Source organism: Nelumbo lutea, chromosome 2, assembly GCF_056320005.1.
Source record: "Nelumbo lutea isolate HS-2025 chromosome 2, American lotus-T2T, whole genome shotgun sequence".
Classification (NCBI taxonomy): Eukaryota; Viridiplantae; Streptophyta; class Magnoliopsida; order Proteales; family Nelumbonaceae; genus Nelumbo; species Nelumbo lutea.
This window is the reverse complement of record NC_142685.1, coordinates 23,826,519-23,897,644: the sequence shown is the minus strand read 5'-3', so window position 1 is coordinate 23,897,644 and position 71,126 is coordinate 23,826,519. Positions and strand designations below refer to the sequence as shown.

At 35.0% G+C, this 71,126-nt stretch overlaps 1 protein-coding gene, 1 long non-coding RNA gene and 1 pseudogene across 3 annotated transcripts; all 3 read right to left on the bottom strand.

The window, feature by feature from the left end:
- Positions 1-14,291: 14,291 nt before the first annotated feature.
- Positions 14,292-24,988, bottom strand: LOC148869233 (fe-S cluster assembly factor HCF101, chloroplastic-like). Its single transcript, XM_088968079.1, has 14 exons — positions 24,801-24,988; positions 24,569-24,709; positions 21,461-21,603; positions 21,269-21,319; positions 20,793-20,948; positions 20,403-20,546; positions 20,186-20,328; positions 18,632-18,701; positions 18,043-18,139; positions 17,854-17,942; positions 17,675-17,728; positions 16,810-16,933; positions 16,529-16,653; positions 14,292-16,035 (listed from the first exon to the last, which is right to left on the bottom strand). Exons 1-14 carry the CDS (start codon positions 24,868-24,870, stop codon positions 15,934-15,936), a joined length of 1,509 nt encoding a protein of 502 aa, XP_088824205.1. The 5' UTR covers positions 24,871-24,988; the 3' UTR covers positions 14,292-15,933.
- A 7,749-nt stretch (positions 24,989-32,737) lies between these two features.
- Positions 32,738-40,467, bottom strand: LOC148869232 (VIN3-like protein 1 pseudogene; annotated as a pseudogene). Its single transcript, XR_016108057.1, has 4 exons — positions 39,865-40,467; positions 38,601-38,667; positions 34,550-35,201; positions 32,738-34,285 (listed from the first exon to the last, which is right to left on the bottom strand). The product of XR_016108057.1 is annotated as a VIN3-like protein 1 pseudogene (transcript).
- A 21,452-nt stretch (positions 40,468-61,919) lies between these two features.
- LOC148869231 (uncharacterized) lies at positions 61,920-68,055 on the bottom strand. Its single transcript, XR_016107450.1, has 2 exons — positions 67,559-68,055; positions 61,920-62,317 (listed from the first exon to the last, which is right to left on the bottom strand). It is a non-coding gene; the product is annotated as an uncharacterized LOC148869231 (long non-coding RNA).
- Between the last annotated feature and the right edge of the window lie 3,071 nt (positions 68,056-71,126).

Here is a 71,126-nt window from a genome sequence, read left to right as displayed (position 1 = left end):
CAGAGCAAGCAAGAAAACCGCATAGCTAGCAACCTACCCGAACTCAGGCCGGCTGCAATAAGCTTGGCCTTCGTTAAGTAGTGGTGGCACTTTAAACCTTGTCGTGCCCATTTCCGGAGGCCCTTCACCGTCTCTTTATCGAGAGTCACGCCTAAATCAGGAGCGGCCTCACCCCACCCAGTCTGAAAGGGCCATCGTTGTGCACTTCGCACGCCGAAGTAGTCCCGCTTCCACACCGGGACCTTATTAGGAAGATCGTGCAGAAGCTTAAAACCCTAGCGAGGAGAAAGGTAATATGCCCGTCTCCCCCCAGGAAGAGAACCCGTCTGTCTCTTGAGCATCAAGATAGAGGAGAATATCTCTAAGTCTAAGGGAAAGTTCTGCTCGCAAAAGAGGGAAACCGTCCCCACTAGGTTCCGAATAGAGTTCGGATGAAGTTGGCCAATGGTGACACCGAAGTGGTTTATGACTTCGACGAGAAGGGGATGGAAAGGAAGTCGCAACCCCGCAACGAGTTGCTCTCAAAAAATCACGATATCGTCAGGACCGTGTTCCCAAAGAAAGCTACCCGAAGGAATAAAATATGTATACCCCCCAGGAAGGTTGTAAGACAAAAGTATGGATTGAAGCCCCTCAGGCGTCATGGTCGAAGGACCAAACCTGTCTAGCATCCGACCTCGGTGGGAGGTAGATGCCAAACTGCCCGAAGCGACTCGGCCTACTGGTTCATAGTCCTCAAGCTCACTGAGGCAGTCGGGGGACACGGCTCGGTTGGTGGAACCTACGTCGGCCCTACTCGAAGAATCGTCTAAGCTATCAAAGCTAGACATTGGGGAAAAAGATGGATTCAGGAAAGTACTCACCGGAAAGTTTGAAGAACAAGCCAAAGAACCGTGAAGGCTATATAACCAGCCTTGACACGAGTTAGAAAAGAATTGGACGTGAGCTCAGTAGACAAACCGCAGAAGTGACAAACCGACTGGGGTCCCCCACTATTTATAACTACAGTAACCAAGAATTGACCGTGCAGATCGAAGACGATCCGACGGCCCACGTTCTTACTGACCGCACGACCCTTAAGGTCGAGACGTGATTGGCGCACGTCTTTCCGAAAAAAGTGAAACGTTAGCGCACGTCTTTTTGAAACTGACGTCGCTACGACACGCGTCTTTCCGAAACTGACGCGCCGCACGTCTCCTTGACAGTCGCCCGCGCACGTACAGCAGTGGCGCGCCTTTTTGAAGTGACGCACTGTCACGTCCCAGCGGCGCGAATTGGTTTGAAATTTAAAACGCGTGCTATCACAACCATCAGCATTCTTGAGTAAGCACGTTTCCGGCCTTCTCGGAAGCCGAAGGAACCCTAGCAAAAGCAACTCGCGCAGTGAAGATTCGAAGGGCGGGACAAATCCACCTGCTACCTCGCGAAACTCCCCGCACCATGGCAAGACCCCCGGCGCAAGGAGTGGGGGGCAATTGATGAAGGAAGATTTGGCCCGACCTCTCTATTACGTGACATGTGGCAGAAACAACAGCTCGGCAAAAGGGGCCAAGCCTAGGCGGGAACAAGGGGACACCAGCGGGCTGAACTCCCTACGGGGGGCCCGAACTCACCCTTTGTAACAACTCGGGATACACCTCGCCGAACTGGCAACTTTGTAACAGCTCGGGATACACCTCGCCGAACTGGCAACTTTGTAACAGCTCGGGATACACTTCGCCGAACTGACCCTTTGTAACAGCTCGGGATACACTTCGCCGAACTGACCCTTTGTAACAGCTCGGGATACACTTCGCCGAACTGACCCTTTGTAACAGCTCGGGATACACTTCGCCGAACTGACCCACTTTGTAACAGCTCGGGATATACTTCGCCGAACTGACCCGCTTTGTAACAGTTCGGGATACACCTCGCGGAACTGACCTGCCCTATAGATACCTCCGAGCTCAAGACTTCGCCTCTCTCAGCACTTCGCATCACCTTCTGGACACCAAAACCAAATAAGTCGTACCATGCCTGACACTAAGGAAGTTCGTGCCCGAGGGCGCCGCGCCTGACTGACTTGGGATCTGATGTTTGGCGGCAGCATTCTAAACAGCCACCTGCCACCACCACTGACACCGCCATCTCCAGTTAGAAAGACGGTTAGGCAGTGACGGTTCTGTCTCAACAGAAAGGACGACGGCCGAATTGACAAGCACAAGGGTAATCATGCCCTACCTGACAAGGGCCTCGGGGCGAGTGCACGGAGTAATTATAAGAGCCCCCTGCCCCTCGACAAAGGAGGTATGCAAACTTTGCGCTATCTGGTATTACCTTGCTTTAGAAGGATTCTAACTTGAGCTTCGGAGCCTCTACACCGGGTTCCCCCCGGAGCTTCCCCATCTCCTCCGTTTCAGGTTCCCTGCTACCCCGTTCAGAAGCAATGTCGCAGACAGCTAAGACCGGCCGGATCGCGCTCCATCACCATCTATTTAGTTTTGATTAATCTAGAAAAAATTATAATTAACTGGAACCAATAGACTTATGTATCTATATATATAATATTTATTGTAGATATAAAAAATCAAAAAATTAAAAAGGTTAAAAAATCAAACTCATCAACCGATTAATCAATTGATTGGGTTAAATTTTGGTTCAAAACTAAGTTCCTAACATATGCTTAATTACTCGTGTTTTCGAGCTCGATAGAATTCGATCGAGCTGATTGGACAGAAAACGTCAATTGAGGAGCAGTCGTTCCACTTCAGTGTGCCGGCTCTCAGAAAAAAATTAGTCTCACGAATGAACCAAGATAACTCCAACACCTACCTTTCCAGTAGGCGTGGCCCCCACGGCCCCACCTTCGTTCGGTCAACAATATAAGACGACGCTCACAAAACTGTAAACCAATAAAATACTCAACTGCATCTCCACGGCGTTGCTCTAGTCCCACTTAGATAAATCATGGTTTTAAAAACCGATTCGGCGATCGAACCGGTAACGGGTTTGATTACCGGGTCATTCGACCAGAATGGTGGGCTTGTTCTAACAAAAAATTTTAAAAATTTTAAAAAATTTTAAAAATTAAAAAATGGTCAAAACCGTTTGAACGGTTTGAATGGTTAACTGGCCAGTTCAGCGGTTTGTTGATCAAAATCAATAGTTTTGGGAAAAAACGGAACTGATCAAGTGACTAGTGACCAGTTCTTGGTTTTTCCCGGTCCGACCATCCGGTCCGGTCCAGTTTTGAAAACCATGCCATGGTTTTTAAAACCGACCCGACGACCGAACTAGTCAGGGGTCCCAATTACCAGGTCGAATAGTCAGCCCATTTTGACAAAAAATTAAAAAAAAATAAAAAATTTTGAAAAACGATCAAAACCATTCGAACAGTTAACTAATTGGTTCAATGGTTTACTGACCAAAATCAACGGTTTTGGGGAAAAATGGAACCGATCAGGTGACTGATCCCGATTTTTCCGATCCAATTGTCTGGCCCGGTCCGATTTTGAAAACCATAAATGATCGAACATTTGGTGGTAGATCCTGAAGCCACATGCCCACATCCACATTGATAACGTTTATCATTGTTTTCGTTAAACATACATTTAAAAAATAAAAAAATAAATATATCTTATGACTCTTTTACCCTTCACACTTTTTTTTTTTTAATTTTTAACATATACCGTGATTTTCTATTCAGGTATAGGGGTTTCAAATTTTAAAATATACTGACAAGTTTTTGCTTTGAGAAGATCACATCTCCAAATATAGACAGTGTAAAACAGCCTGTGTAACTAATCACAATTGATTTTTTTTTTTTTGTAGGCATTGAAATTGAACGAATAATGAACACCGTATGCACACACATGGATTTATTCTGCTATTAGATGTATGTAGGTTTGAGAAACTCAATAGCCCTTAGGTAAATCGTGAACGACTCTCACATATGACTTTGTTTTCCTACTCACATTTCAAAATCACTGTTTGCATCCATATAAAATTAATATAATATACATTAACAAACCCATTCTTGGATCTTATTTAGGTAAAATAGGATTTTAAAAATCAAGTAAGATTAACCCACAAGTATATTTGTCTTTTTGAAAAACTATTATAAAGACGTGCTGTACTATAGAGTTTGTGACAAAGACCTTTTTCCACTTTGTTTTGCGACAAAGACCCTCTTATACTACTGTGAGAGAGAAAGATCCGTTCGCTTAGTCTTTTATCCAAAAAGGCCATTATAATGTTTTTTAATTTCTAAATTACCCTTCTAACGAGAAAAGCACTGTTAATCTTCCCAACCTCACGATACACTAACAACAGCGGCGGATGGGCGGTAATCCCCTCTACCTCGCCCTACTGCTGGTTCAATTCAACTATCGCCGTTGACGTACCATGTAAGTTAGCTCGCTTCATATAGAAAAGGGAAAAATCCCTAGTTTCCACTTCTTCAGATCTGAAACTCTGCCAGGCTAGGTCGGGAATGGCTTCTTCGGAACTCGGGAGCCGATTCCCGTTTGAGTCTGGTAATTACTCCAGCTCTAGAGAAGATCATCAAGAACTGTTACTGGAGGAAACACTCCAAGCTAGTTCATGAATGCAAATTTTTAATCAAGAAATTTTCTTCTCCGGAAAAGTTTTCTTTTACTCCCGACGATGCTGAACCGACAGTTCAGTCCCCGGTCCGTTGCACGACGGTGGCCCACTTGAATTATCTCTCGCTGTGGCCGAAACGATTCTCAGTCCCCTGATCGCTGCTTGTGGATTGGAAGTTGTTAAGATTGCCGATCCGGCTATTGATTGCATCCAGAAGCTGATCGCCCATGGCTACTTTCGTGGTGAAGCGGATCCTTCTGGAGGGCCTGAATCCAAACTTCTCTCTCGGATGATGGACTCCGTCTGTAAGTGTCATGACTTGGGCGATGATGCGGTTGAACTGATGGTACTTAAGGCACTGCTCTCAGCTGTTACTTCGATCTCATTGCGGATCCACGGGGATTGCTTATTGCAGATCGTTAGAACTTGTTGTTAATCAAACAAGTACCAAGGCTTCTCTGATACAAATGCTAGTCATTGTGTTCCGGAGAATGGAGGCTGATTCATCCACTGTTTCTGTTCAGCCTATTGTGGTGGCAGAGCTGCTGGAGCCTGTAGGGAAGTCCGACACGGATGGAAGCATGACACAGTTTGTCCAGGGGTTAATTACCAAGATCATGCAAGACATCGATGTGATTTTGAATCCTTCCACCCCAGGGAAACCACCGCTGGGTGCCCATGATGGTGCATTTGACACTACGACCGTCGAAACCACCAACCCGACAGATTTGTTGGATTCAACGGATAAGGACATGCTGGATGCCAAGTATTGGGAAATCAGTATGTACAAGACTGCTTTGGAAGGGAGAAAGGGGACCAGAGAGAGAGATCGGTATTGAATTAAATGGGTTCAATCCCAACGCTGTTAAGGAGAAGGGGAAGAAGAGAGATGGGAGGAGAGAGAAAGGGAGAGAGATAGAAATGTGATGGAATCTGAGGTGAAGGGGATTATCGTCCATCCACCACTGCTGTTAGTGTATCGTGAGGTCAAGGAAGATAAACAGTATTTTTCTCGTCAGAAGGGTAGTATGGGGATTAAAAAATACTGTAACCTTTTTGGATGGAAGGCTAGGAAGGGGGTCTTTGTTTCACGGTCATAATACAGAGGGGTCTTTGTCACAAAACAAAGTACAGGGGGTCTTTATCACAGACCCCATAGTACAGGGGGTCTTTATAATTTACCCATCTATTTATGTAAATTCAAGGTATGTTTAAATTTTTTACCCTTTTCTTAATGTCAATGATAACAATAGCACCTAATTTACTGCTGCACCTGAATTTGTATAAGAAATAAGCTTAGTTGAACGCAATAACTGTGGAACTAATAATAATGCTCCACGCCTGTAATTTAGCTAATCCAAATTATTTTGTAAAGTATAAACAAATTGGAGCCTTCACCGACATGCATGATTTTATTTTTTAAATCAAAACAAATATCATGTCAAGTGGGTATTCACGAGACCCAGGTAAGGGTGTCAATTGGAGGTAAGGGTGTCAATTGGATTGGATTTGGTCTAATCCGATCCAGTCCAATGTGAGTCCATTTAAATGGACCAGATCCAATCCAATCCAATCCAATAAATATTTTAGACCATTTTGGACTGGTCCAATTCAATTTCTGGACTGTCCAACATGTTCAAATTCGTTTTGATTTAGATTGGGTTCAACCCAAACCTGGTCTATTGATACCTATATTCTTATCTTATATCAATGGACCAGATATTGGCTTAATCCAAATCAATCCAATATAAATTTATTACAGATGGACCGGGTCCAATCTAATCTAATAAATATTTTGAACTGGATTGGCTCAATCTAATATGTCTTGTTCATCTATCCAATCTATCTAAATTGATTTTAGATTGGATGGGGTCCAATCCAAAACCGGTCCATTGACACCCTTAGACCCAGGTGCTGAATTTTAGAACTGGCTTAAACATTTTTCCTGCTTCCTTTCAGCATAAAACACACCAAACCCTGTCAGTCTGAAATATTTCAGTTATATTTCTACCTTTTTTTTAGGTGAATAAATAAGCTTTTGATGAATTCGGCTTCAGTCAGGGCAAAGCCCATTCGAATAGCCTTTACTGTTTTGCATTGAGGATATCTTTGTACTTAAGTGTTTTATTTCATGGGAAAATATTTCCAATGCAAAATTGCCAATCTTGAGCTTGATTTGTCCTGATGGAAGCCGATCTTGCTTTTGATACCTTTTACATAAAAACAGATTCGATCAAACCATACATTTTTTTAAGCTCGAGCCTTGAGCTTGATTTTGGTTCGATCTCAATTGAGTTGAGTTGAATTGATACTCGAATATGTCGAGTATCTCATCGAGTCGAGTTCGAGTTGGAAAACAAAACTCGAATTGAGTTTTGAGCAAAAATTTTTTGAGTCGAGTTGAGCCCAAATAGTGCAATGTATCAACTGACTCAGCTTGATTATAGAGGGATGGCCACTGTTGTTTCTATTGGTGGGGAAGAAAGCTTTACCCCTGTAGAAAATCTATACAAAAAGATCTTTGTTTCATAAAAAATATGAAAAAATAAACTCTATAAGGAGGATACTCACTTTGGGTTTCATATTGGTCACAACCCTGAATTCAGATTTGCTCCCCCACACTAATTCAAGGTGTAATGGCCCATGCTCTACACTGTAAAGGCCGTACCTGCCTAGCACTAATTCCCCAAGAGTGAGGCCCGGCATGGCCTAAGGCCTAGGCTGTGGGGCCAACACAATATTTCTTTAAGAAAAACTGAAAGAAAATAATGAAAAAGTAAAATAAATTAATAAAATAGACAACAAATTGAAAAATATATAAAAGAAGTTATTTTATATGAATTTTGATGAATAATAAAATGAAATTAAAAAATATAACTGATGGCTATGCTAGGCCCAGCCTGAACCACAGCCCGTTTTACATCTTTACCTTACAGCACATTGCAGTACATACTTAACATATGCATAACATGTGTTTTTACACTTATTGTAGCTTTGTAGGGACGATTATGGGCAGACCCAAAAGTAAAAGTTTCCATACACGAGGTCACATCTGGCCCCACATGCACATTTCAGCGTGCATTGAAAACATCTTTGTAAATTGTCAACGAAAGATGTTTTCAATACAGGGTTGGGATATATTGTGATTTGTGAGATATTTATAGGGCGCAGATGTGAATTCGTACAACACACATAATTAGGAGCTATCAATCAGAGGTTTGGTCACGCATTTGTGAACAGCAGCCATCAACAAGTTTCAACTTTCAATTTCAACTTTGAAATATAGAATAAAAAAGTGGCCCATCTTCTGTACAGTATCAAGCGCAAAAGGTTTTGTACCGATCGGCAAAAACGAGTAAAGCGAAAAACTCGATTCAGCTCGAATTCATCCCTATCTACGTGAGATCTTCTTTGTTCATTGGATCCTCAGACCTTCCTAATCCAATAAATATTTCTTTTATTATTAAGGGATATTTGATATGTTGTTGTATTTTGGATTGATCAATATAAATTTGGGAGAAATATGTTTTGATACATCAATCAAAACCCACTTATAAATTTTGATAAATACCATCTGATTGATTAATATATTTACTATACTGATTGATTGGCATCATAATTAAACCCTTCAAGTAAAAATAGCAATTTATTGATCAATTCAGAACATTTCAAAAAAATATATATATATCTGACACAAATTTATATTAATCAACCCAAAACGCAATTATAATGCAACACCATTGTAGCAAACACCTGTTAGGTGAATGATGAATTTTTTTTCATAAATCTTAAACGTTCAAAATTTGAATATGCTCAGTCCATTCTGAACCCAATACATAATATATTTGATTAATGGATCAAATTTAGATTTAAGTTATCCGATTCAAATACAATAGCTTACATAATAAATAATATGAAGCAAAGCCACGAAGGGACGATGAACTTTCATCCTGCATTAAAAGTTAAAACAGTACATGGGAGATGGGACGATCCCTCTCATCTAGTCATCTACTTTCTTAAAAACAATATCTTGATCAACTTTTCCTCATTAAAAAATTTGGTACCAACCTGCTATGTGATGTAAGCAAAGTCACAAAATTAGAATTTTAGCATTTTGTGTCTCCAAATACATTTTTATTCAATCATTCTTGTGTTTGGTTCCGTTTATTTTTATTGAATAATTTTTTTATAATTATGTGGTTGTAAAATCGAGAAAAGCAAATAATGAAAACTTTTATCACACGTAGGTGCCATTAGCCACTATATCAACAAAATGCCAATAAATGTCTACCCACTTCAGGAACCTCCAAAATGAAACTTCTTGATACCTAGGATATAATTAATGAGGCCTTTACTAATGAGACGCCTATGTAGCAACATTTATTCAATAAATATAAACAGAACCAAACACATATTAAATCATCGTTGTCCATAACTAAACCAGATCATAAAAATGTAACGTTCACATTTCAGTTAATGCAACTATTCTAGCCTTCTCTGAAACCTTTCACAAAGGAATTGAGGAATAGATCAAGTATGTACTTATCATCTTACTTTGGCTTCATAGTTTTGAATGGCTTACAGTACGTAGTCTGTTTTGAAGACTATGGTGCATAGTTTGTAGAGGTGAATTGGCAACAGATGGCCTTAATTAATCATCAGAGTTCATGTACTTAGGTACGCCCTTCATCGATAACTTCATCAATTCCTTGTTTCATATTCTTTCTGGAGCCTTCAACTTCCTTTTCACCATTATTTTTGAGTTTTCACATAATCCAATCCACCATCCCATTAATATATAATGCTGCAACAATGTTTTTCTTTCCTTTTGTTTGACCAAAATAAGCCATGTCTTCTTTTGGTACAGAAAAGATAGACATTAATAGAATCGGGAGAGCAATTATGACTTAAATTTTCCAAAAAATCCGCTAAAACATGTCCACCTTTTCCATTTCTAGTCAACAAACAATTCATAGTAAGACCTGCATTAGTGGATTTGAACATCACACAAGCCAGTGAGAGAAGAAAGTATTATCTTTTAGTTTTGAGTTTTGACTTATGGGATTTGGAGATAGCATTTTAATTGGGGTGATGCATCCTTATAATAGTACTTGTGGTGAGTTATACTGTCATACAGGTTAAGACGTTAAAGCCAAAAGGCAAGGAAGGTAATACGGAGAGAGAGGGAGAGACGTAAATAGCCTTCATTAAGTTTGGCGTTCAAATTGTATTTACTTCAACCTAACTAGAGGATTGGACCCGAGTTACATCGTCTTTCTGCATCCACCAATTATATAATTCCACGTCTTCAGTTCATTAAATGTGTTAGAGTTAACGGGAGTCCAGGCTTAACGGACGTCTGGACTAAAAATATATATATATTTTTATTATAACTCGCTCTGCTCTCTGATCTGTTGTCATCTCATATTTCTTTTTTCAATTTCACCCACATCCACCGTCACCGGACGATCAGCCAAGTGCAAGTTCTCTCTCTTATTTTTATTCTCTCTCTCTCATCTTTATCTCTTCTTATCTCTCCCTCCGAATTTGCAATCCAATCTCTCCTTCCGTATCTGCAATCCAACCCTCCCACCGGCACCACTGCAACCTCTCCGAACGCCGCTGCAAGAAGATCTTATGATGATGATGGAGCTTGCTAAAATAAAGAAATGGAAGAGATGTTCTCAGTGCAAGTTTTATGTGGAAAGAAAGATATTAGTGTACATACTATGTGCAGATTCGTTTCGTCCTTTCAACTACTAATTAACTAGCAGGGACGCGTGCGATGTATGAGTAAAATCTGAAAAGATTTAATAATTTTATTTTTTATTTAATGTTGATTTATAAAAAAAAATAATTGTTAATTGAATATAAATAAATATTTTTTAATAAATTTAGTTTTATTAATAATTTGTAGTAATCTTAATAATTTTTATTCTTTTTATTATTTTTAAATAAAATTTTGATTACTTTTAAAATAAATAAAAATAATTATAAAAATTAACATTCTTATTAATTCTACTAATAATTAACAATTATATAGGAATGACAATGGGGTTAGGGATGGCAATTTTCCCCATTTCCCCGATCCTCGTGGGGATCTGCCCCGAATGGGGCAAGGATGAGGATGATTTCCCCCGCGGGGACGGGGATGGGGAAATTTTCATCCCGTTAGTGGAGACGGGGCGATGACGGGGAGAGCTGCGGGGACCCTGATCCCCGCTTAATATTTTCTAATACAATTGTAAATGTTAATTATTTTATTTTTATTTTTTAAAATAAAATAAAAAAAAAACAAAAATAAAATGCTTAGCAATATAAAGAATCACAGGGAATGAGGATCCTCGCGAGGATAGGGATCCCCGCGGGGATGGGGTTAACGTTGTCCCCATTAGCGGGGATGGGGATTTTCGTGGGGACGGGGATGCGAAGAGGCCCCCTGTCCCCACCCCACCCTATTGTCATTCCTAAATGGGGTGGATTCAAGACAGGGCACCCCATTCCCACCTTGTCCCTAGTGTCACGTAGGTTTAGGGCAAGGCAACCACTCTTCAATGTCGAGCAAGTTGAGGGGCAAGGCACCCCACTCCTCATCAATGATGGAGAATCCTTGAATTTTCCTACCCCGTCCCTAGTATTGGGCGGGTTCAAGTAGATGTGCAAATTGGGTCATATTGGGTCGGCACGACACGACTCGCATGTGGCCCGCACAAAGTGTGAGTCATGTCGTGCTGGCCCACGAGGCGTCCCGGGCCGTGCTTCCCTCCTCTAAGATAATTTGGGGGGTCGGTTCGGCACGACCCACGGCTCGAGCCCACACGGGCCCGTACCATGCTGTAGGTCGGGCTGGTCCATGGGCCGGGCCATGCCACACACCAAGCCAATCTCAAGGCAAGGCACCACTCCCCGTCCAAGGTTTTTAAAATTGGACCGGATAGGGAACCGTTCTAGGGTCGAACGGTCTATTTGTCAAATGGATGACCCGCTCTGACAAAAAATAATAAAAAAAAACAAAAAAGGCCAAAAACTATTGTCCAAGTTGATGGTTTGACTGCCCAGGTCAGCGATTCGCTAACCAAATAAATGATTTTTGGACAAAAAAAGGTTTTGAAGAGAAAATGGTGTCTGATTCCCAAATTTTCGATTTAACCATATGGTTTGGTCCAGTTTTGAAAACATTGTCCTCGTCAACCCAATATTCAATTTGATGATAGAAATTATCAAAAGAATATATTGAGTATCAACCACATGGTAAATTTCTAAAAGTACACTAAATTATCTTTAATATTCAAAAATGCAATTTTATGAAAATTTTGGAAAAATTATTGTACTTGTATAATTTTAAAAATTTATTTAAATTTTTATTAAATAATTTAGTTTCTTTTTAAATGGTTTGCTTACAAAATTATACTAATTTATCTTATAATTTCTAATATAAACTAACCAATAATTTCCTTTTTCCAATATTATACTAATTTATCTTAATAATTTGTTTAATTATTTGTTCAAATTATAGTTTTTCATTTCCTATAGTCATTTATCTTTAATAATTTACAATAATTTGCAATGAAAATTACATAATTTTTATGATTTTCCAAAATCTATCAAATGTAATAATTTTTCCAAAATATTCTAATATTTTTCAATAATTATTTAATGCATTTTAAATCAACTTTCAAATACTTTATATCTTTTAATTTCAAAAATGTTATTTTATGAAAATGTAGTTTTATGAAAATTTTTGAAAAATTTATTACATTTGTGTAACTATGGGGATTTATTGATTTTTTTTAAATTGTTATTAAATATATATTTTTATTTGGTAGTTTACTAACAAAATTACACTAATTTATCTTTTATTTTTCAATATAAATTAATTAATAGCTTCATTTTCTAACATTATAATATTTTGTTCCCCCATTTGTATTTGGTTATTAATTATAATAATAACAATAACTAAAAATTTATACTTTTTGATAATTGTTAAATATAATTCTCAATTTTATAGAAATTAGTTAAAGAGTTTTCAATTTTTATAAAATGTTAATAAGTTAGTTAATAATAATATTTATTAGTTTTTGGTAATTTATTAACTGTATTTATTAACTTTTGATAATAATACTATTTAATACTCATTGAATATGGGTAGGATTAAATATTAGCCATATTTAACTATTTATTAATTAATATGAATATTTTAAATGAGGAAGAGTGGATATAGATTGGGGGATGAATTTCAAGAATTTATTAGGGAGTTGGGTGACATGGCTTAATGAGAGTGATGGGAATGGGAGAGGAAAGAAAGTCAAAGAGAATGCAGGGGAGGAGACATCACCCACATCGTCTCTGTCTCCTCCAGCAAAATCAAATTACCAGGAGGAGACCTCTACCTGGGGAGTGACGTCGGTCGTGTAATGCTATACTTTCTTGGCTGTTACGGCGGTGTCACTGGCCTTCGCGTGACCAAGGCTGACGTCATGAGCAACAAAAAGTGGGCAGGTTTTCACGTCATGAGCAAGGCTGACGCCCAAAAATTCATCATTGGGAGCTTCTTGGGAGGATGCTCTTGGTCTTGGATTGCAGCTGCCGGAGTTTATTAGCAACAAAAGGATGAACAGGGTTCCATATGAAGAATGAAGGTTACAATAGGGTTTATTTATTTTCAATTTTGGAGAGGGGAGTAGGATTTCTTATAGTTTTTCATTTCTTTAGGAAGAAGAAGAATGGGGTTTCAAAAGCTTCAGTCGATTATCAGGAAGAGAAAGGCGGAGAGATTTCTTTGGGTTTTCGATACATTTTGCCGAAAAAGAGAAAGAGGGGCAGTTTTGTCATAAAAAATGCATCAAAGGCATTTCCCATGCGGTGGATGCACCTCATGTTTTACTGCCCTTTTGTGATATTACCTTGCAAAAGATGCCTTATCTATGATATTTTACAAAAGAGCTACTTTTTGTTGCTAGTAAAGCTCAAAAGTTACCTATTTATGCTACAACCCCTTTGGGTAAAATGACTTGTCTGAGAAGCTGGGTTTGGTTTTTTTCAGTTCTGGTTCGGGTTTTGCATAGTCCAAAATTATTCTTAGACCCAAACGAGAGGTACGATGTAGGTTAAAATTTTGGATTGGATCTTTGTAAATTCATTGGGTTCAGTTTGAGCCACCAGTCCACAAGATCAGTCAGCTTTGGTTAGCCAAAACTTTTTTTATATCATAGACCCCGTTTGATTTGCGGGAATAGAGTTCTGTTTGATTGAGTGGAATCGAAATCTCATTCCTATTCCTGCTAGAATAGCATTCCTCCATTTGAACCAAACAAGGAATGATCATTCCTTGCCCCTCTGGGAATAAAATCCCATTCCTGTTTGAACCAAACAAATTATATTTAGGCCATTCCGATTCTGATTTTGAAGGATTTCAAAATGGGGTCTATGATACCGACTCAAGCATCATTCATGTCAAATCAAGCTAGAATGCCTGGTAACCTATCCAAATGAGATGTCTTGGACTCTTGGGATCAGATTAGGAGTTTCATCCTGACACTTTTTATCTAGAATGCTCACTGACTGTAGTATTTTTATATCTATATAATTGGGATGGAGATTTTATTCAGACATTAAAATTCAGTTCAAATCAAGACAGTACAACTTTCGTAATTTAAGCCCTAAATGGTAAAGGACTTAAATTACAATGAATCAAGGGCCAACTTGCCTTTATCCCCCTCCTCTCTTATTGATTATCATTAACCACTTTATTAAATAAACAAGATGACATAGTTATATATAATACTCACAATTAGGATGAATGTAATATTAGTACACAAAAAAGAATCAATAAAAATGAAAGATTCCTATGCAGAAGCATATCTAACTTCGGCTTTAGTTTCTTCTTCCACTTGTGTACTATGGCTTAGATCACTCTCAGCATCCAAATTTTACATGAAGCTATCAGGCCTGTAACAAAGGAAAATGAGCTTTTTGACAAAATTAAAGGCAAAATAAACATAAAGTAGCTTTTGGATCAAATTTGGAATCTCAGGAGAGAGTGAATGAGCCAAGGCTGTTGTGAGATAAAGAATAGATAGCACTGTCTCAGCTTAGCATTACGCTAGAGAAATCAGTCTAAGCTACGTTTTTTACTAAGGCAATCAATGGAAACATTATAGAAGAGACTACTACATTAAAACACTACAACAGAAGACTGGAGCAGGGCAGAACCAACCAAGGCAACCCCCCCCCCCCCACCACCACCAACACACTCACAGACAGACACAAGATGATTCCTAGTGCCTCCCCTGTACAGGAGTTTCCAATCATGGTTCAAAGTATCAATACACCTGTGTATCGGCAGAGGTGTATTGGTACTTTAACCGATATGTCTTTTATTTTTTTTTAGTTTTTCTTTTTCAAATTTCAGTTTAAGTATAATTACATACATACGTACATACATAAAAAAAGAGTTCGTGAAAACACCTGTAAACAGATGTATTGGCACCCAAAGATACGATACGATATGCCCCGCATTGGGCGTATCGTGTCGACACTTTGAATCTTGTTTCCAACTACATATGCAAGAGGTCTATGGCTGGGAGAACAACACCAATGCAGATTAGCAATCTATTTGAACCTACAACCTTCAGGTGGCCTAAGAAAAGAGGTAGAGTCTTGTGGAGTTGTGCTAGGGCTGCATTGGCTTGGACTGTTAGGAAGGAAAGAAATTCCAGAATTTTTTATGAGGAGAGGAATGAGATCAATGTTTGGGAATGTTTAATTCACAGAACCATCAACTAAGTGAAGACTCCCTTTTCTTTTGATGATTTATGGAGAAATTGTGAAGCAGTTGCCAAAAGTTCTAGTGTGAGAAGTAAACCGTCAGTGGAATGGAAACCTCCTGAAGAGGGTATCATCAAGCTCAACTTTGATGGTAGCATTTTAGGCAATCTGGGACCTTCTGGTATTGGAGTAGGGGATTCAGTTAATGCAGAAACCCAAGCAATGCTACAAGGAGCAGAATTTGCCAAAGAACTGAATTGTGAACAGCTTTTAATCAAAGGTGATACCAAACTAGTGATTGAGTGGTTAAAAGAATCAGAAACTGCAGCCTGATCCTATATGGGAGCTTTACGAAGATTCAAATGGCTAACTACAAATTTACAGTCCATTTCCAATGGCAAAGAAGATCAGCAAATGGATTAGCAGATTCACTAGCTAAACAATGAGTGCATTGGAATCAGATGTTTTGGGCTAAACTATAACTCTTTGTCTTTGTCTGAGGCTGCATCTCGTGCCTCTTTTTGGGAAGCTTTCTCTGTGTATCTTTTATGCTTTTTAATCTCTAATAAAATCATTCCTTATTCATAAAGAAACAGCATAGTTTCCCATAGGCCGGATATCTTCTGGTTCAATATCTTCAGGAACATCAGCATATTGCAGTTTTTGCTCCCCAGTCCACTCATCCTGTTTCAGATAAGGAATCATAACTAAACTCGAGAAAAGCAAGGTTGCAAATAGATTCTAGGAAATTGAATGATTCGTCACTATAGTGACAATAGTTAAAGCTAACAGAAAACAGTTAAAAGATTTGTAAACACCCAATTCATTTATGGCAATACAGTATGTAACCTTTATTTGTTTCGAGTCATCAGACTCCCCAATATTATATATAATGTGCGACAAACAATGACTTTAAAACATATCAATCTGTGACTTCAGGCCTTTTCCTTTACAGCTACCATATTATAAATTTATAATCATATCATCATCATAACCATCGCCACTAATTGTTCTTCACATCACCATCCAATACATACCAAACATGTATTATTTAATGGTTGGATATTTTGTGTATGGGAACCACAGGGAGAATCGACAAGTTCTCTGAGACCTAGATAAAATATCATATAAGAAGCACAGACAAAAGATATATTCCTGCCAGAGTCAGCTCACATACAACACTTTGGGCAGACCGATCATTTCGTCTCACAGTTGCAGGATGCAAGAGGAACTCTTCATCAGAATCTGGTACTTTCACCCTGATTGCCTTGATAGATTTGTCGTACATTACAGCTGTTGATACTGAAAAAGAAAAGAGCGAAATAGAAAATGAAGACAGCACAAATGCTCAGTGAAGACAATGAAACTCTTATAATCAGAAATTAGCAGCTTGAATATAAACCACCATTCTTTTAATTCTTATCTCCCTAGTTTATCTTCATAAGACTGTTGGTGTACCTTGTTGACGAATCTTTGCACACTGTTGGACAACACAAACTCCAAGCTCTTGAAATGTCCTAGCAACTTCACCTTGAGGATCAGTAACTACTTCAGGCATTCCAATATCTCCAGAAGCAGATAACTGGCAAAGTAATGTTATGTCAAAATTTAACAGTTCAAATTGACAAAACATGAAGATTGTATGCTGCTTAATCAAATTAAGATTTTATGAGAAGGAAAACCAAGCTTCAACAGAACATACTACTACCTGGAAAAAGATAAGTAGACAAAAGTAAAGGGATATTTAGTGGAGTTGTGCAGTTGATTATTTAAGGAATATAGGCAAATGAAGGAAATGGGATAAGGGAATGGTCAATTGAACATGTTCATCCAAAATATTTTCCAAGAAGAGATTAAGAAAAGATTCACCATGGAAAAAATATTTCATCTTGAAAGCCTACCTCTCATGAACAATCAGGAAAAAGAAAACAGAGAAGGAATAAAGAACAAGAAAAAAAAGAGAAGATATTTAACAGAGATTTCTGCAAACAATGGAAGTCCAGGATTTAATTAATTTGTAGGTTGGTTCTTTGATTTGTATATGATGCATGATATACTTGGGCTGGATGTTACTGAAAAAGAAAGTTGAGGCCTACTCAGCTAAAATAATGACACAGAATGAGGTAGGTGTAATCAGAGAAACGAAGACAATCAAACAACATATGTAGCTATGCAGGAGCACAAAAATGAAACAAATAGAAAGAATTATCAAACAGCAGAAATTTGTGTTGCAAATTAAAAGTATAGTTTGAAAATAAATTGTAAATAGATATCTCCATGCAGTATGTAACTATGTATAACAAGAAAAGTTGACGATACATACAGTTGGTCTGATTGGAAGATCAAACAGATGAGGGATTCCAAATTGTTGGACAACCTGCATAGACATTAATGGAATCAATAAAGTTTTGTGTGTATTTTCCTTTTGTTTTATTCACTGAAATATTAAAGTGTGGTACAGAAACAAATCTGATGATACAGATTCTGGATCAAATTACATGCCTGAGAACCTGAGCCTCTACCGAATGGGTAATAGCGTTTCCCATCAGCATCAAAATGGCACATATTTTCAACAACAGCAATACATGGCATTTAGGTAATTGCAATTTTATTGATGTCAACACAAAAAGAAAAGATTAGACTCTTTAGATGGGGAATACAGCTAACCGATTCTTATGTACAAAATCCTCACCTTGAGCTTTGAAAACATGCGGACTCCTTTCGCAACATCAATGAATGCTAGCTTCTGAGGGGTAGTAACAATCACAGCAGCAGTTAATGGAACTACCTGAAAGGTTGACATGACCGAGGTCAACACATTGGTAGTATCAGAAAGAAAAAATAACAAGGTAGATAATATTTATTACTATCAGAATAGAGAAGTTAAGTCCCATCTATCAAAATGGGAGTATATAGGTTAAAAAAAAAACACTTAATAAAGGGGGTGGGGGTGAAGGAATGAAAGAGAAATGCACCATCCAACTCGATGCCAAATTCAGGTGAAAGGTGCACTATATAAGGGATACAACCAACAAAGAGGCTCTTGTCAAGTATATCTGAAACAGACAGTTTTCTTCCAAGATTTGGAACATTTTTATTATTTACTACAGTATTTGCTTCTGTCCAAATGAGAAGATAATGCATGTATCATTGACAAGGAACTGTAGATCCAGGCTCTATTCCATCAAATTCATGTGAAGAAAGTTCTTTAAGAATTTAATTATATTCAGGTACATCATTTTTTCAGTGTCAAACAAAATGAGGGTATGAGAAGTAAGACCTGGCATAAAGTAAGTTGGATATCTCCAGTCCCAGGAGGCATATCAATAACAAGATAGTCTAGTTCTCCCCTGCAAAATTACATCAATTAGGAGGCCAAATTGTGCATTAACATATAAATATTGTGGGAGCAAAATGAATACCAAGAGGCTGGGATGATTTTTTTTTTTTTGAAGATAAATAAAAAATACAACTTTATTAAGGAAAAAAGGGGAAAGAGGAAAAACAGCAGGGATAAGAAATCACCCAGCAAAGAACAGACCTACCCTAACATCAAACCCCATAGACAAAAGAAAAACAGTCCTACAAACAAGAAATGACATCCTGAAAAATCCCTCCCCAAATACAACAACAAAAATCCACATCAAATATGGCAAAGACCCCTTCCACCAACCACAAAATAAACAAACAATAATATGCAGTTGAGAAGGGTGTACTGGGATGAATTTGGTCCTTCTTATATTGAAATATAAAAAGGCCATTATCCAATGTTGGTCTCTTGGCCTCTTGGGATGGGTGGACTGGATACAGACCTAACCTGCATAGCTGGATACTTTGCACATAGATTTCCCTCTTGTGAAAAGTATTCTTCTGCAATTTTTAACTTGAGCATACTTAGCATCTATTGAGTTGATTGGGATGTGAAACACTTAAAATCGCTAAAATCAAGGGAAGAACAACTAATCCAAGAACCTGAAAATACAATTTCTTTTAATTTAATTTGGACTGCAGACACAAAGCCATGTTGATAAAGGAAGTTGATCTTCTATTAACCCAGAAAACTTGGTAAGCTAAGAATTGTGGAGTGGAGTAAGGTTCCTAAAAGGCACAAACCTGGCTAAGGACTTGATAAGTCAGGTGTTTCTTTTTTTAAGCCTAGCTGATGGAGCATATGGGGTGTCCCAAGGAAAGTACTCGCCTAGGAAACCAAGTTAGGCTATGAGAACAAGAACAGGAATTTTACATTTAAAATTGAAAAAAAAAAAAAGGAAAAAGGTTGTAGTGCACATAGAACCTTGCTGTGAGTATAGAATAATCAACAATGCATCAACAGGGTACTCCTCACCATACACAGGCTGCTTCAATCTAATAAAAGTATAGAGCAATCAACAATGTTTATAAACTTTTTTATATTTGTTTGTTGGTTGGGTGGGTTGGGGGGAGGACCAGAGGAGTAGCAGAAGGATTTTTTTCTTTTTTTAATAAATAGGAAGCAGAAGGACTAAACAATCAAATCCAATACAAAGATGATTTCTGACAATAACATTTCATATACATGACTCCATGTGGACTTAGCTTACAACCATAATTATTTGGGTTTTAAACATTAAATATAGTTCAGAGTTTAAATCATTTTAGAAACTTTATGACAACATAAATGTGATTTGTTAATTCATGTTTCATAAACTTTCTATGTAATTAGAGTTTGAAAAAGTCGTGAAGTCAAATTTTTAATTTGGGAGAATAAAACTTAAGTAATAAATTTTAATAGTGGAAAATACAGGTTAAGTTTCTCCTTTTTTAATTCAGGAATTGTGTTAGAAGAAAAACATACCACTCAGAAGTAGTTAATAATTGGTTGATGACCCCAGAAACCATTGGACCTCTCATTATTGCACGCCCTTGTCCAGCAAATCCAAAAGATACCAGTTTTACACCCAAGTATTCTGTGGGAATTATACTTCTTGTCTCTGGGTTCTAAAGGCAGTTCATTCAGTCATTACTAGGGAACTTTCAGAATAATGAATTTAATATCAACAAAGAATGTTTACCATTTCTAAGAGCCGATGTTCAGGGGAAACCATTGTTGGTAAGCTTGGCCCATAGACATCAGCATCAAAGATGCCAACTCTAGCACCCATCCCAGTCAAAGTATATGCAAGGTTTACAGCAACAGTTGATTTCCCCACTCCTCCCTGCACAGATTCAAGTAAACAATAAATATTGAGAACAAGACCTTATGAAGAATTTATCTAAAGATGTATAAAAGGATTCATCAGTCAAAATGGAACCATGTCATTGAAATCTTGTTCAATTCAATGACCATTGTTACTTGTTAGACAAAGAAGTGAGGTGTCAGGCACATGATATCTGGAATTGCCAATATGTTAGAATAAACAGCAAATAGAACCTAGACACATTACAGATAAGAAGCACTCTACCTTGCAACTTGAAACTGCAATGATATTGGAAATAGTCTGTAAGCCTGTTGGAAGTTGCCCTGCAAAAACAGGTCTTGCAGGTTGTGCCGACATAGTAACATTAACTTTTTTAACCCAAGGAAGCATTTCCACCACCTCATTTGCCTTCTGCTCAAACTGCCAAGCATTAAATCTTGTTGACATTTGTTTGAACAAGATCCACTACAGAAATTATCTAGGAATTCATCTATAAGCAATCAAATTGGAGAAGAATAATTTTTCTAAACAAATTAAAGCTATTTGGTGGAAGCAGGAGTTGGCAGATATATCTGATTAGAGAAAACTACATTACTCAAATTTAAATCCACTTTAAGAGTACATGATCTTCCACAATTTCTCATGATGGACAAATTTCAAGTGAAGGAAAAAAAAAAAAAAACTACCATTGAAACCTACATCAGATCTTGATCAAACTATGGTGATTGTATGTCATTTACCATGTCCTTGACTGGACATGCTGGTGTAGTAAGCTCCAACCGAAAAGAAACCTGTAATATGAAAACTTGAAATCTTTTAGTAAATACAATATCCCTTGTCTATAAGTAATGGAAAATATTTCCATTATAAGTAATGGAAAATAGTTACAATAAAATGATGGAAAATTTACATCATCCCTGTTTCTCATTTACCTCTCCCAAGGCTTCATTGATGTGCATATCTTTCACAAACCCACATGAGACAATATCTGTCCCAAAGTCTGGATCAATGATCTGTGACAAGGCTGTCAATACATCTTTCTCAGCAGTGCTATTAAGTATTGTGGAAGCACCAGCTACAAAGACAAGAAAAAAGTGAAAAGTTAGAGAGATAAAAAATGAACAATAGAAAAAATAACAAAGAAAATGGTAAAACCATTTCAGAGGAGAGGAAGCAAAAGAATACATACACACACACACACACTTACACTTTATGACAGCAATCAAATATGGTAGCAGATGATATAGAAGGAAGCTTAGCACCTCTATTATAGAATATATCTCTAGCCTAAACTACCTAGAATCTACATTATCTGGATATGACAGGAATGGAGATATCAAACTTAGAAGTGAACTAATGAAATGTGAGACTCAGCTTCCCTCTCATTTTGCACCTTGATGCATGGACTGCATGAGAGGCATTACTTAAAAGAAGATTTTTTTTAATGGATAACAAGCCAAAAAATATATTAAAAAAAGGAACACACAACTCTACTCTCCAAAATAGAGTAATGAGCAGAAACAGGAAACAGCCAAGTGGCTGACCCATCCCCCTTGCAAACTTCTGCAACTATGTAGGACATAGCTTCCAGAAACATTCTTCAGTGCCTCTCATTCAAAGGCTATGGAAGATAATGGGAAATCGAGGTTGTAAAACCCTTTGAACATGGCATATATATAAACTTAAAAACGCAGTTACACAAATATCAAACGTTCATTTTTGCAAAAGAATACACTATCTTCCATTTAGAGCATTTCTGGATCATCTAAAGCACATATCAAGGTTCCTTGGCATGCAAGTAAGTTAGAATTTTCTTTATCTGGAATTATCCTTCAGCATCAGAAATCCATGTGTTTGTTTGCAGAAATTTAGCTTCCTTAGGAAACCTGGATTTGTGCATGCCTTGGCTTACATGTTCAAATCCACATGCTAACAACCTATCCACAACCCTTGAGGTGTTACTAACCAGAAATTCATTAAGCCTGAATGGCAGATATGTTTGGACTACTGAATTTGTATAATCTTCAACACCTTCACCTTTTCTGTGAACACTATTGGCAACATTTTATCCCTCCCTTTTTTCTGAGAGAGAAGCATTACAGGAGAATTGACAAAGTTTTTAAACTAATCACTTTAAATGATAATCAGATAGATTTCCTTTTTCTGATTTTTCCTTCTTTCACTTTTAAAGGTTACCAAACTATCATCTCAGCATTATAAAAATCAACCCTAATATCTACATGAAAATAAGGATTTCTTTTAACATTAGGAAGGAAAATTGCCAAAGTTCAGTCCGATTAACTCAACTACCATGGAAAAGGCAGAAAAATGTGGTTGAACAATAAAATAAGGCCCTCTTTTTGATCCTCATGAAGCAGATTGAAGTGGAAAGAAAAGGAACTGGTATTGGGGATGTTGTAGTACTGAAAAACGTAGAGGAACCAACTGTTCTTCCTCCTGTAGAAGTCCCACATCAAGTGTTTCAGGTGCTGACTCCTTTGTCTGATATCGTTCCTCAAAAGTCAATTAACAACCTACCATCTAATTAATGATCTTCAGCATGCCATTACTCCTATTCCAGGTCACCAGTGTTTTTTCTGAAGCCAATTCCAGGTCACCAGTGTCAAATGTCCAGCCAATTTATGACTTTGATAATTTCAAACGAACTGAAGCACAAGTTGATAGAATCAAGCATGACTGAAAATCAAATAAGTAACAAGTCCAAAAAAATCATTTATCAAAAAAAAACAGGTCCAAAAAAATTGTTCTCAAGGATTAACTATGAAGGAGAAATTGGTCGAAATTATTAATTATAATTAGGACTAGGAGCACTTCATACAAGGTAGAAAGCTGAATAGCAGCATTCCTGACTTGAAAATTTTGAGTTATTCCAAGCTGGAAAAAGCTGATGGGGATCCTTAATACCCCTTAATTAATGCTCATAAGAAGGGGATGAAGGGCTCAATCACTAACTAGAAATCATCTATTTGCAGAGGTATATACCGAATTTTCTTTAAATTTTGAGCAGGAAGGTATTTTAACCATTTTCTTATTTTATGTGGGCAGCAGATAGGTTAAAGTCTTTTTAGTCCTTTTATGGTTGTCTTTTAGCTATTTGAGTTACTTGCTGAGAGGGTAAGTTGTTCTAGTCTTTTATTCGTTTCTTTAGTCATAATGGCATTTTATTCTTTTCACTCCAGTTAGGTCTGGCTGCACCAAATGAGATCTATAAATAATTTTGTGTTTCTGATTTTAGTATATGAATGAAATTTATGAATATTTACTGATACAAGACTTTGGTTGAGTGGTTCACCAGAATCTAGACATTATTTGAAAAATTGTAGGTTAACTCTATCCCCTTTCTTCTCATTTCTACAGTGCTCACCACAGTTCGTTTTTGTTGCTGTATGCTATTGATAACTGAAGGAGTACTGATCACAATATAACTGAAATAACGCGTGAAGATTAAAGCAAATCCTCTATTTATCGATTCCATTAATTTGTTTAAGCTTAGCTCTATAGAGAACATGTAATAGATATCACCCTATCTCTCTCTCTCCCCCTACAACTAGCCTCACTCATCTTCATTTTTAGCCGTTCGGACAGATTTTACTTTTAGCCTTTTCTTCTTCTATTAATCGGAAAGTTCAAGCTCTTCAACACTTATCTGAGAATGAACCTAGAATCAGGGGGGAGAAGGTTTATTTCTGCATACCGAGAATTTATTGCAGCTTGAAGCTTCACCGCGAAGCGATGTAGATGAGCATATACAAAGGAGTGCATATTTATTCACTCCTTACTGATAAGTATACATCCACATACACATTCTGATGCATTTGCTTTTGGATCTTATCAGTCAACCAACTTTGTAAGTGTGTAAAGCGTTAATTAGAACAAAGTAGTTCTCATTCGTTTTCGTTTACAGTTCTAACCTACAATCATCAGTAAAAGCAATATTTCAATAAGTCCTGCAAATCAGAAACCTGGGTTTTGTATGACGGGGTGGGGTGCTCTGTGTTGTCTTGGGAGGTAGAAATCACCTTCAGCAGGAGAAGCTCTAGTGGTAACTGGGCTTGAAGTAGAAGGATTACGCAGCAGCCGTACAACCCCTTCATGCCTTTGAGATGAAATAGAACAATTAAAAGTGGAAATTTGGAAAATTTTCTTTGCTGAAAGAAGTCCTACAAAGAAATCCGAATAGCAGTCAAGAGAAAAGACGAGTACGCTGAGGGACAGAATCTGAACTCTAAACATAGCAGAACAAGAAAATACCTCGATTTGATGACGATTCAGTGCTGAGTAACGAGAGATTGAGCGAGGGTGGAGACTGAAGAAGTTGCATTTCTATCTTTTCTATTGTTCAGAAATAGGCAAAGAGCGAGAGAGGACGTGAACAGAGAGTTCAGCTGCGACGAGAGAGCTCAGAGATTTTGAACCTCGAGTTTATCTCGTCGCGCAATCATTCAAATCCAATCTACTTATACTAGATTAAGGGAAATGGCTTAAAGCTCCTTCTTTTTTAAATAAATTACTGATACAGACAATATCTTCTTAGAATTAACAAACAAACCTCCGAATAAGTCTAAACGTAAATTGTACCCTTACTTTTCGGGTTATGGCTTATCAAAACCTTTTATTTGCGATAAACCCCTAAACTTTCGGATTCCGACATAGATCCCCTTCTTCTGAAGTTGAGTGATGGAAGAAGCTAATTTATCAAAATACCCCACTCATAAAAACTTCAATAACATAAAAATTGCAATAAAAGAACGAAAAAACTTCTATAAAAACCTAGAATTGCAACAAACAAAACATACAAATAACATCAACTAAACTAAGTAACAAATGGAATTCAAAAAATTAAAAAAAAAATGCCCTAAATTAATATATTATATGCTATAATATATATAATAGTATATATTATTAAAATTTGATTTTAATTGAAAATTGAACTGAAATTTTCATTTTCGGTTATTTTGGTTTTTCTGTAATTCAGTTTTGGTTTGATTTTTATTTTTTTATTTTTGGTTTATTTGGTTCGGTTTTTAACCGAATAAAATGAATGCTCACCCCTACTTGTACCACGTTCACAGAGAGAGAGAGAGAGAGAGAGAGAGAGAGGGAGAGAGAGAGAGAGAGAGAGGGGTGTTTGATTGTCACTTTTTATTCAACCTTAATGTAAAGAATGATATCATAAAATCTAAAGATCAATTCAACCTTTGGGTCAGTTTTAACTTTTAATAAATAAATAATTAATTAATATTTAACTACTTATTAAAAGATAAACTATTTAATTATTTTTAAATAATTGATTAATAATAATTATTATATTAATGATTATTTAATTTATTTTCTAGATATGCACTCCATCCAATTCTAGTTATTTAATTTTAATAATAATCAATTACTAATTATTGTACTAAAATTAAATAATTATTATTAATTAAATATCAATAAATTTAGTTAATAAATGTTTAAAATTAACTATTAAATTTTAATAATTTTTATTATAAATAATGTAATATAAATTAAATAATTATTAAATTATTTTATTAATAAATAATATTTAATTATTAATTATTAAAATAAAAATTTATATCTATTAATTAATTGTTAATTGTATTATTTAATAGTTAAAATACTTTCTCATACCTAAGGCTAAAACAGTCAATTGTTATTTTTTAGAGCTCAGTATTCAATTTCATAACAACATTGGTTACATTCAAATATCAAAACCATGAAAAGTTTTCTAACTCTAATACGAGTCCAGATTTGCTCTTTACAGAGCGTGCCTCACGCCGACCTCACAGCATGTCCTGGCCGCACATCAGGAGCATCTCCCATATTTGTATTTATTATTCATGGGGAGATGTTCCCGATATAGGGTGAGATGTGGTTGTAAGATCGGTGTGAGGCACAAATCCCAATTCCTCTAATACACCTTTTAAAACGGTTATTACAAATTTCAGATAGGAGTGGATTTGATCATAGCCAAGCTGAATACTTGGCTATTCAAGCTCAACTCGTTGAAATTGTATAGGCTCAAGCTCGATTCGAGCTAGAAACTTGAGCTTGAGCTCGGCCTGGTTCAAAGCTCACAAGTTTGAGCTTGGCTTAGCTCGAGCTCAACTACAAGCCAATTTAAAAAAATAAAAATATACATATAATAATATTTTTATTTTATATACAAAAAATTAAGAATTAAAAAAAATACTTATTATTATACATATAAAAATGTATTTATTTTACATACAAAAAATAAGAATTATAAAAATTATTTACTATTATACATAAAAATAAAAATATTATTATATAAAATAAAAATTATTTATTATATATAATTATGTGTATGTATGTATGTATGTATGTATTATGTACGTATGTATATAATAAAAAATACTTATTTATTATACTAGGCTCGAGCTCGGCTCGATTAGCAATGAGCCTATATATCAAGCTCGAGCTTGGTTTAAACTGAGTCGAGCTCGAATAGCTCATAAGAAGCTCACTCGTGGCCACCCCTAGTTTTGGATGTCAAAGACATGAAAGAAACAAACAAGCCCTTATTTTAGAAAATCGTTGGAAAAAAGGGTAATACAAAGCTCCCCTGAAGTTTCTAACAATCATAAAAACCTCCCCTATAATTTCATTATAATAAATATCTCCTTTAACTTTTGAGAAACTCAACAAAAACCTCCCTTCCGTCATTGATCTGGACGGAAAATGTATACATTTGCAAAATTACCCCTAAGGCGTCATTTAAAGAAATCATAAAATACCACATTTGCCCTAAAAAACTTTTCCCAATTTCCCTCATTTCCGCTAACGAATAAGCACGAGCTAGCTACAACCGTGGCCATTAAACCACTCTCATTCTAATGAAAGAGGGGATCCTCAGCTGAATTCGTTCATTTTCATTTGAATGAATTCTTTCTTCCAATTAAGCCCAAGCATCTACCGTCCAAAAGGTATATCGGAATACCTTTATCATTGATGTCACGCATCTGCAGAATTTCAGAATCTTCAATCCATTTAGCATCATCTCCATTTAATCTATTAGCTTGTGCTTGTTAGAGATCACGTGGCAAAGTTATAACAAGAGCATTATCTTCGCTTTGGACTTCAAATCTAAAACTTGTATCATTATCTTCGCTCTGGACTTCAAATCTAAAACTTGTATCAGGAATAGAGAAGCCAATACTCACTAAACAATGAATATGTAGTTGTATAAACTGTTTGGACCCTAGGAAATCACTTACCTAGGTGTTGTATAAATATTCAAAATTCTCTTTAGTGTTGAGAGGAATTGAGATAGTGACTAAGAAAGAATGATATGATTTGGACTTTGAAGCCACACAAATTGATTGATATGAACTCTCAAATCATGCTTGTGCTTTACTGCTTTAGTCTATTTAGTTTATAGAAGAGAAGAAACTATCTATGGCGGGCATGGGCATGACCACCTCAGGCAGATGCGTACAGAGGAACTTTTGGAGTCCGTGTTCCACATATTTCTCTTATTCCTCAGTGTTCACCCACCAATTCTCATGTTTACTCAACACAAGAGAATAAAACAAATGCAAAGAGAAATAGGGTAGTATGGACGTGGCAGAGGAAACAAGGATGTAGATTTGTTATCTCGACAACGGAGTTCAAGAGGAAGCTTGCGGTCATTGACGGCATTTATAACGGTGGAGAGACGACAAGCAAACTTTTTCTTTTTGAGCTTGGACAAGACGACAAGTGGTTGGTTTTCTAGCTGATCTGGCAATGAAGAAACATATCTAGGTCTGTTGGCCAATGAGAAGGAATAACACAAAGACCTGCTTTGATCTCAACAGAAGCGATGGCACCAATGTTGGATGGTCACTGATCAGTGACATTTTCCATTTGGGTTAGTAACAAAAGGGTAAAATTGGTATTTAAAAAATGCATCAGGTAACGTTTTCCGTCTAAGTCAATGACGAAAGGGGGGGGGGGGGGTTTGTTGAGTTTTTCAAAAGTTCAGGAGAATTATTTGTTACAATAAAACTATAAAAGAGACTTTTATGATTGTGATAAACTTTAGGGGAGGCTTTTATATTTTATCCAAAAAAAAAGATAGTTGAGGATTTAGCAAACACATAAGAAATTTTTTTTTTTTCAAAATTAAATGATGGAATGCTAATAGAGGGGGTCTTTGTCGAAATTTGAAAGTTCAAAGGGTATTTGTTTCCAATGCAAGTTCAGGGGTAAATGCCAATACCCTCAAAGCACAGGATAGTAATAATCTGTAATTTACCCCAACAGAAAAACAACGCTCAAGCTTCTCTTCGAGCTCGTATCCTCTGGATCGTTCTGCATCCACCAATCGTAGATCTCCACGACATCAGACCATTAAATGTAATAAATTTAACGGGAGTCTTAGAGTTAACCGCATCTTGACTCCCAAAAAATTTAAATTTTTATTATAACCCGCCCTGTTCACAAGAGCCCAGATTTCTTGTTCACTTTTCTTATCCACTCTCTACCGTGAATTGCAGTCATAAATCTATCAATTTGTAATAGAAATGTATGATTCCAATTCAAAGCGGATAAAAAGTGGGTAGGAAATACCAAGTACTATCACAGGACCATCGGGTGAGTCACTAACCCAGTGCAATTAATCAAAGTTAGTTTTCTCTCTCTCTCTCCCCCCTCCAGTTCTCAAATTTAGAACTCACCCATAGCAGCATGAGTTTCAAACCATAGTAGAACTCAAATTTATACGCGAAGGCTGAAAATCAGAAAGTGTTTTGAAGTTTAATTCATGTATCGTCATCAATCACTACAAAGATGATTACAAAAACTAATTAATTAGTACTTCAAAGGATGAAACGAATCTGCACGTAATATGTAAACAAATATCTCTCTCATCCACAAAAAACTTGCACTGGGAACATCTCTTCCATTTCTTTATTTTAGCAAGCTCCATCATCATAAGATCTTCTAGAGAAATTGCACTTGGCTGGTGGTCTTGTGATGGTGGAAGTGGGTGAGATTGAAAAAAGAAATATAACATAATAACAACAGATCACATTGATCAAAGCGAATTATAATAAAAAGAGTAAATTTCTTTCTTAAACTATTTTTATGGTTTAATTAATTGACTAAGTATTCCTTTATTGCTTGAAAATTGACTGATTCTAACAATTGATTAACTTACTTTTACCGTTAACATCCATTAGTATTCCGTCAAAACCCGTATACGCACGTGAGAGTACGTAACATTTAAAATTCTTTTACAATCCAGTATTACCCGCTCCCTTGTCCCCTTCCCCTGACCGGCAAATTGACGACCCCTTCTCCTTCCATCGAGACGATCGAGTTTGAGGACAATTTTTGTTTTGGCCCATTTCCATTCTCTTCTTTTTATTTTTTAACTTTTTAATATTCTGACCGCCTCCAACCCCTTCTCAGTTTTCTCATTTTTTTCATCTACAATCACCATTGCAACTCCAACAGCAACAGTGTTTTCAATCTCATTCTCATTGGCATCAGGAGGATAGGTCCGACTCTGATTCAAGAAAGACAAAGTCGAACTTAATTTGCTTTCTAGCACTTTTCTGACACTTAATCCATGCCTCGTCGGGAGAAAATTTCAAGGGGAGGAACATGGGCAAGATGAGTCATCTTCAATAGAGGGCAAATGAGTGGCAGTGGTTTGATCAAAGATCTTTACGATCGGAGCACATGGCTACCTCTTTTCCCACTACCCTCTCTCTCTCTCCTCTTTCACTTCCTCCATTTTGCCATCGTCACTACAACTTGCAGCAGTGGATTTGGTACTTCTACTTCCATCGCTCTTTTCAGATTCTCTCTCTCAAGTTGCAGCAGCGGATTTGGTACTTCTCCTTCCACCGCTCCCAACACCACTACTCCACTCAGACTATGAACTACCAATACGGGATGAAGAAACGACGGCCAGCAGAGGGAGTAGAAACAAGAAGCAACCAAAACGAATCCCCATTGTCGACCATAATCGCATTCTCTAGATCCTTGATCACTGACTGATAAATTACTCAAACTTGCCGAAATGTAGATTCCCATGTAAGAGTTATTGGAAATTCTTGGTGGAAGCAAAACCAGAAGAGGAACTCGGTTCGCAGTAACCCACACACCTGGTGGTGTTCGTTCTCCACTCAGTCAATGAAGCTATTAAAGTGGTGCACAAAAATGCCGACGCACTGCAAGGAGTCGTGGTGGTAACCCACGTAGCCAATGGTTCATTGTCCACTTAGGTTCAGACAAAAATATTCGGTGACTCTCATCGGGGTTTGGAAGGAGAGAGAAAGAGAGGCTAGAGAGAGAGGGGTCGTGTTTGAGTTGAGTTAAAATGAGTTTAAGGGTAAAATGATTATTTTATATTTTCCGTTCAAGTTTAATGAACCTGATAATGTTTAGACAATTATCAGATATAGTAAGAATAGAGTCAGTTAATTTTTAAACAGTAAGGTAGACTTGGTCAATTAACTAAAGGATAAGAGTAGTTTAAGAAATTTATCCTAATAAAAATTTTTTTTTTTTTTTTGGAGTCCAAATGTTCGTTAAATCTGGACTCCCGTTAACTTTCACAGATTTAATGAACTGAAAACGTGGAATTATATAATTGGATGATGCAGAAAAACTTCCGTATCCAGGACGCAGACGATGTGAACTCCTTCTCTTGGGCCATCAACGACAACGATCAATTTGCTCCTTTCAGGCAAATCACGTACGTAAATGAAAACAACCCAAGGCCACAGTTGGAAATTAACAAATTTCAAGTCACTTCAGGGGAGGGGTTCATCTGCGAAACATCGACGTCAGTATAATTTTAAGAAATACCCATATAGCCTCTGGGTAACGCCACCTTAAGCCTTGCCTTAACCTCGATGAAAAATTCCCAAAATGTACCTGCAAAACTTGAACTGCTCTCCCCTTTCCCTCTGTTTCCCCTGCAAAACTTGCCTTGAATGGAGCGGAAATATTCCCGTACGGCTGACTCCCCTGGGTAATGCCACCTCATATTGCCCCTTGTCATGGCATATTCCTCAATTGAAAGGAACGGATCGTTGTGGGTTGGCGGTAAGCCATAGATCTCCATCGGCGCACACCGGTGGTAAACATAGTCGAGCTGTGGTTTTCTCTGCCCCTACGAGTTGATGAGATTGCTGTTGATTTTGGGTTTGCAAAAATTATCAGTCCCGACTCCTGAGCAATCAATTCTCGTCTTTTGACACTCAATTCGGGTTTCTCTGCACCATGGTTTTCTCTGTTAAATAGAGCTTCTCGACTTCTCGTCTCCCTGTTTATCTACTGCGAGCCTGCAACTAATATAACCTCATAACTCATTATTTATTAATCCATTGTGACCGATCCCTTTAAAACCTAACTTCACCGGTTTTGATTGGTAGAGAGGAAAATTGACGGTTTTATCATGAATTTTCTTCCCGTGGTACAGTGCGTCGCTGCAGCTCTGCCGGAAACTACGCTTTTGGCATCTCAACTCGACCCTGAAAGAATTTGTGGAGATCAGAAGAATGACTTGATTGCAAATTGCAGTGATTAAGCTCAGGATCCCACCATTTTTTTCCTTCTATAGTTTCTGAATTCGCATTGGTTCTTTTCCTTATGAACAATTTCTGTTTCATTTGAATTTTTCAGTTTTTTACTTTCGTCATATCCATCATCTCTACTTGTTGCAAGTTGCAACACCAAGTACACAAGAAATTAAGCCGAAAGAACAATCAGAGGAACATCATAATACCAAAATCCATGGCAGCTGAAGAACCAACCGGAGAACCTTGAGTTTCAATCCCCTAATTTGGCAGAGGAATTTGGGGAGAGAGAGAGAGAGACCACGAGTCTCCCCTCAATTTAGATTTTCTTGCTCTTGTTATTAACACAAAAAAAAAAAAAAAGAAAAGAAAAAGATTCTTACTCTTGCGTTTTCTTCATGATCAGATAGACAATTTGTGTTTTCATGTGCAATTTCGTTTATTTTATTATCGGCCATGAAAGATTCAAAACCATACAAGTTTGAGGAATGATTAGGTAGGCATTCCAATATTCCATCATTTCTGCAGGTTGTAGCCTTCCAACAATTGCAAACAAATAAATAAATAAATAAAAAAGGCCACCATTTGGGATGAATAGCCACACCTTCCTGTGACATGTCTATCCCCGTGAAAAGTATATCAACTGCCAACTTATCCAGGAAGGAATATCTATAAATAACATCAACAATTGAAAACGGGATTTGAATTCTACATGATAGAAAACAATTCCACTTAATTCAAATTGTCAATATAAAGTATGTGAAACAATAGAGAGCTCCCCCTACAAACAAAATCTCTTGTTCAGGGGCTCTTGTATCAATTAAAAATCATCTCCGCAGGCAGGCAGCAAACACAAAATCTTCAGCTGAACAGACTTCGGATTTCCCCAGTAAAAATGAATAGCTCCCTAAGATGAATATAAAATGCCTGTACAGAGAGATCAACAGCAATCAGATTAATAACTGCCGCAAAGTGTATACTAAGAAAATAGCAAAGCCATCACTTTGGTTGTTCCCTTGCTTCAGTGCCAAAGCTTGCTACAAAAACCATTGCGTGGCCTCTTGCTGGAAATTATATCTAGAAAGGAGTCAACCAACTGCCCTGCCAAGCTACTTGGATCATCAATCAGAGTACGAATAAAGGTATTCACCACCCTACGCTCCTGCTCGGTTGATCTAAGGCTAAACCACGTTAAGAATTTCAACCTGAATTCATGTTCAATGTGACCCCCACATTCCAGCCATCGGATGATCTTCACACAATACTCATAGCTCCCATCCAGGCGATTAGACCCACTACAGAATCGCAATGGCGATCCATTAATTAGAGTGCTATCACAGTCATATGCCTCTTCATTTGTGCTAGGCTTCCGCTTCCTAGATAATTCTGTTCGAGACTCTACAGCTGGAACTTCTCTAACAGGCCTAACAGCCCATGTCTGGGAGTCATCACTCCCGTTTGATCCTGCTTGTCCATTCTTCTCTGCCCCATGAGAGATGACATCATCCTCAGCCTCAACAATCCGCTCAGAAGTGCAACCAATATCTTCATCTCTGGAGGACTCTAATGGTGGAGTTAGTTCTGCATTTAAATCAGGCACTGAGACAACATTCAAGTCAAGCTCGTGTGGAACTACTGATGGTTGGTCTTCTTCAATTGTTTCAGGTTTCATCGCAGTGTTCCCACCACAGCATTCTTCCACATCATCACAGCAGAACCCATCAAAGCAGCCTTGTTCTTGTGCCCAAGCAAGACGTAGAATCTTTCCAAGGTCTCGGACCTTGAAACTGGAAGATGCAACTCCCGTTGTCATATTGGGATCCCTCTTGGCATTAGATGAGCTTCCTTCTACACGCAAATTCTCATTCTTACGATCTGCAGCTGCTGCAGAATCAGAATTCTTATGGATTATCTCCACACTTTTGGTAAAACATTTTGCCTCAGAGTGACCCAAGTCACCAGCCTCTGTATATGAGATTATACGAAAGGTGTATTCTGTGCAAGGCTGCAGGTTTGAGATCAGAATTCTTCTCTGAACTCTTGGAAAGACACATATAGGGTCTTTGGAGTGGGATTCTTCTCTGCTCTTACTTAAACCTGCAAGTCCCATCAAGGAGCCGGTAACTCAAGGATATCCTATAGCAGAAAACATCCACACGCCGAGCATCTTTCGCTATTACCAGCTGTTTCTTCCAAGATCTGCAGGAAAGTCGCAGCAAAAAAAATCACTCCACAGGAGATGGATAATCTCTTGTTCGGACGTTGGAATTACAAGGCATTCACCCCTTTTTCTTATTTATTTAGCAATATTTTGTATTAATCTAAAAATAACCAGAAAGCATGTACATTCTTGCCATTTACCTATTTAGTTCACTAACAAATATAGATAGAGAGAGAGAGAGAGGTCACAAAGATTAACAAGGAAGACAACCACAAGGCCCACAACAGAGAAAAATTACTCACCCTAGTATCCCTGATACTTTGCCACAAGAAGCACAACAGTAACTTCCATCCAACTGCATCAGCTGTCCAAGATCTACAACCCCTGCCTTTTGGCGTTGAAGAGCACACTCAATATGACAGGATAATCCACAAGAGTCCCCCTCCCCAGATTCAGAAGTGCAGACAAACCAAAGACTAGGGTCCTTGTTGTCATCAAAAAGGTGACAGATGCAACAAGAGCACCTCTTGCAAAATGTATCGTCGGAGGTTAGGACAGCTCTACACGCAGAGTTCTTACAGATCCAGGTGTTTGAACAAGCAACATCTGGAGAAAGCTCTGTAGCCAATGGAAGTCGAACAGGGTTTTCTCCCTTCCTTGCTTGCTTCCTAGAAGGCTGAGCATGATTGTTGGTCAATGTTGACTGACTAGAAGTTTTTCTTGACTCCTGGTTCTTACATCCTTTGCTATTTATCTTGAGAAGTTCACTTGTTTTGCATTTTGATGAGGCCGTATGTTTCTTATCCTTGTCAAAGCATGTGCGAAGCAATTCCTTCTTTACCCCCACTTTGAGATACTCTTGGAGGAGATCTTGACTTCTTGGACCATCATCTGAGTGCCCATTTTTTTCTGGAGTGCTTTGTGCACTGGAAGAAAGGCTTTGTATGCCAAAAACTATAAAAGAGACCAGGCAAAAAATAATAATAATAATCAGCATGCCCAAAACCAACAGTAATAATCATGGAAATCATTATAAGCATAGAGAAGTTCAGAATCTCAGCAAACTCGATAAAGAAAATCACAAATATAAGAGGCAAAAATATGTATGTGAGAGTTGACAAGAGAGAGATAATCTACTTGGTTGAAATAAAGGAAATACCAAGAATTAGAAGGGCTTGAGGATTAAGGACGACAAATTATTGGAAGCAAAAGATACTGCAGTCAAGGAGCGCACATGCATACATGTAAGTATATATGTAAAGAGAGGACCAATATATATTATACAGAAAAAACCCTAGATGAGGGCTCAGACTTACAAGACCAAAAACAACAATAAAAAGTTTGAACCCAAGAGAAACCCTGAATAAAAAAGGCAAACTCATTCTTCCTTCAGCTAGAAGTCATAAATTATTTAGTTCTGCAAATATTCTCCTATTCAAATAATACAATTATTACAGAAGTTACAGAATTTCTAGAATATCTATTCATTATCCTCTTAAATTTTTCTTAAGCAGAGAAGACAATAGACTTAAATGTAGTGGTTGAAAAAGAAGTTCAGATTGGTAAAGAATTGGGATTGTTCGTTTTCTGTCGAGAAAACTTTGCAAGAAAAGTGTTCATGGAACTGGAAGAAAGAGAGAGAATATTTGAGTAATTTTACGAGGATCTAATGAAGCTCTTCCAGTCATTTATTGGGGGCAGTGTTTTAGGACTTGGACCGGAGAAAAAACTGGAATCTCCAGGTCCTGGTTTTACCGGTCTGCCAAAACCGTCATTTAACTGGGACCCAGAAAGGCCACCAGTTCCTGGTTTTCACAGACCAATCATCCGGTCCAGGTCGAGTCTTAAACATTGATTGGGGTGATGTGAGGGTGGGCATTTAAGAGGACAATCAAGAGTAGTTGTCTGATAATTCTGAGTTTGAGTTGGTGGCAGTTTATTTTATGTTTTTCACTGTTACTTCTTATCAAATTTCTTTTGGTTTGTGATTTAGCTAAGGGATTCAGGTTTTAATTATTTTAGTTGGTCATGTTAAAGGGTAGTGTTTATAGGGTTAATATTCTGTATGTCTCTTGGTGATTTCTTATCATCTTACCTTGTATTCTTTTTATTTTATGAAAACTAGTGTAAGGGCACACTAAGAATGATCAAATAGAGATGCCATGTACAGATATAGTAGAGAACCCCTCTGTGAATAATTTTAACATCATTTTCTATCCATCTATCAAGTGGGGCTAGTCTATAGAAAAGTGATTATGCATTACCAATTAATTCTCTTGCAAAGAAGTTTCCTTTTCCAATAGTCTCTCTTGTGGCAAGGCCAGAAAAAGGAAACCTGGACTTAAGATTTTGATTTGATAAATGTTACATGTGTAAACCAACTTATGTATTAAGTATTAACAGATATTAGTGAATTAACAGACACCTTTAAAAGTGTACCATAAATTTCTTCAATTCATAGACCAGCATGGGATACAAAATCATGATCTTCATAACAATTGTTGTCAAATGACATTGAACACTAAAACTACTGAAGCATGTTCATATATTAGGAAGTGTTGTTGTTGTTGATAAAAAGAAATTTTCATTAATGTATGGAAATGAAAGGGAGAGATAGGTGTTTAATTAAATAATAAAAAGAGAAGACCATCTATTGTATGAATGAGAAGTGACTTGTTAAAAGTTGAATGATAAAGAAAATCTAAGGGAAGATAAAAAATGACATTGGTTAAAATAGTGAGAAATGATTTAAGAGTTCATAATTTAACAATGGATATGACACTGAACAGAGCAGAATGGCAAAAAAGGATTCATGTAGCTAACCCCCCATACAGTTGGGACAATGCTTAGCTGAGTTGAGTTGAGCATGAAAAAGTAAGATATTAAGATGTACAAGTAGAAAACAGATCAAGAATCTTCAAAGTATGCAAAGAATGTCCTTTTTATTCTTTTTCATGATCAAATATCTTTTTATTCAATTCTTTCAAAATCACACAAAACATTTGCATAAAGAATCATCTTCCACATAAATGCAAACAGGAGGTCCAAATTAGCTCTCTCATCAGGTACTGAAGAATGTATCCAATGTTCCAAATCCATGCAAAATATATATGAAAGTAGGCATCATATGTATTTAGAAAGGAATTGTTTCTGTGCTCCTCATCTTTCATGCACATGACATCTTGTGTTTCTCTTCTTCAGCTAGCCCACTGTGAAGTTCTTGAAAATTTCATTAGCCAGAGTCACGGCCAACTCCATGCTTAGTCTAATTTGCATGAATGAAGAGATGGTGTTCTCATGCTTAGATTTGTAGACCATTAATCTCTGAACCCAACATTGCAAGAGTACAAATTTTTGGCATAGCAGTAATAAATTAGTACTTTTATGAGCAAAAACAAGTCACAATGCAATATGTGTTTGCTCATTCTGATATGATCCTCAGACATGCGCGCACACACACAAAAGGTTAAAAAGGGGAAGGGGAATATAAAAGTTATAGTCCCCCTTCCCTGAAACATCACCAAAGCATGGATATTATGGGTAAAAAACAAAATAAATAAATAAATAAATAAGTAAGTAAATAAGCAGGCTAACACAAACAAACATGTATATCTGTATGTTATATAAATAGAAAATGGTAAAAAAGGAGAAATAATGTAAGTCAAATGTATTATGGATTACACCTATTGCAGTAGCAGTATTTTCAAAGAATCCATAATTCCCAAGATAACGTCATCTAGGAATGTTCATTGTTCCATTTGCCCTTGTTTAGGAATTCCTAATTCCATGTATTCTTTAAAAAAATCCATGCTTGGGGGGCTTACGTCTCTTGCACTCTGGTTTACATGTCATGCCTCAGGAGAATTCCTTGCGTCACCCAAGAGGCAATATACTTCATGTGCTTCCATGCTTCCTGTATGCACCTCAGGGAATTTTGTGGGTGCCTCACCTGGAAGCACTCTTCTAGGCATGTACCTGCCACCTTGCATGCCTTTTAAAACACTGATTAAGAGTTTATACAGGCATACAGGCTTTATGCATGTTGAAATCAAGAATTAAAGGCCATCGTTAAATCAAAATCTCAAATTGCAACATAGAGAGTCACCATTAGCACCATGCAGGCACATTGCAGCAACTACACTTGAGGCATTAATGTTCTTCATTACCCTAAACACAGTCCAATCTATGGAAGTCTTTAGTAGAAAAACATTTAACATCTTATGTTGTCTATCAATGTCTTCACAAATAATCTCTCTTATTCTTCAATCATTAAGTAACAAGTAATATAATTCAATAAAAAAATAAGGAATAAGAAAATTTGGGGAAAAAGTATAAATATAGTGAAAGGCATACCTTTGGCAAGAACTTTATCTTCTGAATCCATTCCTCCAAATAAGGCAAAGAGCTCAAGTCATCATCACTGTGACAATCAACCAGTAATAAGACATCATGACACTAATATGTGGGTAACTGGATCTAAGATCTGAAATATGCAAACTACTAAAACATCTGTAGAAGCGATTTATTGAATGAACGTACATGGTAACATGAACAAGCATGAACAATGTCGAAAAAAAAATAATGCAGTGACATTTATGCCAATGTCAAACATAGAAATAAGACATAACCATGGAAACAGAGTAGGAAACACAGTAGGAAGAAACTTGTGTAGCCTTGTATGAATAGCTGGATAGAAACAAATTAAAAAGAAGAGACAATCTTGGACATAATATTAGCCCATAGAAATAAACTGAACAACGCTGAAACTGAATGGCTAGTGTTAAAATAAAAACCATAATAACAAACAAATTAAGTTGCATTTCCCCTAATGGGAATGCAGGGTAGCAAATCTCTTAACGGAACTTCCCAATATGATATTTCGTGGTCATAAATAAACCAAGTGTGTAAGTTTTCCTTTGAACTTCCCAAAATGCATCGAACAATAAAAAGGAGCTACAAGAAAAAAAATAAAAAAGGAACAATTGGGTTTCTGTACAATGATTGATTAAGCACAAAAACACACACAAAGAATTTCATAAGAAAGGATTTCATATCTGGTGTAGTACTCGCCACCAAAAAATAAATAAATAAATATCTTTGTAGTCCAAGTCAACTTAGCTGACGGACACCATAAACCCTTCTCTATAAAACCCTTTAAACATGAAACAAAGAGTTTCTTTTACGGAAAAAACTACATGATTATGGACCATTCCATTAATGATCAAATTCAGCATACTGCGCAAATGTTCAACGAAATAACCCATAACCCATTTCTAGCTGGAAGGCATACATATAAAAAAATCAATTAAAATGAAAACAATCAAATAATGCTTTGCATATTGCAGAAAATCCAAGCATCAAAAGAACAGAAAAATCCCAAAACAACAACATCAACGATAACAACGACGAAGCCGAGACCAACACCACCACCAAACCAAACAAAATCAAGAAACCGAATCAGACGAACCAGAAACAATGCAGAGGATTCAGAGACGGCAGATCTAAAGAAGGAAATCAGCTAAAAACAGCAAATTTTGTAACGAGAAGACAACAAAAACACGGGCAGAGAAGAAAAAAGGGAAAGAATTAAAAGGAGCAGAGATCTAAAAGGGGGCACCTTGAAGAATGCGACGAAGGAAACGCGAATCCGGGGGGTTGGATCGACCGATCGATCAAACCCTAGAGGAATGAATTCGATTATTTACTAAGAAGCAAAGAAAGGCGATTCTTTTGTGGAAGGTCATCGAGTCTTGAACCTCTTTATATATTTTCCCCCTTTCTTTCTCGTTATGGAAAAAGAAAATAAGAAAAATAATTATAATAAATAAAACATGATTATGTAGAAGTAGAAACCGGAAGACGAGCGAGCGAGCGAGCGAGCGAGAGAGAGAGAGAGAGAGGTGATGGTCACATGGGAGAGAGAGGGAGCAGCGACGTAACCGAACTGGTTTGGCTTTTGGGGTGGTTGAGGCGTACATATGCTACGTATAACGCAAGTACGCAAGAAAAAGGAGAAAGAGAGAGAGAGAGGTCTGCAGTGTGCAGACTTGGCTGGATGGAGGAAACAGGGAAAATCCGGTCAGAGCCAACTAATAGCAGGCACGTGAAAAGTGAGTAGCAGAGAGAGAGACCCAAAGTCCGAAGATTTCAACGACTACGTACATCGCCAGCTTAACCAACCGATGCAAGTAAGAAAAAACGAATTCAATTTCTTTCTCATTCGGGGAATTCTAAATTTCTAATGGAAGTTTCCCTTGTGAGTATGCAGTGAATGAAAAGATTTCCAGTTGGGGTTGATGAAAATTTACAGTTTGGGAGGGATTTTCTGCGTTTGGAGTGCGTTGTGTTAATTGAGCTGGTTGAGCATCTTTGAGCAGTGATTTGGGCGTTCAGAATGTTCATATTAGATTTTCGGAGGTCTACCAAATACAGCTACTGGTTTTTTAGTCAGCGGTGTAATCGTCCATTCTAAATGTATATCCCTTGCAATTAAAAAAAAAATTAAAATTAAATGATTTGTGAGTCAGCGGTTCAATCGCCTGGTCTGAATGGATGGTTTATTTGTAATTAAAATTTTAAAAAATTTTGAACATTTAAATAAAAATGGCCAAAAACCATTGTCTAACCTGGCATCGGTGCCATTTTCTGAGAAAACGGTGCCATATAGGTGCCACGTTAGAGAAAATGGTGTTGGAAGCAACGCCCTCTTGTTTGGTGTCGTTTTTTCAGAAAAAATGTTGCTCCAGACCATACCTTCGAAATCAGCAATGTGTGGCTTGGAGCAATGCCTAATTTGATGTTTTATGGGAAAATGGTGTGTTGCTGCCAATGATGCAAGACGTGGCCTCGTCTTGGACATTGGATAATAAGATCAATGTTGAAAACGTTGCTTTTAGCATTAGTACCAAAACGAAACTAGTATTGTTTTCTCAAAAAATGCCTATGTGGCAGCACTGGGTCCAAGTAGGAAATAGTACTTACAACTCCACATGCCCAGCACCGTTTTTCTTATAAAACGGTGTGATATTCCCAACACCAATGTCAAACACATACTAAGTGCTTGGGGTTAATGGATCATTGACCAAATTCATAGTTTTTTTATTAAAAAATTGATTGGAGTGAAATAAAACCAATTACTTGGATGGTTTTCGAGCTAAATAGTTCAACCATGAACTTAGCTTCTGGTGTTTCAGTTTTGGGGTCAAACTTGAACTGCTAGAAACCAAATCTCAAAGCCCTCCCAAATGGGCATTCATTATAACCCACATAAATCGTTGTTCGATATTTGGCTCCCTAACTCCTAGCTAAATAGCTAAATTGCTAAATTGCTAGGATGGGATTTCAAATGAAGTATGAAAAATGATGATATGTACAAAGGATCAAAGCATTGGTATTGGGTATTGTATTTGACAACTTAGATATAGATAACTTATAGACACAGACGAAAGATATGTAAAACACATGAATTCGTTAGGTAAATACATACAAATTCCGTAAAATACATCAATTACACTAACTTTAAAGTCAAAGTAACAAAAAATAAAGTATAAATACATAAGAAATGTATATTTTAATGGTATATATGAATAAATATATTACAATTAATATAACGAGATGCATAGATGTCATACAATTTTGTTGATAATCCATCAATCAAGAGTCCAAAACTCATATTATATAGATCATTACAAATTAACAAATGCACAAATCCATTATTATGTTATATTTTATTTAAGTCAAAGACACAAAATATATGCAATTATTATATTATAATTACTATATCAATTATTTTTTATTTTTCTATTTTTACTTTTCAACATTAACAAAAAATAAATTAAATATTAAAATTTGAAATATTAGATAAATAATATATTTATTTTTGTAAACAATGAATATATTATTATAAAATGTAAATTAAAATATCAATAATCATTTATAAAATATATAATCTTAACTTAAAATATTTTAGTTCAATATATTAAAATTTTTAAGATAATATCATGTGAAATTTTGTAATTTTTAATTTTTAATTACCAAAATAACTATTCCATTATTAACATTTTATTTCTATATTTTATTTGAAATAATAAATCATTTTGATATAAATATAAATTAGTGTATTTGATAGATTAAATTTAATATTATATTCTTGAATATTTTGTAAACAAAATTTGTATTTTTATAAATAGTTAATACATTATTATTTAGTGTAAATTAAAAAATCAATTAATAATTTATAAAAAATATATTAAAATTTTAAGATACATATCATGTACAAATTTATGAATTTTAAGTAGTAAAAAATAATTATTTTATTATTAATATTTTTATCTGTATAAATTTATTGAGAGTAAAAAATCAATTTTTGATATAAATATAATTTTGATAGTTTTTTATTTTATTAATATTTATAAAATAATAGTTTTTAATATTATTCTCTTTAATTTAAGTTAGAATTATTAAACATAAACATATGGTATTTCTTTAGATTGCATGTTTACAATAAAATTAATAAAATTTATTTATTTTATTTATCATCACAAATTAAAAGATGGCCTAGTGGCTTAAGATGCTAAGTGATAAGTGGCATATGAGTTGAGAGTTGAGTTTGAATTGTGCTGGTGGCATTTTTTTAAATAGAAGTTGCATGCATCTTTATGCACATCAGTATATATCAGTCGATACAGTGTGATACGCGCTAATACTCATATGTATCATTTTTGCATTTGTAATCCTTCCAAACATACCTATATAGAGATAGGCAAACCTAGAGATTGACGAGATTAGATGAAAATGAGGAATATTAACAGCAGTAATTTTTAGATATGTGATGTGTAATTTGATAGAGGGAGGGCCATTGGAAATTAGGTATTTTATAGACAAAACACACCAACTTTCTCTTTCTAAGCTATAAAAATTCAGTCCAATGGCTCTTTTGGGAGGGATTCCGCATTAGATTGAGTTGTGTTAACTGGGCCACTTCCTAGAAGTTAATGAGATAGTTTTACCACAATACATTGTTGGCCATGTTCATCCAATAGCACATCGAAAATATCAGTTATATAAAAGAATATGAGATGTTCATAATGTGTAGTTGTGATCAGCACATTTGAACTCCAATTTTGCAACACATAAAAGTCTATTTTTGACTTTTCGATTTTTTACCAAATATGATTTCATGACGTTCTGGGTTCTTCAGTTCAAATAACATCAAAAAATTTTTGGAATTGAACTGGTATCACCAGTTTTTAGAAAACAGGTAACCAAAATCAAACCTAAGCCGATTGGTTAACCGGTTGACCGATTCGATTAACCATTGGTTCAATTCATTGGTTTTTCAGTTTTTTTTTAATATTTACAATATATATTATAAAATATATAATATTCTATTTTAAATAATAAATAATATGCTATATATTATAAACATATATATTTATATATAATGCATATTTATTAATTTATAATATGTTAAAAATATAAAATATATATAATATACATAAATATACCTAAAATATATTGAATTATATGTATACTGGTCGATTTGGCTAACCATAATTTTCTTTATTGGTTGACCGAAACCAAACCAGTACCTTCGATTTTTTAAAAATACCGAACTGAAACTAAATCGATTGAATTAGTTAATCAGATTTATTGTTCGGATTCAATATATTTTCTGATTCGGTTCATTTTTTCGGTTTTTGTTGCTCACCCCTATCACGCTACATGAAAAACCTGATATCAAAAATCCAATATCCAATACAAACATTTGATACAATTATTTTAAATTCAGGTGATATGTTTACGTAATTGGATCGGATGTAAATCTGAACACCTCCAATCTCATTAAGATTTGAGTCTAATTAAATTTTATAATATATGTTTAATTATATAAACATTTTATATTTTAAGCCCTGATTAAATTGAATCCAAACTCGGAAAGTATCCGATCCAATATGAGACCCTGGATCCAATTGGATTTCGTATCAAGTTATAAATAATTAAACCGGATTCGGATGTTGCTCCTATTACCCCATAAGCCCTATTTTGCATCATGAATGATCAAAATATCTCTCATTTGTATCGTTAATAGCATCGTTGTCAGACCCACACCAGCCCAGGTGGTTGAACATGTGAGGCAGTGAATTTTCTGGTCTCCGTTCTTCTATGGTCATTTCATATGACATAAGTGGTTGAACCAACGGTTAAATCGGAAAAGCCATGGCAGAGCAAATGAGCTTTCCCACTTTCTGACCGGGTGCACATTGGTGGTCCAAAATCCAAATAATTTTGAGGCATAATTAGGTGAGAATGAGAATATGTGCAAAGACAGCCAAATGTGAAAGCAAACATGCAAAAAGCAAAAGTTCTTTACTGAGCTTTTAAAAAACGAACCAAAGGTTCAGAAATAATCCACGTCACCACTCTAGATTGCATGGTATATGGGACAACTTTCCTTTTTCTAAACTAGTGAATGACCCCTGTAATAATAGAGTCAGTAATGTTAAATTTACAATATGGATTCAATATTAATAAATTTATATTTATTAATATTATAAATAATTATTAAAATTTCAAAAAAATAGTTTTTTAATAATTATTAGAATATGGATAATTTTCTTTTGTTATGATACGTAGATGGTTAATGATTAAGTAAGATTAATAAAATGTAGGTAGAAGTAGTTGTGGATAATGCCATGTGAATGCCATGTGTTTGAATGGTGGGGAGCTGTAGCCAAGTAGTGGGTTGTGAATTTTAGTAGGAATTTCTCATAAATTGTCACGTGTCTAGCGCTTTAAAAAATGAGAAGGCCACTTGTCTGAATGATGGGGGCTGTAGCCTAAAAGCATTCCTTTAATATATATACTAGTGAATGACCCCGTAATAAGTATGGGGAAGTTATTATTATATATAAACATTAATGAGTTTTATTACCATTCTTATTATTGTTTATAAACTGCCATTTTTTAAGACACTCATACAGTCTACGGGTCCACATAAATTGACCCTTATATGTCAAACCCGTAAAATTATACGGGTCACTAAATTCAACTTGAACCATTTATTACTTTAATTTAACCATTATTATTATTATTATTTTATTTTATTTTAGTATTTAATTTAAATTATTTATATAATAATATTAACTAAATTTGTAATATTTAAATATTTACTTAAAATATTTGTTCCTACTGACTATGATTATTATATAATAGCTTTGTTAATTCATGTTTTGATTTTAAGAATAAACATTAATGATTTGGCTTAACAATTTTAATGACTGTTAATAAATATTGATTATTATTTAAGGTTTAATTATTGTATTCAGTAATTATTATGGGGCATGATTTGAATAAACATTAATGATAATTGATGATTGTTATTTTGTTTTTTATTATTTACTTAATTAAGTACTTGATAATGATTATTATTAATAATTATTATTTCTTTAAATAATTGATTGTTATTATTATTTACTTAATTAAGTAATTTTCAGCAAGTAATTATTTGATTTAATTTGAATTATTTCATTTTTTAATTATTTATAATAGAATTTAAGGTAGTCTATTTATTTCATTTAAGAGACTTACCATGTTTTATTGACTTATTTGATAAGTCTATAATAACATGATAACTATAGACTTGATAATTGATGATTGTATAAGATGATTTATTCTGATTAACAATTAACATGGTAGTCTACAATTGATGATAAAAAACTTACCATGTTTTATAAAATAATTAATATAAATATAAAATGATTTTATCCTCATTAATAATTAACATTATTAAAATACTTATTAATTATCATTAATTAATTGACATTCGAAAGTAATAATTATCATTGTTATAATTAAGGAATTAATTATCAGTAAGTAATTATAATCAGTAATTAAATTTTATCATAAATCATTATTATTAGTAATAATTAATTATAATTATTGATAATAATATAAATATATAATTATATTAATTAATATAAGTATTAATTATAATTACTGATAATAATAATATAATTAATTATTTCATATAAATGTATGAATTATAATTTCTGATAATAATTCTAACATAAATAATTAACATTAAATATTTATTTTCAAAATAATTAATATGAGTTAATATAAATATAAAATGATTATTTTCGAATTATTAGTTACCATTATGAAAATCATTATTAATTATCATTCTGAATTAATAATGAGAAATACAATCAGTAATTAAGTATTAGTAGTAATTATTATAAGAAATTATTACCAGTAATTAATTATTATTAGTAATTAATAGCTGAAATTAATTAATTAGAAGTCATTAATTATTATTAGTACTCCTCTCTTTCAAAAAGTTAACTCATCATCATCGTCATCATCAATGACAACAACTTGATAAATACATAATTTGATAAAAATAGGTAAATATCATTAATTTATTTATTTTTATCTTTTGAAAAACTGAATAAGAGAAAAATAAAATGGTTAGCATTGCAAATGAAAAATTATTTGTATTTTCGCAAAAAAAATATTGAACATAAAAAACCAATTATTCAAAAATAAGGTCGTTTATCAAAGAGAATTTAAAATTATTCAGTAAATAATAATTATAAGAAATTAAAATTATTAATTAATTATCTATCCGAATTAAAATGGGTAATTTTAGAAAATAATTTTAAGTAATTAAATTTTGCTATTAACACTTTTTAATAATAATAATTAGTATTATTAATAAATTAATAATTATGAAATCAGTAATAATAATAAGCATATTATTATTATTATTAACTAATAATATATTCTTATTATGTGTGCATTGATTTTGAAATCAGTAATATTAAAGTATTATTTTTATTACTGTTATTATTATTATTGTTTTATTTTTTTATTAAGTAATTAATTTGTTATAAATACAATTTTTAGTTAATTCATAAAATAATGTTTGCTTTTATAATTCTTTACGTATAATAATATTGAATAATAGAAAATTTTATAATTTAACTTTCACTAAATGAAGTATTTATTAGAGAATAATAATAGAATTAATTATAATAGTAGTATTAATTATAATTACTTGTAATAATAATAATAATAATATAATTGTATTAACTAATATAATATTATTAACTATAATTACTTATAATAATATAATTAATTATTTCATATAATTGTGTGAATTATAATTTCTGATAATAATTATAATATAAATAATTAGCATTATTTTTTTCAAAATAATTAATATGAGTTAATATAAATATAAAATGATTATTTCCGAATTATTAATTACCATTATGAAAATATTTATTAATTATCATTAATTAATCATCATTTCGACTTAATAATGAGCAATATTGTTAATTAATTAGTTTAGTAGTTGACATTAACTAATAACACAGTTTCCTCTTTTTTTTTTAGGAAATGATTGAAAGTGAGAATTTCTCACTTCTCACAACTCTACATGGTGGTAGGCTCCAGTGGGCTATTTTCTTGAACTACCACTAATTAGAATTTGACACATGTTTATGTCTACTAGGCTCTATTTTTTAATTACTACTAATAAAAAATTGACACATGTCCAATTTGTTTAAATCTTTCGAATGACAGGTGTTTGAATGTAAATGATCCACATGTTTCGAATGACACATGTCCTGAAATCATTACTTTAATATATATATATATATATATATATATATATATATATTAAAGGAATTCTTTGGAATACAAATGGAAGGAAGTTCATTAGGCTGCATTTGGTAAGAGTATAGATGCAAACATTTTAAGTTCCATGAAAAATGCAAATTTGTATTGGCTTTGCATTGATAAATCATGTATTCTTACCAAACATATTTGGTAAGAATGTAAATGATCCACATGTTTGACTATAGGGAGCTTTGGCCTGAAATCATTACTTTAATATATATTAAAGGAATTCTTTGGAATACAAATGGAAGGAAATTCATTACGCTGCATTTGGTAAGAGTATAGATGTAAACATTTTTAGTTCCATGAAAAATGCAAATTTGTATTGGGTTTGCATTGATAAATCATGTATTCTTACCAAACATATTTGGTTGCCATGAGTGCAAACATGAATTTTTTTTTCCACATTGACCAATTTTTATTTTATTTTATTTTGGCAATCTGTTACACAACAAGGGGTAGTCCTCCCCCAAACCCCTAGACATCCTAAGGCAGGACTCAATCCCCGGGTCTCCGCCTTGTGAAAAAAAAAAAAAAAATCCCAGGTCTCCTCTGCAGGTCTACAACCAGCCAGACATCGACATTAACAATAGGCTAGTTGGTACCTTCACTTTGACCAACTTTGAGCGCAAAATTTGTTCTATCTTTTATCTTTTGGAAGTTAACTAAATTTGCTCTCATTTTAACTGCAAATATGTCAGAAAAAAAAAAAAAAAACAAACAGACCTTCAGTCACTGTTTTGAATAAACTACTTAAATATACCCTATGGTTTGAATAAACTACCTAAATATGCTCTATACTTGTTTGATGCCCCATTTGACACAAACAGACCTTCAGTCACTCAAACATTCAAAGCCCTTTACACATGATATCATGTGTATCATGCATTTTATTGTAATATTGGTTTCACCCCCTGCCCTTGCTTGAATTATGAAATTAAACCCTTAATGGAAATCCTATATCTTATTGACGAATTTGCATGCATGCCCCCGAAAACATCTCAACTGTATATGTCATTAGGACATGTTTCCAATACACGATTGGGATGTATTGTGAGGCGCCAATACGAAACTCTTTATTGAATTCGTAGTGGAACTCCATGGTTAGCATTGGATCGAAAAATGCCTTCCGAGCAATGTATATTTAAAGTTCCCCATGGAGATCACAGATCTATGGAAGGGGTCTCCATTCATCAAAAACGTAACAAGCTTGATCCTCCCCCTTTTGAAGACCTCTACATGTTGGGTGGTTCAAGTTTAAACTCAAAAGCAAGGGAAGATAAAAGAACATCTAATCAAAAACAGAGGAAGACAAATTATTACTACCTAAATCAAATAACGGGATAAATGTATAAGGAGTCCATCAAAGTGTTTTGAGAAGGGAAAATTAGGGTTTCGTCTTCTTCTCTAAACTTTTCGATCAATCATTGATAGTGGAAAGAGGACAAAATACAGAGAGGTCAGACTATTCAGCTTCTTCTCTAAACACCCACTCCAACTTTCTGGAGAGAAATCTTAGACCTCAATCACCTACCTATTTCTTCTTAGAGAGCAACAGACCATCCTTGATGAGCTGAATTTTGAAATCCTTTCACATATGGGAACCTTTAAAATTCTATATATGATAAATTCTAGGACATTCAACTTGGTAGGTCCAAATGCAGAGGCAAGCAGACAAACACTTTGATATTGTTTCAGTTAAAAGATAAGAGAAAAGTAACAATATCCTTGCCAAGAAGTAGAATGTCACCTTGATTCTATTTATAGTTTCATTACCTTGTTTGTTTTCATTTGAATCACTATTTGTTGTAATTTTTTAATTGTAAAAGGACTTGGAAACAAAATTGTTTTGGTCATCGGTTTCTGGGTTGACAGTTCGACCGTCTTATTTGAATGGATGACTCATTCTGACAAAAAAAAATAAAAAATAAAAAATGGCCAAAACCACTGAACGGGTTGATGGGTCGACTGTTCGACCACCCGGGTCAATGGGCCATTGACTGATTTAACGGTTTTTGGCTAGGAACTAGGTTTGAGGTAAAACAGAACCGGCTGGTTGGATGGATCTTGGGCCGAATGGTCTGACCGTTTGGGTCAATGATGGTTCAAAAACCATGTATCAAATGACGGATTAAATTTAAGTAATTAATCCAAAACAAATTTATTGTCCTTTTCCTAAAAAGTATTCTTACCAAATGCCTACAAAACAGATTGGGATATGCTCCTCACAAAGCACTCCTCACACCGACTTTGCAGCCATATCTCACTGTGTATTGAAAACATCTCCCATGAATAATAACTTATAAGTACGGGAGGTAGCTGACACATGCCATAAGGTTGGTGTGAAGAGTGCTCCGTAACCAATGGATCAAGACTCCTACAAAACTGAACTGGAGTATAAATTTACTAAAATTCAACATTTACACTCTTACCAAACACAACCCAAGAACTTACCCTCCACTTCCTATTTCTTACTAATTTCTATCAAGCCAAACACAGCCAAAAAGGCTTCTATAGGCAACATTTATAAATGAGGGAAGTGAGCACTTGAGCAGAGCACGCGTGAAAGAGCATGTGAAGAAAACAACGTGCAACCCCACATGTACAGCGCAGCTCTATTGCTCCAAGTCGTACCTAAGGGAGTGGCTGTGGAACCACCAAATCTGAATGAATAACGTCTCTCCTCCTATCAAATATATGATAAATGATTATTAACCTTCCAAGGACAAACAGCCTTCTTCTCCTGTCAAATTTGTACGAGCAATCGCAATCAAAGTTACCCTTCATTGTCCCATCTTTCAGCCCGTCTAATGTCCAACCACCGTACTGCATTTGATTTGTGTTGTGTGGCTGTGGTCGTTACAAATCAACTTCCCAATTGCCACTACAATTGGATAAGGTTAGGCTGTTTTTGGATGCAGTGCAAATTTATTTGTACTAGTATAAGTGCATGAGAGTGTAAATGTAAAAAATGCCAATTTTTGTTTAATTTTGTTTTGGATCTTATTTTATCCTGTTTTATGTCTTAATTATTTTATTTATACTAAAATCAAACAAAATAAGCTAAATTTTGAAATAAAAATAAATCATAATTTACATTCAAATCATTTACACTATCATGGTTTTGCATCGCAATCAAATACAGCCTTAGGATCAATTTAAGCATGGAGAGTTAGGGATCCAAGTGGATCAGTGTGCCAAAAAGTTTTGCTCCCACCAAGTGAGATCATATGGTTTATAAGATTTAGAATCTTTGGTTCCTCTTGTGAAGGTACCAACTGCTGGTTCAGTTGCTAAGGCCTGTTAGCTGGTTGTAATGGAAATTTAAAACAATTTCCACCTTCACCTAGTTTGGGAGAGGTGAGAATGGGGTGTAAGTTGGTGGGTTAATTAAGGTTGAGATTTTGTCAAAATTTTAATAGACTAGATTCGAAGCCTAAGCTTAAAATAATGTAAAATGTTAACTCAGGCCAAATGGAATTGCACCCACTACATGGGAAGGAAGGGGTTGTGGGGTATGGGACAGGCTACTCCCAATGTACAAACCAGTTCTGCTACCCATGCGCACATGACGCTACAGTTGCTCGTCTCACACTTATATGTCATGATTGATGGAATTAACCCCGCAACTTTACTGACAATATAATTTGATTTTTCTCTCACACCATAAGAAGATTTTTCTCTCTCCTCTTTTTCATTCATGAAATTAATGCCATTCATGATTCTTTAATTTCAAATTGGGTGGTTCTAAAATCCTAATATTTTTTCAACCACAAAAGTACTTTCTGTTAAGCTAAGCATGATGGCATCATTCTTCTTAGTATGTTTACTTTTTGCTCCAATTCACACTTCAAATCGGAGCATCTCAATTGGAATCTAAATACTTTTTTGTGCATGCATGAATGTTCCGTAATTGTTTTTGGTGAAGATGGTGCATGGATGTTGATACACACCCATGTTACTTTGTGGTCTAGAAAAGTGAAACAACCACTTCAAGAACAGTCTTGCTGGATTTCTATTTTTCTAGTTCAAAAATTAAAAAACAAAAAATTGGGAAAATCACTTTTATGTGGATTTTATGGTTTGAAACCAAATGGGTGCCGTTCCAAGTAAGTCCACTCTTTTCTGAACCAGGCCACAAACATAGCAAAACACACACCCATGAGGTGAGGACTACCTTATTAATTGTACTGTTTGCAGGCTACCTAGCAGCCCTTGTAGTTTGCTGCAATTAGAATATGGCAACTAACAAAAGTGCTTTGCATTTTTGCTATACAGAGCACTATCTCAAAATAGTGTTTCTGATTCTGATAATCTTTCCATGCATAGAAATCTATGTACCCACGGCAGATGTGGTGATGCTTTTTTGCATAAACAGCATTACCAAACATGTTTTTCTTTTCTTCTTTGTGATAAAATTGCTTTTCTCTCTCTCTCTCTCTCTTAATTTTATCATTTATGCATTGGCAGGGACAGAAAGTAAAAACATCAACTTTCTAGCAAACAAGGTCCTCACTTTAGGAGAAAAGCACCTTAGTAGTTATTTCTTGTGTCTCCCCTTCCCCCTTCACTTAGCAACCCCTTGGGTGATTGTAGGGTGAAAGTGGAAAAGCAACATGAGTAGATAATACGAATGAGTAGGCCCTTGGTTACTTTATTACTCATTGAACTAATGCAAAGTATGGCTTAAAATCTTTAGCTTTCCATGTTCCCCTTAACTTGCTTTTGCTTTCAGGGTCAAACAAGAAAACATGAAAAGTAGTGGATCCGGGTATCCTTTTCTGTCTTCTTTTTCTTTTCCATTATAATTTAAACAGTGTAAAGAGATTATTGTTGGTCGTTGCAAAATGCTACTAGCATTTTGGGCCCATGGGCTCCTTCGCCAAGGAGTTCTTTAAATTACATCGACTTTGTTTGTTTGCAGTGTAAATCTGAACCATACTAGATGCAAATTTTACATCTGGATTAGATTTTCATATGCCTGATCCTGCCTGATCTACAATCTGCACTCCTTGGAGGTGCAACTTTTGCATTACAAAACTGATTCAAAAATTTCTCCACCCTCCTATTTCCTTCTATATTAACTCTCTCCTATATAAAAGTGGGATCACATCTTTTACTTTCTAATAGACCTGTTCATGGGCCGGGCCAGGCCGGGTTGAGCTCAGGCCGAGCTTTTACTCATCATTAATGGAAATACGCTAGGCCCGAGCCTAAGTCCGGCCTGACCAACGGGCCTATAACTTGGGCCTGAGCCCGGTCCTGATAAAAAGCCTGAAGCCTGAGCCTGAGCCCAAGCCCGAAGCCCGACCTAATAAAAAAATTACAGTTTTCCCTGTTCAAAATAGAGTTAAAAATTCATATGGTTTTTTTCCTATTTAAATGAACAACAGGCCTACGAGATGGGTTTTTTCCCTTTCTTTTACGTTTTAAAACACAATTTTACATTCTTAAATCAAAAAATTTATTCAAATGGACATAATCACATAACCCATTTTAAGTATAGTTTTAGGTCAGGCTGGGCCGGGCTTGGGCAGGGTTATTTTGACAAAACCTGAACCCGACTTGAATTTATTGCGAACCAGGTTTTTTGGCCCGAGTTTAAGCCCGCGGGCCTATAAACATGTTCAAGCCCGGGCTGGCTTGTCGAGCCACCCGGCCCATGAACAGGTCTACTTCCTAATTGATTCCTTCCAAGCAAAAAACCTCCTTCTTGCCTCCATTCTCTTTTATATGAAATGGAGACAACATCATTTTATTTCCCATTTTACTCATCTTTTTTTAAGCCATCCATTTTACTCGCCTCAAACAATTTACACCAATACAAACAAATGGAGCCACAAGGACAAAATGTAGATAAGAGGTTTCTAGGATTATGACCTCATGGGAGTACTCTAGGGGGAGCAAATCCTATCAACTCCCAATTCCCAAATGAAGGGGATTTCACAAAACTTTGTCCAAGGACCCTCTTTTTGAGAAAACTTTGGCTGTCCACTAGCTAGCCTGGGCTGTCAACGGGGCTCTCTTTACGTGCTGCTTATTTCACCCAGCGACACATCCAGAACTGATATTGTTATCAGGAAGCCTGTGACCTAACGCAGGGAAAGCCCTGTTGATAGTCCAAGCTGTTGAATATAATTTACATAGCTAAAATACCATCAAAATCCTACAGAAATAGAGAAGTTATTCGCTCCTTAAGCAAAAGACTCAAGCCTCATAATAATCACAGTAAAAGATTTAAACCTCTATTCAGTTTTAAAAATTAATACTTGCTAAAATATATACCTTTCCAGATGTCGACCCATGTAAAAACTAAAAAACCTAACTTTCCCAGAGAAGTTGTAAATTGAAAATCAGTTTCATTTTTATTTTAGGATCATTATTGTTAAATGAGCAAAGACGACCCTATTTCAGTTCAGCTGCAATGATTTGAGTTCGAGGATAGGGGAAATGGTGAGAGATACCAATAATATGCTTTTCCTTTGAAATAATGGGTTTATGTGTTTGTTTTGCCGGAAATGAGAAGGACGACTATGCTTTAGTTACTATTGAGATTATTTTTAGAGAAGGGTTGCAGCAAAGAACCAACGGGATATTTTAACTGTGATTATTTTGAACCTGGACGGGATATACAAATAAGAAACCCTAACGACGTTTTATAAATTATCCCAACGTCAATCATTGAACTGATTAATCTAACATGATATAAGAGAAATGTGGACTCGGATCTTCGCGATGTGGGATCTCCACTAATATATATATATATATATGTATGTACACATGTATTTATATATTAATATTTTAAAAAATATGGTTGAATCTTTTTTAATAGGATTATAAATTTTAATTATTTTATTTTTATTTTTTAAATAAAAAAAACAAAATGATTAACATTATAAAAAATCACAGGGAATGGGGATTCCCGTGAAGACGGGGATGAGGATAACCTTGTCCCCATTAGTGGGAATGAGGACGGGGACAGGGATGGGGAGAGGCCCCCCGTCCCCACCCCACCCCGTTGCCATTTCTATCCTTCATATAGTTAATTAGTTCTTTTTTATATAATAATTAAGATTTTAAAAAGCATACAATATAGTTAATGAGTTAAACCTTTTTCCACCGCTACCCATATTTTGGCTTCTTTTCTTCTCCATATCTTCTAATTGGATTTGATAAAATTTTTCTATGTCATATATATATTAATAAAAAAAAATCTCTATGATGTAAGATCCGTAGGGCCACCATTGCATCTACCTACCTCTTCAAATTAGACCAAGCCGATGACCCAATAGTTCAGTTGGTTACTCAGTATCCTTCATTTTTTTTTTTTTTGTGAAAATCGATATCCTTCCATCTAAGGTGTGAATTCATCAAACCCGTATAACACTCGAATTTAGATCCACTCCCCACAGAGCACTCCTCACACCACCTTACAGCAGATCCCTGCCCCACATCAGAAATATTTCTCATACTTATCTGTTGTCAATTTGTCATTCATGGAGAGATGTTTCCAATTAGGATTGTAAACTGATCTGATTACTGAAAATTTGCATTTAAATATAATCTCAGACTTGGATTAGAGTTGAATTTAATCTAATTTTATTTTATTTATTTTTAAATACAAAATAATTAAAAAATTAATTACTTTTAAAATTTTGTATATAATAAATTAATATAAATATGACATACTGAATTTATAATATATAAAAATATATTTTTATAATTTTAAATATAATTATATAAATTTTATATATTAAAATCAATAAATATTACAATATAATCTGATTGGAATTTTAATCAAATTAGTTGGAATCAAATCTGATTCCAATGTAATTATGTATACACATAATCTGAATCTAAATTCCTAGCGCTTCATTCTTATAGAGTCCGGGTTAGCTTCAGTAATTCATGGCTGTTATGGGGTTATTTGACCAATAATAATGCCCCACATCCACCATGCAACTGGAGTGGTTGTGGGGCATAAACACTTGATGTCTAACACATAGGGCATTATTATTGGTTAAACAACTCTTAACACAGCTAAATATGGATTCTATAGGGGCAAAGGGAAAAATATATGTACCAAAAATAAGATCACTCCAATCTTACGAGTAATTCTAGTAAAGCTGGAAAGACATGAGAATTGAGTACTTTGACCTCTATCATCCCAATAACCCCTAATAGTTAGTTGTTTGTTAGAGAATGTTAGACTAATAATAATGTCCCATGTCAGCCATCAAGTGCATATGACTCGATTAAGACTGCAAGCCTTGTCCCTTCAATTTCTTGTGATTGTATCATCCACTTTTAGTTTATGCAAGGTTTAAAATATTGATAAGGGCAGTATGACGGTAGGGCGTATTGGCTTGTATCGGTATTGTTTTTTATGTTTTTTTTTTTTTTTTTTAAACTGGTTCAGAGGGATCGGTTTAAGGCCGGTTTACTCTTTGAATCACTTGCCAATTCGAAACACTTCCTGTAGGGGTATATTGGAAAGACTCTGATAAAAAACTGGCCGGTACATAACAAAATTTTGATCTTTGAGTTTATGGCGTGTTATGGGCTTCAATTCCTGTTCATAGAAAGGACAGTAGAAGTTTAGGGTGATGAAGCAATGTGGAAAACACTCAGATCATCTACCCACAAAACACTACAGCCACACATTGGGGTGTCAAAGAACCATTCAACCTAAAAGCTTCTCTCTTAGGTGAGATCATTGAATAGGTTTTTATTTTCTAATGTGTTCCTTTATGTGAGAGTATATTGGGCTTGAAGTTTGAACAAGCACATACCCATTCATACCTTATATTGGTGAGGATCCAACATTAGACCACTTGATCAAAAAGACTCTAATACCATGCTAAAACAGGAGTGAACAAATCTCTTATAAGATATCATCCAGGGTCTTGTATATTATGTTATATACAGTTTGTAGTAAAAAACAAATCCCATAATCCATGGGATACAAAAGAATGACAACTTTACAAATATAGAGAAATTTTAAATTTAAAAGGACTATATTACAACATGATCTATTGTAGTCCCATGACTAAAATTCTGTTCCTTGAATATTGGCGTATCTTCTTTATCATGCCCCTGAAAACTGGGATGGGGAATATGCCAAAGGCTTAGTTTGGCTCTAAGATAACCAAAAGTATGATGGGCCAAAGGTTTTGTAAAAATATCCACTAATTGTTGATTAGATGTAACAAAGCGAACAACTTTTACGAAAATAGTGATAATCGAGTTTAATGTATTTGGTCCGAATCAAAACATTTTCCATAATATATATTATTATTTATGAGAAGATATTTCTAATGCATAGCTATAATGTGTGTATCGTACACGTGGATGCGCCTCCAAAAAAAATTTCTGACTTTTGATATAGAGTCGTTTGAATGGAGGCACAAGGCAATCAGAACATGTGAAATTCAAGGAAGCCTTTACTACCTATATTGTAATTGTGATGCTTTGACGGCATATGAATCCACTGTTTACAAGGTTGTGTGTACACACTACATATGCAATCATAAGCGAATAGACTACATAGGAGACCTGCATCTAGGTGTATAAAACACGGGCGTGAGCGGAATTATTCACAAGGAGAGGCTAGTTATGTTGAGTTCGGATTGACTCTACGTTATTACTTTAAATTGGGTTATACCGTCCGTGGCCCGACACGGCCCTCGTAGCACACGGGCTGTGTTGGGTATGTATGACACGAAGGTATGGGCCATGCCATGTTTGAGGTTTTAGGCCTATGGGCTAGAATAGCATTAGGTCAGCATAGTTCATATATATAAAAGTTTATATATGTTTAATTTTAATATTAATGTTATATATATAATATATATATATATTTTTTTCAATTTTATTATACTATTTTAATTATATTTAATTTTTTAATTTCATTTTATTATTGCATATATAAATAGTATATATCAAAATTTATATAAAATAAAATTTTAAGATATTTTTCAATTTTTTGTCTATTATGTTAATTTATTTCAAAATTTTCACTATTTTTTTTTATTTTTTAAAAAATATACCTCTCATGGCTTGGCCCGGCCTGACCTATAATACAACACACACGACATGGGACCATGCCAGGTCGGACCTCTGAAGCTTCAGCCTGGCATGACCCAATTTACATATCTACTCTCCATAAAGCTCATCCCACACATGACCCACAGTACATCTCAGCATGCATTGGAAACATCTCTCATGCTTGTCATGGGTATATTTATATTTGTACTCCTTCAAAACTGAGCCTTAAGAACTAAAGGCTTGCAGCAGAATATGAATCTACTAGAAGAAAGAGGTCATCTGAAGTAACCGAAAAGTGAAGCACAAGCACCCCTCACGAAGGTCATTCATGGTGCATTGGTTTCATTTTAAGCAATGTGCTGAATTTAAAATGTTGTTTTCTTGAAAATAAATACCTAGAGATATTTCATATTTGTACTTTAACGGCCTATTCGTTATTTGGGTTTTGGAAGGGGAAAAATTGATAATGGATTTTGGTTCCCATTGGCCAAGATATTTATATTCTTTTTTCAGATTTATGTGAGGTAAATGGAATTACTAGCATTTGTATGAGACAAAATTACCCCCTTTAATAATCACTACAAAAAGACGTCTTTTGCTGACGTTTTATTCTAGATGCTTAATAGAAACATCGTTAAAATGTAACCAATTTACGAAATTATGAATAAATGTCAGAGGAAGTCAAAGTTTGGCATAACTGTGTATATATATATATATATGAGATTTTGCAACATTTATTTTATGTTTTTAACGACGTTTAAATAAACGTCACAAAAAATCCCTTCCTGCCACTCCCCGGTTTCCGCACCAAAAAATGATTCCCGACATTTATGCAAAATGTTGTTGAAATCACTTTTTGACAACGTTTAATTCAATTTTTAATGACGTTTATGTGAAACATCGTCATATATTTCTCCCGCAAACACACATTATGGTGAGAACGCATTTTTTTACAACGTTAGACGTAAACGTCTTAAAAATGAGAGAGAAACATCACCAAAACTTCTCTTTTATTTATTGGTTTTAAATTTTAAGTTTTTATCAATTATTTCTAGAACTAATTAATTATAAAGTTAACTTATAATTAAGTTAAAAATAACTATGAAAATATATTTTATTGTGATAATTTTATTTTTATTTTACAATCGTAATTAATATGTTTTTACTAATTTTATTTGTTTAACCAATAAATAAGGTTAAAGTTGGATGCCTAGGGTTGTCAATGGGTCAGGTTGGACTCGATGGACCCAAACTAATTGGGTCAGTTATGATTACAGGATCTGGAATTGATGGGTCAGTTTCAGTTCTCGACATAATGTCCCAATTCTTATTGGTTCGTGATATAGGTCAAATTTGACCCGAGCTATTAGGGGTGTTCATTGTTTGATTCAAACCACAAATCCGAACCGAATCAAACCGAATTTGCGTTTGGTTTGGTTTGCACTTGAAAATAGTTTGGTTTGGTTTCATATTTTTCTAAATTGCGATTTGCGATTTCGGTTTGGTTTTTTAGATTTTGTAAACCAAACCAAATCTTAAACCTCAACCTGAAATTATATACATACATACATATATAATATAATATATCTAATCAAATGTATAAAATTTTAAATATATAGTAAAATATTATTTTATAATACAATAATAAAATAAGTTTTATGTTTTAATTTCTAGGGGTGCTATTTGGGCGTTCTAATTGGGTTAAACCCAATAGAATAAAAGAATGGTCTAAAGTTTCCAAACTGTATTAGAAATTGCTAGGGGTGCTCACGATTCAGTTTCCAAACCGTGGGTCTTTTTTTTTTTTTTTTTCAAACCAACCAGTTGTACCAATTTTTGGAAAACCAAATACCAAAATCAAACCGAAGTCAATTGATTAACCGGTCGATTGGTTTGGTTAACTATTGGTTTAGTTAATCATCTTTTCGATTTTTCAATTTTCATACTATTATGTAGATTAAATAATATATAAAATATTATATTATAAATAATAAATAATATATATAATATACATAAATATATATAAATATATGTATACTGGTCAATTTGGTTAACCGCTAGTTTTTTTTATATTAGTTAACTGAACCTTTGGTTTTTCCAAAATATTGAAATGATAGGTTTGGTTAATCAAAATTTTTCGTTCAATTTCATCAATTCGGTTTGCTCACCCTAGAAACCACACCAAATCGAACCTGATCCAGACTCGACCCGTTGACAGCCCTAAGGACGCCTACCTTACTTAGGCCCAAACCCGAAAACCAACCCTACACTTCCTGTCTTCCTTTAATTCAAAACCAAAAATAACTATTGTATTATTTTTAGTATAACCTAACTGTAAGGTCACAATAGTTTAAATTCAATAAATAAATAAATAACATTTAATATGGATAAATTTGGATGCTTGACTCTACCCGGGCCTATACCTGAAACCCTACCCCATAGGTCCATTCAATGTTTTTAACATATCGTTGATCTGGACGGTCAAACCGTCACCTGACCACATTTCCGATTCTAATTTGGAATTATTTAGAGGCGTGAAAAATGATTTAAGGGATTTTTTCCCTCCCTGCTTTAACCCTTCTCCTACACCAAATCCAAGTAGCCAAACGATCGAACTGATTGTCAATAGATTAATTAGGCGAACAACTGATAAGTGAGGCCCTATGTTTTTCACTTTCTCTTGTTTATGTGTATTGCTCAATTACCATTAATCTGTTTTTTATTTTTGTTAATTAATGATTTTTTATTGTATATATTACTTTGTCATGTATGTATTTTAAACAAAATGTGAGTTAAGAAGCTTGAACCTTGGTCATTTGCTTTAAAATTAGTAACCTTGCCACTTACCCACCACATTTAAGTATATATGATATAATTTGTAAAGCATATTATATATAATATTAATATAACCTATAGTATATAAATATATGTCATATCATCATGGTTTGACCTTGAACTGAAACTCTTACCCGTGAACCTTTCTCTTTTCCAATTCTGCATGGCCTAATTTACTAAACATTGGTAATAATAATATATCAACATACACAAGTAGAATAATCTTATTAGAGGATGTATCACTACTAAACAGAGTGATCAACACAAACTATCACAATCCAAGCCATTGTATTACATTGTTGAACCAACCAAACTAGGCTTATGGTGATTGTTCTAACCATTAAATTGACCTTTTTAGTCCACATACCTTCCCAACCCCCCAAGCAACAAATTTAGGAGGTTACTTCATATATACTTTCTCTTGAAAATCAGCATGGAGGAAAATATTCTTTATGTCAAACTAGAATAAAGGCCAATCATAATGGGTAGCCAAGGAGGTGAAACGTATAAAGCCCATCTTATTAGCAATAAGGGAAAATCTATTAGTTAGCCAACTCCATATGTCCAAGTGTTCTCTTTTACTTCAATTCATAACTTGTACTTTTCCACACTTCCATCCAAGTGATTCCATGTATGATTAGAAGAGGGAGAGGAGTAAGATTCCATGTATGATTAGAAGAAAGAGCATGAGATTTCTCATCCATTATTTGCTTACAATTTGGGGAGACACGGGTTTTCTAAATAGGCCTAGGAATAGAAATTAGACAAGAAATACAAACTGAACCTATGATAAAAAGCAAATAAATGAGTAGAGGAGATGAAATAGGATGGTGAGTACAAGAACATTTGTGAACACTCTATCAGAGAAACATCTATAATACAAATAGGAAGACAGTGGATGAGAATGAGATTCAATTAAGCAAATGTCTATTCTTCCATTCAGCCACACCATTTTGTTGTGTCGCGTGAGGACAAGAAAAATGATGAATTATATTGCAAGATCTAAAAAATAATTGAAAGGGTCTTTGAAAATATTTTATCACATTTTCAAAATGAAACATTTTGATGAAAGATTTTAACTTTAGCATAGAAAGAGAAAGAATATTAAGCAAATTTGAATAGACTTTCATTAACCATAACCATCAATAGATGTAACAAAAATATTTAAAACTATTTATGACTCAATACAATTTGGACCACAAACATTAGAGTGGACAATAGCAAAAGGACCTGTCACTCTTTTATTTTCTCTTGAAACAAAAGACACTCGACTGTGCTTACCAAGTTGACACGATTAACATTGTAACTCGGTAATGCTAAACTAAGAACTAATTTCTTTGAAGTAGGAGGAAAAGACAAATGACCCAATTGAGGATGCCACTGCAGAGGAGAAAGTGGCATATGGAGTGCTTTCTATTTCTGCAAATCACCACCATTCAAATAAAACAATCCTTCGGCCTAATGCTTGCCACGTACCAATCATCTTTTCCATTTTTAAGATCCTAAAACACACAATAAGAAGGGAAGAATGAGATAGAGCAATTAAGAGTTTTAATAAATTTTATAACAGACAAGAGACTAAAAAGAAATTTAGGTACATATAACACAAAAGGTAAAAATAGAATAGAATTAATGGAAACTTCACTTGTACCAAAGATAGGAGGGGTAATACCATCAACTAAAACAATAGTTTGAGAAGTAAAGGGCGGGGATAAAGAAACAAAATGATATAGACTCTATTATATGATTCAAGGCTCTAAAATATATAACCCAAGATTTAGAAGAAAATGATAAATAAATTATACTTGATTTTACAAGGATAGAAGTGTTATTGGAAGTAGAAGAGGATAGATGAAGTCCATCAAACTCCTCACTAGCCACTCAACACGCTAGACGGTCTCAACAACATTTACAGGCTTTAATTAATTCATAAAACCATAAATTTCAAGCTTAATGTCAATGAGAAAAACCAACAATTCAAGGAGCTAACCTATACCATCTAGAAACAACCCCTCTTAGAATCACCAAATATAGGGATTCTAAAAGAATTAGGAATGGCAACCAAACAGGGTGGAGCCAGGTTTTACATATCCCGTCCCCAACCTTGAACATCTGTACCCCACCCCATACACTGCTGGGGCTGGAAATCCTAGCCCCATCCCTATCCTTGCGGAGAATAGGGATCCCTGAATTTGCCCCTCCCTACTCTGACCATTGCTAGCTTAGCCATGGTATCATTCACATTTTGGAATGGATTTCTCCTTATCCTGCTTTCATTCAGATTTTGGGTTGGACTTGAACTTGCCTAAGCTAGTTATTTCTCAATTTGAATTCAGAAAAATAGATAACATTTGCAATACCAATATCCTAATAACATTAATTTAAAGCCCATTAAAATTTAGAAATAATTACACTACATCAATAAAAATTTAAAATTAATTGATAAAAAATTAAAATTCATAGACAAGTAATTTGCCTAAAAATATTGCTTGGATTGGACTTTAACTTGTTAAACCAATTGAGTCTTAATTTGAATTTGGAAAAATAGATACTATTTGCTTTTTGTAGTCTTAAAAATCTTATTTACAGTATTTTAGATCCATTAAATTAGAAGTAATTACACTAATGAAATTTTAAAATTAACTAATAAAAATTGAAATATCATAGACAAGTAATCACTCCACTAAATTAGAAGTCTTAATTAAAAGGTTGCGGTCACAAAGGATAGAAACTTGTGACCAAGTTTTTTTCTTCTGTAAATTCATCCTCAATTAATAGTCTTGGATTTCCTTGAAACCTGCCCCAGACATGGTCAATGGTCAAAAACTCCACCTTGACTGGGGCAAGACAATGCAGGACCCGAATGGGGGTAGGTCAGATTACCATCTCTAAACAGAATACCAACTAGGGATGACAACTTTTCCTGTAAAACCAGGGCCCCACCCTGATCTTAAACGGGGACGGAGAAAATATTTTTACCCCAAACTAGGGTTGGGGCACGGGATGAGATTTTGCATATATTTCCCCAAATCCACCTTGATCTTGATGGTAAATTAATAAAATATTTTTAGGTTTAATAATATTTTTAATATATATCTAAGTTTTCCCAAAAATATTAAAATCCTAAGATCACACAATTCCATTTCTAAAGTACCCCCAAATTGTCATAATTCAATTCTTAGAATGCTCCCCAAATTCCCATAATCTTATTTGTAAAATATCCACCAATTAGATTATTTTTAGGTGATTACCTTGTAGGGAAAATTTGGGAATACCCCGCCCCAAACCCACACTGCCACTAGGAATGGGGCAGGGACGGGGCAAAGCATCATGACTACAACCTACAGGGTGGGGACAAGGAGGGGGTGTCTGCCTTGAACCCGCCCCGTTGCCATTCCTAATACCAACCACTCAAAAAACACTACAAATGAAGGCATAGGAGCCTCCCCTTCAAAGGACAGTACTCATTTTATGCCCTTTTTGCTTCCTTTGAAGTATTGGAGTCTGGATCTGTTCCTCATAGAACGCTCCTCATACTGACCTTATAATATGTATCAACCGCACATTGGGCTTGTACTTGTATTATATTATTCATTGAAGATGTTCCCCAATACATGGTGGGATGTGATTCTGAGGTTGATGTGAGGAACAGATCCCAATAGGAAGTATTGAAAGGATTCTTTATATACATAGAACTGCACAGCATGTAGGACTGATCAGGTCTGTCAATGATGTTATGATTCCATGTGAACAGACTTGAAACCAGCCTTAGATAATAGGAAAAATAAGTGTTTAGAGAGCGGTTGTAGAACAGAAGAAGACGATGATAAAGAAAAAGAAAGGAAGAGATATTAGAGAGAAAACTGGGGCTGAATAGCAAAGAAATGGAACTATCGATTGATCTCAACTGCTGCCCTATTTATTTATTATTATAATGAGAAGTATAAAGACAAAATTTCCCCTTTTTAGTAATAAAAGAATAAGAGAAGAATTACATTTGTATTCCAATTACACTAATCTATATCCATACTACTATAAAAAGTGTGAATATCATCATGGTTTCTGGAACTTTTTAGAATAAAATAACACTCCTTTAAATTTGTTCAGTCTATATTATGAGTGCGGAAATTATAATTTGGATATTACATTTTAGTGCATTTCATTCCCTCATAATTCCCATGTCAAGGCATTAACTCTCACTCTTTATCACTGAATCCTATGTTTAATGTATTTTTATCTACCATCATTATATTTCATTAATTAAATCCATGAACACTGATATTAATAGTATAAAACTTATATTTTTAAAATTAATTAAAAACTAAACTGATTTTTCTCAGTGGCAAGTAGTTCTACCATGTGGGTCAAATACGTGAATCCACGATACCATAATAAATACTAAAGCTTTTAAAAACAGATAAAAATATATAAATAGAAAAATTAGAAAATTTTAAGCATATTTATAATATTATATATTTTTCATATTAAAGAAAAACAGGTATGATAAATAAAAAGTACTTTTATTAATGATGGAAATGATATCAAAATTTAAAACTAATCCATAAATAAAACCATTTTTCCTCCGTAGGTGGTGTATCAATGGTTCAACAAATAAGAATTCAGACCATTAGATCAAATATTTTAAAAAATAAAAAATAGAAAAATTACATAAAATATAAAATTTTAGACACATCTCTAATGTTATATAGCCATCATATTAAGAAAACGAGTGCAACAAATAAGAATTATTTTTATTAATATTGGATATAGAATGAAAAATTTTAAATTGTCTCAAAAAGGAAAATGTTTTCTATTCGGGGAATGGTTCAAGAATTCAACAGTCCTGGTTAAGCCATGATGTCACAATTAAATAAAAAATGAAAAATAAATAGAAAGACTAAAAACTATAAAAAAAAGAGCAAAAAAAAGTTTATAGAAAAATTAGGTGACATCCCTGATATTATACACTCATCATACTATATAACAAATAAGTTTTGTAATTACATAATAAAAAATTAAAATTAGATAGAAATATAACAGATTATAGAAGAAATTAAAAAAAATCTAGACACATCACAATTATTATTGTTATTCCATTTGTTATTATTTGAAATTGCCAAGCAATACACATGCACATTTACTAGTGTAAAGAATAAGAATAAATATAATTCGAACAGGTCTAAGGCCTGTCTACCCTTTGAGATAGGTCAAACCCCAAAAATAACAGCTTTTGCATATCGGTGACCTATCATATATATCGACTAATACGAACTGATACATTACAAAATTTTGATCCTTTTTAATAAATTAACTTTCTATTACTCCACATGTTTGCTACAACCTTGAAGAACCATTCACACCCAATTTATAATATTTTATTAGTATTTATTAACAATACGACAACAAGAAAAAGATAAAAAAAAAAGTTAGTCAAAGAACAAGTGAGACACAAATAAAGATTAAATTAATAAGTAAAACCTGGAACCCTGAAAGGCTTTAAAGTAACCTAAGCTACAATTGATTAAAAATTAATAAGAATGCACTCTCAGCAGATGCCAACAAAAAACCTTTATAGTAGATGAAGACCTCAAGAATCAGCAGATACCAACAATCTGCGGATCCGATTGTCAGGTCTAATTAGGACTATTTATATATTATTAGAAGTTTTTCTCTTTAATTTTTATTATTTAGTATTTACTCTTTATTGTTTACTTTTTGAATGGTTAAATGTTTAAGTTTTTTTATTTTATATTTGAAATTTTAAGTTAATTATTTTAATTTTTGGCATTTTTTATGTATTTTTTTATTTTTTAAATTTTAGTTATTTTTTAAAATTACTCAAATTGACCCATGGAACAATCCTAACCTGAACATTTAGGGTAAGGGCCTAGCATTTGACAACCCAACCCAAACCCGATTCACCCAACCCAATTGCCAGGTCTAATCTCATCATTGATCATCACCACAGGCTGTTAGGCCTGGCCCAGGCTTTGCCTTTGTAGTTTGTATTAATAGAATACATTCAAGTCTAAGTCTGAATCTGGCCAGACTATCAAGCCTAGATTTTGAGCTTGAACACATCCTTCATATAAAACCTGAAGCCTGGCCTAAAAATTGGATAAAAAAGTCTTTTTATTTAATTACAAAATTGAATTATTTATTTATATTAAATGATTTCAAAGCCCAATAAGATTGAAACATCTCATCATTGTTTGAGAAAGAGGAAGAGTTAAGAAGTGTGAGCTCCACATGACTTTTATGAGAAAGCACACACCTGTTTGAAAAAAATCGGGCCCAGTGTTTTGAATACGAACCCAAACCCAAAACCTTGGGTTTAAAATCACATCCAAGCCCAATAGAAAAAATGGGTTAAGCCGAGATAAGCCAGTCTATCGAGCTATCCGATTCATGAACGGTTCTAATCCTAATCATGAGCACATTACATTAACAATCTAAAATTTATAGCATCAAGTTTGGATCTTTTAACCACGACACATTGCTGTTCAATTCATCTGCATGAAAACATCTGTTGTGCTTTATATAGCCGATATGGCGATATTCCTAATGAACGGATGGATAAACGTAGCCAGCAATATGTTGTGAATTTGTGGTCAGTATATTGGACTCGTCAATATCCACCAATCGAAACGAACAAATCCTGGTCTCTTCAAAGTTCAAACTTCAAAGGATTTAAAAAAAAAAAAAAAATCAACTTTGGGAGTTGTTAGGGGTGGATGGTGTACCAGTTACTAAGAGGAGCGCTGACCCTTACACGTCAGACTTTCCTCGAAACTCTTCGATGGGTACGTGGCCGATCCTATTCCAGCCTCAAGAATCAAATTCTCACCGCTTGAGATAATTCCGGTGATAGACCACCACGTGAAGAAAGCCCTAACTCGTATCCCGTCAAGGTTGGCGATCCTTCTGTGGATAAGTTTCCCCGTTATCTTCTTCGAGTATGCAGTTTCATAATTGTCCGGAGGGATCAAAACCTTACACGAATCGCCGAGATTTACAGAGAAATCACCGGAGGTCCGATTGAGGGTGTAAGCTACGACGTTTGTTGGGAGCAACCCAGTAGGGAAACCGTTCTTCCTGAGCTCCTCGTGTACAGAAGATGACACGGAGTTGGGGTTTTCAGAGGCATTTGCAGAAGAAAGGAGGAAAAATAAGACAACAGAGAAGATGAAGATGGAGTCTCTTGCCATCTTTCAAGTTTTGATCTGTTTTGGACTTCTTTTGACCGAAAATGTGATCTTATTTATAGAGTAGGATTAGCTGTGAACGTGATGAATGGACTGTGAAGCTGGCGTAACCAATGACAATGCTCCACATCAGTCATAATTGCTGAGTGAGAGTGAGTGGTTGTGGCCATATGCATTTAATGACTTCCGTGAGGCGCTATCATTGGTTCCCTATCCCACGACGGGTACCCGGGTGCCCCGACCCGACGGGGACAGGGATGAGGGGTACTTTGATGGGGTCGGGGTTGGGGACGGGGATGGGGAATGCAATCCCTACCCCAACCCGACCCGACGGGGACAGTCTTTCGCCACTGTAGTTCTTCTTTTGAGTACGACAATATGGAGTTGAAGGAGAAGCTTGTGAGGTAATTAGGGTTTTTGCTTTTCTTCTCTTTCTTAATTTCATGTGAGGTCAGTGTGAGAGCACTCTGTGAGGAATATATCCCAATTCTTTGCTTAATGATTATAAAATATAGATTTTTTTTAACACATGGCATTATGGTCTAATCCCATTGTTAGGGAAATTTTGGCTGCCCAACATAGGGAAGGAATTCTTGCCCATAGTCTTACAACACACTACCCCGTGAATTAGGAACATCATTTCCTATACTATTTAGAAGGATGAGATTCTCCATATGTGACCGTGATGTTATATGAATAAATATGAATAAAATTCTCATGAGAAGTAAATCCCGAATTGGTGCAAATTAACTGATAACAAAATAAGTGCCAACACCCTACCAACTTCATTTTTGCACCGTACATCTCGTTATAAAAGTGGGCCCATCATGTAAATAGGACCGGCCACGTATAAATTGTACAGTGTCAGATATTGTTGAGGGGGGTGTTGGAACTTGTTATGTTGACAGAACTGCTGTGAGAGAACCAACGCATTTAAATCCGATCTGACAGAGCACATCCAGCGCACCTAATAGGGATGTAATTGGACCAATTCAGCAAAATCTAATTCTGAACTGATTATCGAAAACTTGCATTTAAATCCGATCCCATTTGGATTTGAAGGCTTCATATTTGAATTTCAATCTTAATGGATTTGGATAGGATTCAGATTTAATTTAATTCTGCTTTATTTATTTTTTGAAGTACAAAAAAACTGAAAAATTAATTACTTTTCAGATCATTATAAATTTTGTATAAATTACAACTCCCTTTTATTGATATAATTCACTTTAAAATAATTCAGTCATATAGAACAAATCCCATTGAATATCATTTGCAATTTAAATTGCAATTGTGAACAAATTCTATTCAATATCATTTGTAATATAAATTGCAGTTGTGTTTTCCCATTTCTTATATTTGAACCATCTTATTAATGTTTTTTCTTTAATTTTGATAGAATCAATGTGTAATGGTTGGTTATTTGTACTCTCCTAAAATTTCATCCACTTCACAGCCTTAAAGATGCTATTTGAATTTGTCGTTTTAAGGGAGAAATTCTTAGGATCGGGTATTTATAACGAAAAATGATCCTCATAAAATCATTATTGGCATATTTAAAAATTACGGGCTACCTAGCGTTTGTTTGGCATCGTTGCCGTTCCTCCATAAAACGGTGTCATATTAGTGTCATGTCAGAAAAACGGTGCTATAGTAAATGAGCATTTATTTGAAATCATTTTTTTCATAAAAACAGTGTTCCAAGCCACGCCTTGAAAATCGGGAAGGCATGGTTTGGAGCAACACCAAAGTTGGCGTTTCTTGGAACTGCAGCTTGTTGCTGCCAACAGGGATGTGAGGTGGCAGTGATGTCGCATTGGATAATAGGTACCACTGCTAAAAACGTTTCTTGGAGCATTAGTACCAAAACATAAAAAGTTGATGTTGCTCAGGAAATGTCCTACCTAGTAGTAATGATTCCAAACCAAAAAAAAAAAAAAAAAACATTGTTTTCTCAAAATACGGTGCTTCCAACCTACACATCAACAACACTACAGCATCGATGAAAAATTAAGGGTGGATTCGAACCAAGTCAAGCTGAATATTTGGCTATTCGAGCTTGCCTCACTGAAATTGTGTTAGGCTCAAATTCAATTCGAATTAGAGACTTGAGCCGGAGCTTAGATCGATTCAGCCACAAGTTCGACCTTGATTGCAAGTCTGTTAGCCAAGTTTTTTTTTCTAAAAATTAAAAGTTATATATATAAATATTTTTTATTTTACATACAAAAAAGTAAGAATTATAAAAATTATTTACTACTATACAAAAATATATATATATATATATTATATATAATTAAAATTATTATACATTTACATATGTACACATGTATGTATGTATGTATATATGTATTAGACCTGTTCAAGAGCTGGGGTTCGGGCCTAACTTTATATTATGTTTGGAAAGCCCGAGCCCATTGAAATTTTGGCAAAAGTTAAGCCCGAGCCCGGCCCATGAATAAACCTGTTCATGAGCTTCAAGAGTCAAGTTTCACTAGGATCGAGCTTGGCTCGATTAGCAAATAAGCGTATATATTAGTCTCGGGCTCGATTTGAAGCTCATTTTAAATTAAACCGACCTCAAATAACTCATGAAAAACTCGAGTCGTGGCCACCCCTAATGAAAAGACATAACCCATAAAAGACGACTTGAGTTTTCCTTTTGTAAAAAAAAGTATTTTTAATTAAAAAGAAATAAAACAAACCCTTTGACGTCCCCTTAATTCTATCTGTTAGGTGAGTCCTCATGGCAGAAAGTTGTGCACTCCGCCCGGCAGGAATTCCTATCCAAAGTGTGCAGTCAAAGTTTTCCACCATTACCCACGGAGTTCAAAACTGCTGCCAACATTGTCCCCGTGGCATGTAACCAACATGCAGCTACAGTGGCCCGTTGGGAGCATTGAGTTGGTGGCATTGTCTCTACCCATGGAAACATCTCCCGTGAAAGATAGGGGAGATGTTTCCAATGTGTAATGGGACAGTGTTGGAAACGTTGTATTGATCCCCAATTGAAATTTTGAAAACGCTAGACATAACTGGATCTTGTGATCGTAATTCATAACTGTCTAAAATGTAATCTTTGTTTTCATCGTAGTTTGTATTGAGA

Bases quoted from the DNA above. Each gene is read 5' to 3' on its own strand.
- LOC148869233 (XM_088968079.1), bottom strand. From the start codon at position 24,870: ATGCAACTTCTTCAGTCTCCACCCTCGCTCAATCTCTCGTTACTCAGC. The intron at 17,943-18,042 runs TGAGGATTTTGT...CAATTACCTAAA, and splicing joins CATGTTTTCAAAGCTCAAGG to TGCCATGTATTGCTGTTGTT. The intron at 16,036-16,528 runs GTATGTGAGCTG...TATCTGAAACAG, and splicing joins ATCGGTCTGCCCAAAGTGTT to GATGAGTGGACTGGGGAGCA.